The sequence below is a fragment of the Mus caroli genome, unplaced genomic scaffold (genome assembly GCF_978045245.1).
Source record: "Mus caroli unplaced genomic scaffold, Mus_caroli_1 scaffold_19, whole genome shotgun sequence".
Classification (NCBI taxonomy): Eukaryota; Metazoa; Chordata; class Mammalia; order Rodentia; family Muridae; genus Mus; species Mus caroli.
The window spans coordinates 1,150,294-1,222,382 of NW_028227274.1; the positions used below are offsets into that span (position 1 = coordinate 1,150,294).

Consider the following 72,089-nt stretch of genomic DNA (forward strand, 5'->3'; position numbering starts at 1 on the left):
TTCAGACTGGGATTGCTTTTCTTATGTAGGATCTTAAATTTTTATTTCAGAAATTTAAAAATAAAGTCATCACTTGTGCTGTGTCTCCAAAGTTAGGAATATTCCCTAGGGCTAATGATGGAACACTGTGCATATTTTCCTAAGGGGTAAGGGCAAAGAGGCATTAGATTTTCCGTTTAGATCTCTGGGGCAGATTCCAAGGGCCTTTATTCTTCACCTTGCCCTGGGGTTAGGGACAACAAGCTGTTGCCAACCCGGCTCTGCAGTTGATTCTCAGGCACCAGGAGGGTCCCCTTTGGGCAGAGCTGTGGCAAGAAGAAGGGTGTTTTCTAAACCCAAGTTCAGTCCTTGGACTTTCTAAACCAATATTTTCAGGGTTACGAATCATCCTCACTCTCCTAAAGTCTCAAGCTTCTCGCACAGTGTGAAGTGCTGGACTTTAGCTCTTTAGGTTTGGCTTTACTTTGTACATCTATGTGCAGGGTCACAGGCTGTGGTGTGTTTACAAACTCAGGATAAGATTCCACAGAGGCATCTAAACCCCTAACAAGTGAGGATTATTGCCTTTTAAAAATAGCAAGGGGCTATCTTTCAGAGAGAAAAAAAAGTCAAACGATTTGCAATGTTTTCAATAGATAAGGACACATTTTCCCATTATGAAGAACCACATTTTTAAAATGTAAAGGACAAGTCAGGCCTGGTAGAGCAGGCCTGATGATATAAGCTCAAGGCCTGTCTGGACTACAGGCTGAGCTCAAGGCCAGCTGTGTAACTTAGAGACACTGTCTCAAAATAAAAGGTTAAAAGAGACTGAAGTCAGGCATGGCTGAGTGTGCCGACAACGACAAGGCTGAAGGGTGCAAAGAAGTAGAACTTGGAAGCTTTCTGACCAACCAGCCTAACCAAAATGGAAAGCTTCTAGTTCAGATATGCGGGCATGGGGGAGAGAACCAGGCAGAGACAGCTACAGAGTGAGAGAAACAGAGAGATGGCAGAAGACATACATTGTCCTTCTCTGGATTCCATATTAGTGTGAGGGCACAAAGATGCATACCCCATACACTTGGATTTGTGTAACACACACCACACAACATGCCCCTCCACACATGCACACAGACACACACACACATGTACACATGTACACAGACAGACAGACAAAACACACACCACAAAGAAACATTTTTAAAGACCTGGGGTGCATGCCTTTGCTAGCATGCATGGGATTCTATATTGACTCCCAATACCACAGAACAATATCCTAGAGGGGAATATTCCCTCAGTCCAAGGATAGCCAAATGGCCCTGTAAAAATCCCAAAGCCAACTAGCTGATGCTCTCCTAAGTGAAACCCAAGTTGAATCTCACCTTGCTTTCTCATGGGGCATAAGGAAGGCTCACCAGTTTAAATCCAGAGAAACCTCACACCTCAGTTTTGCAACTCTTAAGATCTCCCAGGAAGTCTTCCACAATGGCAGCCTTGAAAAACAACAACAACAACAAAAACAAAAAAACAAAAGAATGAGTCTAGGTTCCTTTCTTGCTTGTCTTTTCCTTCTGTTTAGTGAAGTTGGAAATGGCCAGGAAAAATGAATGGATCTTGAAGGAAAAAAAATGGAGACAGGAGATTCAAATGCTCCCCAAACCTTGTTGCCAGCCAAAGGAAAAATCTGAAGAGACAAGTGCTTTCCCAAACCCCCAAATAAAATTAGAAATAAGCACCCCCTTTTAACATCAGTGGAATGCTTGCTTGAGTTAATATCAAATCTGATTACCACATCTGAGTTGGCAAGTTTAATTTCTCTTCAGTCTTAGAGCCTGGATTTTTCCCATGCAACCCCGATAGTGGCATGAACTCTGCCATGAAAACTCAGATTTTCAGCCGGTATTCTCATTTGTCAAAGAAATGTTAGAATGCATAAAATCCTGCAGCATGCCAAGTGGAGTCAGACCTATAGGGTGAGTTGGGTTCCATAGGAAACCAGATCAATGCTGTTTAACAGAGTAACAGTGAGGACCAGGCTCTTGAACGCAAAGCTTTGAAGAAGTAAGGGGGCATTGACTGTAGTCATAGAAAACCTTTATCCCCTAGAGATTATGAAAAAAATAGCAATGTCTAAGTGAGGCAAATAGCCCTTCATCAAGATCCTCCAGTGAGAACACAAGTACACATCCCAATTAATTTGTTAGAAGGGTGTTGGGCAAGAGCAGAACTTTATAATTGTGGACTGCACTAGATGACTGCTATATCGAGGAAGAAATGTGACGAATGGCCTTGTCACTGTACCTAGATCGGGGCTGCTCTGTGGATGGTTGCAACCTCAAGTTAATTAGGAGTTTATTATTCATTTGCTAGCTCAACTTCCATAGATGTGTCCTATTAACTCAGTATAATGCTGACAAGTCTGATCAGCAGGAGGTGCCACCTACTGAGAACCCCTTTCTTTCCTCTCTCTCCCTTTCCCCGACCTGCCCTCCCTCTCTCTCCATCCTTTCTGAAATGGCCTTTCATAGTTCACACTGACCACAAACTTTCTATGTAGCTAAGAATGACCCTGAGCTCCTGAATCCTCCCCCTATTGCCACCCAGTACCCACCCCAAAAACGAGGGTTATAGGCATGCACCACCAGGCCTAGTTTTATACAGTGCTAGAGATCAAATCTAGGTCTTCACGATTGCTAGGCAAGCTAACCCCACCGCACCCCTACCCCCAGAATCTAGCTGTGTAGTACAGGTTAACTCTAAACTCTCTATGTAGTTTAAGTTGGGTTGAGATTTATGGTCCTCCAGCTTAGATGTTGAGAGGAGAGAGGAATATTACCAAACTCTGTTAGTGGCCTCTTAGAATAAACAACTTGATCACAAACATTCATTCAAAAACACTTGTTGAGTATCATTTGGAGTCAAGCTTTGAACTACATATTAAAATGTAGCAAAGTAACCCTCTGGGATCCAGATTTATAATCTGAAAGTCAAAGTACATTATAATCTGGAAACCAACAATATTTTAGGGGCTTCCTCCTTCTTAAAAAAAATAAAATTTCATTTTCATGGTTTTCTTATTTGTTTATAACTAGTTTTCTTTAATTTATAAACTTCAAGAATCTAGATTAGTTATTGTGATTTGTTTCCCTCCTAATCTTAATTGTACAATAGAGTCTCACCCTTGGAACCTGCTGACATAGAGGAAATAGAAACACTGGCTAGAATTTTAAACACATGCTTACAAATTATTCTAAACCTCAGATGTAATAAATAAATGGCAGAAAGGGAATCATAGACCCTTGGCTTATTCCCTCAGAACTTCAATTCCACTTGCTAAGAATATTAGCAGGGATTCCCCCTAGAAATACCATGCCCAGGACCAGAAGTGGTTGATTGACAGTTTCATTCCATCAGGATTAGAAGTCAGCCCCGGTGTGTCTGCTAATTTTCTGACTTTTCCTACTCTGGGAGTGCACAGTTGGATTGAATGATGGAAAAATTCATGTCACACAGACATTTTCCTTTCAAGAAGCTGTGCAGAGTTCAGCCATAGGGCAAGCAAGCTCTTTCTGCATTTATCTTGGAACAAGAAAAAAAATGAAAATGGCTAATGTGACATGCCACCTTAGGACAATAAAAATGGGGAAGGGTTACAAAGATATTGGCAAAGTAATGAAGTTTACCAATGGCCAGCCATTTAGGGCAGGGAGGAACATAAATGCAGTGGGCATGCAGGACTGAATACACACACACACACAAACACACACAAACACAGACACACACACACACACACACACACACACACACACGCACATGCTCACACATGCTCCAGGGGTATGGCATGCACAACTGAAGAAGTCTATGATATAGTATAAATGTTAGCAAATTAGTATTTTATTCATGGAGTAATAGATGCTATTCTACTGTCCTGAGCTCTATGTACAAAGTATTCTTAAGAGTTTGGGACCCTCGAGAAGACTCAATTTGCATGTACCAAATACCACAAATATCAGAATAATCCAAAAGGCCCAGAGCCAGGTGCCTGTGCCACAAAGGACACACATGAAAAATTTGAGTCGGGTGCAACCACCCACCTATGGGCAGAGCAGAACTCAGCCAGCAGATCTGCTGACTTGGGACCACGAAGCTCAGTGGGCTTGGGAATAGGAGTTAGGTCAGATTTAGTCTGTCACTGCCAAGTGTATACAGACAGCCTCAGTCCACTCTATCAGTGTGAGAAGCATTTACTAGGAAATATCCCAGAGATCACTGAGAAGTGGGTCTCCATCTTGAATGACTTCATAGTTCTCCATTACCATAACTGACAAGTCTGCAAGTAGCTCCTTCCTAAGACTCGTCGTAACAGTCAGAGGACTAATCTCTATTAATGATGATAACCAACATCTGTTTATTTCTTCTTGCATGCCTGGTGTTTTTCTAACTGCATACATGCATTTATCCATTAAAGAAGGCTCTGCCATTATTACATTTTTCCAGATCAAACAAAAGAGATTCAGGAAACTTCCTACAGTTCGGACTTGGAATGTCAGCTAACCAATATGCTGGAGGCTTTGCCTCCAGCTTGTGGCACTACTGTTAATGCCCAAGACCTAGAGGCAGGAAGCTGGGTCCATACTCTTCAGGGGACATCAGAACCCTTCCTAACTTAATTTCCTGGACACCCTGGAGTGATCAGGCCTCTGTCAGGGTCTTCCACTACATTGTCCTGTGACCAGAGTAACAGAACCAAGCAGCCATATCTTGCAATCTGATTCCAGAGCTTGCATTAATTTTAGACTTATTTTATGTATATATTTTGCCTCTCTGTATGTGTGTGAGTGAGCGTGTGTGTGAAAATGTACCATGTGAGTGCCTGTAGCCATAAGGGTCAGAACAGAATTGAATCACCTCGAACTGGAATTATGGCTGGTTATAAGATGTCATGTGTTTGCTGGGAACTGAACCCCAGTACTCTGTAAGATCAGCAAGTACTCTAAAGCTCTGAGCCATCTCTCCAGTCCCCAGAGCAGGCATTCTTAATATTCCAATTCCTTTTACATATAAAAATATTTCTCTTATATAATATATAAATGTATACAATAAATAATTATGAACTAAAATATGTTGAAATCAACCTTTTTCCTGCTTCTTTATTTCAGAGGCAGCACTGCAATTGGTAGTCTAGCCTTTTGATCATGGAGCCCATCCTACCATATGGAAGGGCTCAGTCCCACTGCCCAGTCACAACTGCCAATCTGCATACTGGGGACTATCCAAGGGGATCTGCAGTGGCAGGCAACAGGATGTGATGGGAAGACAGAGCACAGCAGGTTGGTTGTAGGTAGTGGACGGCTAGGAGCCAAGATCAGGGCCACTGAGAGGGAAGTGACTTCAGTGGGCTCCAGCAGCTTCCAACAATGAAAGCTCTAGGAGAGAATTATCTTTCCCAAGGTGTTATGGCTCTATCAGACAGACACTCTCAGATGATCTTTGATGAAATAACTCGTGCACTTTATTCCATGTAGATAGGGCTGTTGGGATCTATAGGCAGATGTTTTCTATTAGTTTGGTCTGAGATGTTAGGGGTGCCTCATCTGCATGTGGAGGGGCTTAGGTCATTGCCCCTTCAGGATTGATTGTTACAGTCCTCTCAATTGGTGCCATGGTCATGTGTTCCAGGACGGGAACCTGGTTGAGAATAGGTTAAACACCTACCATTCTCAGATATGAGAATCACTGTGGTTTCTGAATCTGCTCAACGTTCCCAAATGTTCTGTCTGGTGGCACTGCCCCCCCCCCCCACACACACACACAACCTCGGGAAACTCACAGATAAGAACCCTACACAAAGCAGAGGCATGATGGTAAGACATATAGTATGTTAACTGACGAGTGGAGAATCCTGACCTAAAAGTGGCCACTTTTAGAAACATCCGGAAGACAAAGAACATTCTTTGCTGTGGTATAATCGCTCTCTCATCAGTGTTTGGAATTTTTGCAATGAGCTTACATGGTAATTGCAGCCTCCTTTGTCCAAAATAGCAGAGGCAGAAGCAGGGTAGCCATAGGAGAAAGTGGCAAGTGCTGTGACACAGAAATGAGGTCTGATTTACTCATTTACTAATCCATCTCTGGTTATTTTATGAGGCTTCCATATGCTCTGTTCATCTGTCTGGTACTAGATAAATCAGTCAGGGGCCTTTGTCGAGAGCACCTGACTCAGGGCTTCACCACCAGTGAGCCTCCTTGACTTTGAGTGATGTGTCAGGATCTCTACATTTCTGTAGAGTACTCTTAGACTTAGCCATTTTGGTCATTGAAGTGATGCAGTGGTTCCCACAGGGGTCTGGCAATGTCAGAAACCTCACTACCAGCCTTGTGTGGTAGCACATGTCTATAGTTCTTAAGGGAAGATAGGGACGGGAGGATCATTAGTACAAGGCCATCCTGAGAAATGTATTCTAGGCCAACTGGGCTATGCCATGTCTCAAAATAACAATAAGTAGATCTTATAACCAGCAGCTTAGGATATGATAACTTCTTGTAGTTTTTAAACACAATTCAAACCAAGCCCTATTTGGAGCCCCAATTTTCAAGCTTCTACTACTTCCCATATTACCCTGGGGATATGAATGGGTTTGCTCATGCCACAAGATGGCTCAGATCTCTGTTGTTGAGTAAGGGGTATAGCCTTGAGGCACCACTTTGAGGCCTTTAGTCTCTAAGGAGCATAACTTGAGAATGAATGTGCCTCGGGCAATGAATTTTTAATACCTCCAGTTAATACCACCAGCTCTATATCTCTGCAGATTCCATATCTGTAAATTCAGCCTTGGGTTGAAAATATTAAAATGTGAAAGATGCACATCTGAGACTGTGTGCGTTCCTCACTTGTCATCATTTTGTCAGTGACATGGAATAACTGTTTCCACATTTATCCCACAAGCTACTACAGATAGCCCAAAGATAATCTAAAGCATTTAGAAGCAGACATGCAGGTTATATGCAAATATGATACTGTTTTATACCAAAGATGTGAGTGCCCAGGAAGTATACATGGCCAAGTCTCTGTGGATGCGTGGGACAGTCTTATTGCAAGTCTCTCGGAAGTGGTCACTTACTGAGACAGCCTCAGTGATGAATACTCTTCTGTGGGTTCCCTTGTCAAGGTGCTAACTGAGCCCAGCAGGGTGGCCAGACACACCATCCATGTTACTAGAAGACAGAATAGGGACACTGTTTTACTCCCTGGTATCCCTACTCACACATGGGAAGCAGCATCCATATTCTTCATATACTCTAGACAGAAGACCAAGAAAACTTCACTTGAGCTCATTTTATAGGTGTTTTCCAGACCATGCTTGGAGTAGCTGCTACTACTAAAAAAAAGCATTGTGAGCCCATTTAAGAAAGAGTCTAAAGTAGGCAAATCTGAGGAGGCAAAGCACAAGTGATTACCAGGACTTGGAAGGGCATGGGAAGAGCTGATTTCAGAGAGGGGAGCTGATGAAGATCTGGGATTAGGTAGTAACGGATACATGGCATAGAGTATGCAAATGTCTCAGGAACATATGCTAGAAAATGTCAAGAGGAGTGACGTTCATGTTACATGGACTTTGCACAGTAGATGCATACATGCTGCACAAATGGAAGTCAACACTACCATCACACCATTACAATGGCTACAGCTGTGTTGGATTGCATTGGTGTTTTTGACTTGGTTGTCCCCTGTGGACCAAAGCTTAAGTCAATTTAGCAGCTTGAGTGCTTATGCTCATGCTATTTGGCTAATGTGTCCTTGTCTTACTTTTATGGCTCCCAGATAAGTGGATTAAGAATAATGCGCCTACCTATTCATTTCTCTTAGTTTATGCCAATATGTGTCAGTATATCTCAGTATAGAAGGTACAGGCTATTCACATCCAACTTAACTCTATGAGGAGTTGTGCTTGTAAGCTTTCAAGCACCAAAATGAGATCTCTGAGTTAATCGACTTATAAAGAGAAAATGTTGCTTTCAGCTTACAGGTTTGGAGGCTCCAATTCATGACCAGTTCATAAGCTTTGGGGCTGTGGTAACACAGCATTCTGGGAACACGTGGCATAAGGAAACTACTTATCTCAGCCAAGAGGGAAAAGGGACAACCCGGAGTCAGAGGTCCACAGTACTCAAGGCACACCCCAGGGACCCTGAGCATCCCAGCACACTCCATATCTGTGATCAATTTTATAAAAAGAAAACTCTTCAATAATAGAATTTATACAATAATTTTCCTTGAGGAATAAGCTTTAAAAGCATTTATGTTACCTATTTACTGATTTCTTATTGGTAAATAACTAAAACAGTTGTCAATAGGAATAGATTACTCATTTCTATAATAGTCAAACATATCACATTTGCCAAGCGTTTCTGTGATTGATGGGTCACAATGGCACAGTACAGTAATCATCAGACCCTTTAACTTGCTTTTGATTCATTTTAGACATACAGAAAATGTGATCAGGGGCACAGAGACACACTGTGGTTTCCCCAGTATGAAAATGTCATACTTCGCTCATGAAGTATCTCACATTACCACAACATGCCTGTCAGAACTAAGAACTCAGTGTGGGTGCAGAGGCCTGCCAACAGCCTTCTCTGCAGCAGCTCTAAGATCCCAGCTTTCCAGACCCACTAGCTGGATGTAGTCATCACAGTTGATGACTTGCCTAGTCTGTGAGTGTTTCCCTGGGTCACTTGTCATGACTTGACAAGTTCCAGAAGTATGTCACAGATTGTACATGGTATGCTGTTCTCAACAATGTTCTTGTATCACACTGGGGCTATCGATTTGGGGGAACAAAACCACAGTGGCCCATTACTGATGAGGTCAACCCTAGTCCCATGGCTGAAGTGGAGTCTGCCAGACTTCTTCACCACAAAAGTTAGCTTTGTTGCTTTTCCTTGCCTGTTGGAAACAGGGATTAAGCCCAGCCTTACTGGAAAGGAGGGGAATTAAGCTCCATTTCCTGGAGCTCAACAATAATCCATGAAGATCATTTAAATTTTTCTATGTAACATTCTTCCTGTGATATTTACTCTGTCCTTCACTTACGTGCATTCAGCAGTATTCATTTCCTTCTTGCTCATTATAATATCATAGCATGCCTGTTTATTTCATTGCTCAAACTGTGTCAGTTCTGGCCCTGAGGTATTTATTTAGTTTGGCTTCACTGCCCCTTTAATATGTTCAACCATTCTACACCCTCTGCTTTTTCTCTTTTTAAATACTTCCTTATTTTCTTACACTAACGAGATGATCCAGGCTCAGCTCATCTTGCTTTTTTTTTCTGCCCTCATCCTAAAAACAGCCAGTTTTCCAATGAGTTCTGGTTCCTTTCCTTGGAGAATAAGACTGGATGCAGAATCTGGGCGATGGGTATGTGCATTGCCACTGAAGGGGCTCAAGGTTCTCTGAGAAGACAATTTAAGAATAGACCTGTGTGAGTTAATGTATACACACATCCCAAGAGGAGATGATAGGTGATGGATAGAGGACTGACGATTGGCAGGTAGATGTTGATTCCGCGCGCTCACATTCACCGTCATTAGATTTACTCATTTGTTTCTGTATAGCTACCCTGTCAGTGTGAAATATGCCCCCATTATAAATAATGTATTGATGCATTTAATCAACCCTAGTTTATACACACAGTTTTGTGTGTGTGTCTGTGTGTGTGTGTGTATTACTGCATGTGTACATTTGTAGGCATATATGTGGAGGCCAGAGATCAGCAGGTTTCTTCTCAGTTGCTATCTAATTTTTTGAGACTTTCACTGAGCTAACTAGCAAGCTCTGGATAATCCTGAAACCATCTTCCCAGGGCCAGGATTATAGGGATAAGCCACAGTGCCCAGCTTTCTGGATAGGCACTGAGTGTCCAAACTTGGGTCCTCACACTTTGCAACAAGAACATCACTAACTGAGCTTTCCCTGGTCCTTACACCAGACATGTGAACCTTTCTATCTAAGAAACAAAGTCATCAACACAAGCTCAGTATTTCTATACAGATCTTTTCTTTAGGCTTAAACAGCTAGGAAGAAACAAGCATAGTTTCTCAATTCTATTAGTAGCTCCTCCTACATCTCCCTGGGTGGGTCAACACACCTTTGTAACAAGTTCTAGTTGCACTTGAAGTCATCTCAGGAAGGCCCTATATCCTGGTTGCATTCTCTTCACTCACACACAGACACTGACTCTTAGTGCTGTGTGGTTTTATGAGCTCTGACTCATTCATAAAGTCGGGCGTACACCTCCCTGCTACTACAGAGACTTGAGATTTTTCTGTCTGACCCTCTGTCATCAAACCTTCCCCCGATCACTGACCACAACTTCCTGGTTTCTACACCCATGGTTTTGCCTTTTCATGTCTTTTGGACTAGGTTGCCTTCACTAAGCAAAATGTGTCTGAATCATGTGTGGTCTTGGGGGTTGGTCTCTTGAGTGGTGCTAATGTCCACAGTAAGATGTACAAAGACTCATGACTACCTATCCCTGATGAAGGACATCTTTTCTTCCTCTTGTTTCTTTTAATTACCCATAAAGCTATGCTATACACCTTGCTTAACTTGTTTTTGTGTGAACACAATTTTTTTATTCCCTTGAATAAGTATGTTTAGGATGGTTTGGTTTGTACCACACGCCTTCATCTAACTAGGTAAGTAACTACCCAGCCACTTTCCAAATGGGCCAAGTCACGCTGCCTTCTGCCAGCGAGGAATACATCCTCCTTCTCCTCCTTGGCTTTATTGGGTACAACCAGTTTGTTGTCAGAATCCCAGCTGGCACTGAAGCAATGAGTAAATATAGTTTTAAAACTGTCTTAGCAACAGATGATGGGATCCATCCTCTGAAATGCTTTGCCATCTGGATTTCTTTGATGCCCATTTCGGATGGTTTTGTTCTTTTTTTTTTTTTCAAAGAAAAATGTAAATACACGTTCTCATTCTTTGAGACTTTTATACACGTGCATGCACATAATGTGTATTGGTTATATTAGCCCCCCTGTCCTCCTTGACTCCTCCTAGATCCATCTCCACTTAGTCATCCCCTCCCAACCTCCTATCTTCCTTTTTAAAAAAGAAAAGTAACAATTTATCAAGTGCAATTGGGCTTTCTGTGGATTCAAGGATGTGGAGTCATCCACTGAAGCATGAGGGACCATGCCCCTACTGAATTTTCCCCAGAAACCATTAACTGTCAATGGCTCCTTAGTTAGGGGAGGAGTCTCAAGAGCCCTTCCCCACTCTAAGCTGAAATGTTGATGGCTTGATCTTGTGCAGGTCCTGAGCAGACAGCCATAGCTGCTGTGAGCTCATGAGAGCAGAAGAACCCTTGAGTCCAGAGGACAACTCCACTTCAGTTCTCCCTTAATTACTTCCCACTTCACCTTTCATGATGGTCTCTGAGCCTTTTGTGGAGGGGTATGACAAAGATGCCACATTTTTCAGTGTTGCTCATTTTTCAGTTGGGTTGTTTGCTCTTATTGTTGAAATACATACATATACACACTCACACATCTAGACATATACACATATACATATATGCAAGGCTTTGATCAGACATGTGATATGTAATATTTTCACAAAGTGTGGCTAGTCTTTTCATTATCTTAACAGCATTTTTCAGAGTTAAAGTTTTGATTTGGCCAAGTCCAGCTTATAATTATTTTTAATTATTTTATGAACTGGGCTTAGAAATGGAATTTTAGGTATAATACCCTAAAAGCACAAAATTCAGAAGATTCTTGATGTTAACTGACAGAAGGTTTACTATTTTATTCTTTACAAGTAGGTCATTAACCAGCTATGAGTTATGCCTTGTGTAGTATGTCTATGCCTTCTGTTACTGATGCTGTTGTCTGTCATTTTCCCAATGCTGTTAAAATGACCACCATTTCATCTAATTATTTCTGTGTCTCCATCAATATTCAGCTGTGACTGTCTGTACTCTTCTAATGGGCTCTGGATGCTTTTCCACTGACCACTGACCTTCTCGCCAGGGTCCCCATCTTGAGTGATCCATAATTTGAGTGAAATCATTTTATAATCAGCCACTGTGGGCCCTTCACTTTCATCATCTTTTCAGGATGCTTTTAACCATCACAGTCAAAATATGTTTTAGGGTAACCTGACTGATATTTCCAAAGCAACTTTATGGAATTTTATCTGAGACTCTACTAAATATGAAAGTCAAATCTTAATATAAATGCATAAATCTGATGTGTCATTTCTATTTATTTAGATTTTCTTTGATTCTTCCACAGCATATAAACCTTCCACTCACTTTAATAGACTTAATTTAAATACTCAATTTTTATGGCTATTGTAAATGGTGGGTTTTTTATAATTCTGTTTTCTACGATTGATGCACTGTGGCAGTTTGAATGAGAATGTCCCCCATAGTCTCATCCATTTAAATATGTAGTCTCTACTTTGTGGTATTGGGTGGTTAGTGGGTGTGGCCTTAGTGAAGGAAGTGTATCAGTTAGGTTTCAAAAGCCATATGACTGTTGGCTTTTTCTGCTTTCTGTTTGCAATGTAAGAGATGAGCTCTCAGTCTTCAGCCCCAGTCACTGTTTGTGACAGTCATTATGTGTGTCCTTTGCTTGCTGCCCTATGGATCCTAATCCCCTGGAACTATAAGCCCAACAAATTCTTTTTTCTATAAATGTAGCTGTCATGGTGTGTTATCACATAACAATAGAAGAGTGACTAATACAATATATAAAAATATGAGTGGCTTTGTATATTTCCGCATAGCCTATAAAGATGTTAAGCTGGTGCCTTAGAAAGAAGAAAAAGATTCTTAAGCTGTTTCTGTGGTCTCATTGATTCATAAAATCTGGTTTGAAGCATTCTAAAGGGGATTGGAGAATAAGCCTCCACTTTTTCTCTCTTCACACACACACACACACACACACACACACACACACACACACACACACACACTTCTCAGAACATCTATGAACAGAGTCCACATACAAAAAGATGCTCAAACAACTTGGAGCAAGGGAAGAAGAAGAAGCTGAAGCTTCACTGAAAACTGTACTTTACCTCATATTGACAACTCCTGTATTTGATGTGTAAGTGTGTAAGGAAGGCAGTGGGGAAAGGAACCCTGCCTCCTGGCGTGAATCCATATGGAAGGCAATTTGATGATAGATTATAGGATCATAAAAACTCAGCAATTCCATTCCCAGTAATTTATCCTACAGACATTCTTAGAAAAGTAAAAAATATAAAAGCATATGTGTGAGATTATTAATTATAGTATGTTTGTATTAGAAGAAAGAAACAGCTCCAGTATACACAGAGATGAACTGCATCTGTTAGGTTACCTCTGAACAATATTGTATTAAGCAGACTTAAAAGTAAATTTGGGCAAAATATCTGCATTTTTGGCAGATGATATTTAAGAAAATGTAATGATTAAGCACAACCAGAAATACCCTTCTAACTAGTCTTGCATATCTCGATTAAAATAAACTTGATGTATTGTCCCATTGAAGCCTGGAGATAAATGAGCTTGAAACTAGGTCTTTCAGGTCACACCAATGTTTTCAGTAATAATGAAAGGATATTGTCTTAGGGTTTCCATTGCTATGAAGATACACCATGACCAAGGCAACTTTAACAAAGGCAAACATTTAGTTGGGGCTTGCTTACAGATTCAGAGGTTTAATCCAGTATCTTCATAGCTGAAAGCATGAGCATGTGTGCACATGGTACTGGAGAGGAGTGGAGAGTTCTACATCTTGAACTGAAGGCAGCTAGGAGAAGACTGTCTTGTAGGCAAGGAGGAGGGTCTAACATCCCACCTTCACAGTGATACACTTCCTCCCACAATGCCACTACCTGGGCCAAGCATATTCAAAACACTATGTTCCACTCTCTGGCCCCAATAGGCTTGTTCAAACACATGAGTCTATGGGAGCCATACCTAAGCATAGCTTTAGTGCAAAATACATGTATCCAATTTCTAAAGTCCCCATAGTCTATCACAGTCTCAACCATGGTGTTTCAAAGTCCAAAGTTCAAAGTGTCTTCTGAGATTTATGCAATCTACTTGTAATCCCCTATAAAATCAAAATAAAAAAATCACATATTTCCAACAGCAAAGGATATAATTTTCTATTCAAAAATGCCATAGTGAGGAAATATTGGACCAAAACAAGACCCAAAATCAGGTGGGCTAACTTCAAACTCAGTATCTTTATGTCTGATGTCAAAGTGCTCATAAGATCACCAACTCCTTTCATCTTTGTTGACTGCAACAAACTTCTTTCTCTTGGGCAGGTTCTATTCCCTGTTAGCAGCTTTTCTTGACAAGTATCCAAGTCTGGCACCTCTAACATCTTGGAGTCTCAAGGCAACTTCAACTTCACAGCTTCTTGTTCCAATATCTGGGATCCACACATGATCTTCTGGGCTCCTTCAAAGGACTGGAGTCACTTCTTCATCTCTTTTCTCTGCAGCCCTCTAGGCTTTAGTTGACTCCACTCTACTGCTGCTGCTTCTCCTTGTGATGATCCTATGATACTGGCATTTCCAATATGCTGGAATCTTCTGCTGAAATTAGGCTTCACCAATAATCTTTCACAGGCTCCCTTCATGGTACTAAGCCTCAACTTCTTTGCATGACCCCTTCAGTCTTGGGCTGTCAACTGCAACTGAGGCTTCACCTTCACCAATCACTTTCCTGGTCTCTCACAGTGCCAAACCTCAGCTGTTCTCAGCTGACTCCTTCATGCCTTCAAAACCAGTATCACCTTGGTAATTCTTACACATTACCAAGTCCAGCTGCAGCTGAGGTACAACTTTGGTTATCTATAGAACTCAACTTCTTTGTACTCTTAGAAAACTCCCAGAAGATTTCACCTCAGTAATTCTGGTCTCTTCTTAACCACCACTAATTACTTAGTTCCAGCTAACCAGCATGAATTACCCCAGAAACCCTTCTATACTTGACCCTTAAGCCAGAGTCACATGGCTGAAACTGCTGAGTTCTGCCGCTTGCTGGAACTGGAACATGGACCCCTTGTTCTATTACATTCTTTACTTCTTAAGCTTTGTTGTCCTGGAACTTGCTCTGTTGACTGATCTTGAGCCCAGAGATCTGCATGCCTCTGTCTCCTGAGTTCTGGAATTAAAGTCCTGTTCCATCACACCTGGACCTACGTTTTTATCTACTTTGAACTTGTTCTGTATCAAACTGGCCTTGAGCTCAAAGATTGGCTTACCTCTGTCTGCTGGGTACCTGGGTGTGTACCACTGTGCCTGGGCCTAAGCTTTTCATAGCCAGGCTCTGGGACAGCCAGGACTGCGGAGAGAGACCCTTAGCACCAATGTTTTTCAGGATGGTATATTAATCCCCACTTAAAGCATTCCACTACTTCCCAAATCTAAAATCTCCAAATCTACATTTTTCCACATTAAAGCATGGGCAGGCCTATCACAGCAATATCCAATTCTAGTACCAAATTCTGCTTTAGTTAGCATTTCCATTGCTGTGAAGAGATCATGACCAAGGCAACTCTTATGGCAAACATTTAATTGGGCTGGCTTATGGATTCAAAAGTTTAATCTAGTAACATAATAGAAGGAAGCATGGCCCAATAGAAAAAAAGACAAATGGTGCTGGCTTAACTGCTGGTTATCATGTAGAAGAATGTGAATTGATCCATTCTTATCTCCTTGTACAAATCTCAAGTCTAAATGGATCAAGGAACTCCACATAAAACCAGAGACTCTGAAACTTATAGAGGATAAAGTGGGGAAAACCTCAAAGATATGGGCACAGAGGGAAAATTCCTTAACAGAACACAGCATGCGCTGTAAGATCGAGAATCAACAAATGGGACCTCATAAAATTGCAAAGCTTCTGTAAGGCAAAAGACACTGTCAATAAGACAAAAAGGCCACCAACAAATTGAGAAAGAATTTTCACCAATCCTAAATTCAATAGGGTATTAATTTCCAATATATACAAAGAACTCAAGAAACTGGACTCCAGAAAATCAAATAACCCCATTAAAAAATGGGGCATAGAGCTAAACAAAGAATTCTTAACTGAGGAATACCAAATGGCTGAGAAGCACCTGAAAAAAATGTTCAACATCCTTAATTATCAGGGAAATGCAAATCAAAATAACCCTGAGATTCCACCTCACTCCAGTCACAATGGCTAAGATGAAAAATTCAGGTGACAGCAGATGCTGGCAAGGATGTAGAGAAAGAGGAACACTCCTACATTGCTGGTGGGATTGCAAGCTTCTACAACCACTCTGGAAGTCAGTCTGGCAGTTCCTCAGAAAATTGAACATAGTACTACTGGAGGATCCAGCAATACCTCTCCTTGGCATATATCCAGAAGATGTTCCAACTGGTAATAAGAACACATGCTCCACTATGTTCATAGCAGCCTTATTTATAATAGCCAGAAGCTGGAAAGAACCCAGATGTCCCTCAACAGAGGAATGGATACAGAAAATGTGGTATATTTACACAATGGAGTACTACCCATCATTTAAAAACAATGAATTTATGAAATTCCTAGCCAAATGGATGGATCTGAAGGGCATCATCCTGAGTGAGGTAACCCAATTACAAAAGAACTCACTTACTATGTACTCACTACTAAGTGGATATTAGCCCAGAAACTTAGAACACCCAAGATACAATTTGCAAAACACAAGAAAATCAAGAAGAAGGAAGACCAAAGTGTGGATACTTCGTCCCTCCTTAAAATGGGGAACAAAATACCCATGAAAGGAGTTATAGAGACAAAGTTTGGAGCTAAGATGAAAGGATGGACCATCCAGAGACTGCCCCACCTGGGGATCCATCCCAAAATCAGCCACCAAACACAGACATTATTGCATATGCCAGCAAGGTTTTGCTGACAGGACCCTGATACATCTGTCTCTTGTGAGGCTATGCCAGTGTCTGGCAAATACAGAAGTGGAAGCTCACAGCCACCTATTGGATAGAACACAAGACCCCCAATGGAGGAGCTAGAGAAAGTACCCAAGGAGCTAAAGTGGTCTGCAACCCTATAGGTGGAACAACAATATGAACTAACCAGTACCCTCTGAGCTCATGTCTCTAGCTGCATATGTAGCAGAGGATGGCCTAGTCAGCCATCATTGGGAAGAGAGGCCCCTTGGTCTTGCAAACTTTATAAGCTCCAGTACAGGGGAACACCAGGGCCAAGAAATGGGAGTGGGTGGGTAGGGGAGCAGGGCAGGGAGAAGGGTATAGGGGACTTTCGGGATAGCATTTGAAATGTAAATAAAGAAAATATCTAATAAAAAATTGAAAAAAAATTTAAAAAGAAGGAAGTATGGCAGCATGCTAGCAGACATGGTGCTGGAGAAGCAGCTGAGAGTTCTACATCTTGATCTGAAGGCAGCTAAAAGACTATCTTCTACCCAGCTAGCAAGACTCTCAAAGACCACTCCCACAAGGACACACTTCCTCCAACAAGGTCACACATGCTCCAACAAGGCCACTCCTGGACCAAGCATATTCAAACTACTACAGATGCTAACTGTGTGACAAGTATTTTATTCAGCCTGGGACTTCTTTGCACTTTTGTAAATTGTATTCCTGTCTCTTGGATGCTATTAATTTCTACTTGAATTCTCCTGATCTTCTAAAAATATTTTATTAATAGCAGTTTGCTTAAAGCAAACACATTTTATGTTGTTAAAGTCTTCTATGTTAATTTAAGTGCTATCTTTTAAAATAAGACACATGTGGATAGATAGATAGATAGATAGATAGATAGATAGATAGATAGATAGATAGATAGATAGATAGATAATTGGTAAAGCATGGAAGTATAGGAACCTGTAATTAGAATTTGGGATTCCTGCCCACTTAGTTATGGGTGTTGGAATGCCATTTTAGAGAGATTATCTCACTTGCATGGGAGGCCCTGGATAAGCTGTCTAATGGACCAGACATCCAACAAGACTGTTCAGAACTTTGGGGTTCTAGAACCTCCAGTCAGCTGAAAACAAAGGACATAAGAATTCTTCCTTTGCCAAGGCTCTAGGGAGAAGTCCTGGAGTTAGTGAAGGATCACGTGTGCCTTGTGAGAATCAGGAATGGCTTCAGGGGATTCAGGAAGGTCCTGAAAACTACCACTCACTGACTGAGTAAGTAGAACCAGGTTCCTTCAATTCATCACTTAGAAAAATAGACTATGGACAGCACTGGAAATCTGTCTTCTCTGTAAGAGCAGAGCCTTAGCTGTTTGGCCAGCTCAGCAAGGGGAAGCCTTCAGCATTGCTGAACAGTATGCTTGGGGCTACCATTGCTGTGGCTCCTGTCTTGAGCTGTCTGCCAGCAGACTCTGATACAATGGATGAAGCCTGACTCGATTTGTAGGCTCTGCATCTGACACATCATTTATCTGCCTTTCTCTATCTTGTATAAAGCCACAAACCAACACATTTTCTATGAAGAGACAGATAGTATTGTATATCTGGTGGCCTTCACACTCTGGCATGGTTCCTTGGGCCTGAAACTGCACTGTGGAAACAGTCAAGCACAGTATATCACCATATGGGCAGACCAAGGTTCCAATAAAACCTTACTTGGAAAACTATATCTAGTTTGCAAGCCTTGTCCTTAACCAGCACCTAGTTGCTCTGTGGCTTAGAAACTGAAAGCCCCTCTGTGGTTCTCTCCCAGTCTATGCTTGCACACAGAGCCAGGTTTTTAACATTACCTCTCTCTATGGAAATAACGAGCAGCTTAGAAAAAATTCTATGCAGGTGCAGAAAACAACAATAGATAAAACTGTACACATCTTGACTCAGTGTCCCAAGTAGGTATCAAAAACCTCACATCAGCCTCATTCCATCAAAGCAGTGCTGCTTAAAGAAGGAATTGTCTGTATGGGAGATCTTGTCGTAAGCCAGTCACCAGCAAGAAGGGCAACTCTTGCTTCTCCACCCACTTTAAATAATTTTTCCCCAGCTTCTTTTGTTGTCCCTGTTCCTCATCTCCCAACATTTCCCACTCATGTGATACACTGTTCTCTCCCCACTTTAATCCATCAGGCCAAACATACAGGTACCTTGACTGGAGTAATAGTGTGGAGACCCCTCACAAACCAACCAACCAACCAAACAAACAAACAAACAAAGCCATCCATTTGTAGTGTCAGATGAGAGGTTGATATATTTGAAGCAACACCTTTCCATCTGGAAAAGCATCAAACTAGGAGAATGACAGAGAATAGACCTTTCACCAAACCAGACGTCCTATGTCTCATTTATGCAATAAGATAATTCTGAATACATATGTAGGGAACTCTTCACTCAATGTGTTCTTTGTTTCTTTTCTATATAGAGAGTTAAGGTGAAAATCTGGAAGTGCCATGATTTCCTCTTGGATGTCAATGAGGGAAGGCTTATTTCTGTTTGATTCTAAAGACATAGCAGCAAGAATCTCCAGTCTTATTCCTGCCCTGTGTACTGTGTCTACGTGGTTTTCTCCTTTTTCTATGATAGAGGTTCAGGATGGTTGAAAATGGACAGGAACTACCCAGGACAGGGAACCCTCAATCAGAAAGTCCTAAATCCGGGGTGCTCACACCAGGATTACTATATTCTGAAATTCTTACTGATTACTGGTGCTCTCTGGGGGGAGGGGAGGTGTGAATCAATGTCTGACTGCTCTCCTGATCTTTGGCAGGCTCTGCTTCCAACGGGTCTTCGGGATGAAGGCTGTTGGTGTCTTCGCCCTAATTATCAGCTTCAGCATAGTCGCAGAATCCAAAATCTACACTCGATGTAAATTGGCAAAAATCTTTGCCAAGGCCGGCCTGGACAATTACGCGGGATTTGCCCTTGGAAACTGTGAGATTCCTCCCAAGCCTACAGCCTCACTCCACTTTTGAGTGTTGGAGTCTGCTATGAGGTGCTATAGGGCCCCTCTATGTTTCCACCTGGAAGTCTCCAGCTTGGCCAACTCCTACCAGAGATGGCCGCTAGCTCTTCACATGTTCTCCCAAACTGCACTTTCTTATCCTTCTTCTTCCCATAGCCCTTGGTTTGCCATTGCTATGGTCCTGTACTCATGACCACAGGGAGGGAAAAGAACAGCGAAGTCACCCATCCCAGTGTGTGGAGTAGTCTAGGCTTCCTGCTCCAGATAAGATTCAGCTATTGGCTACTGTGCAGGTTCTGGTGTGGCACCCTGATCCTGTACACATCTCTGTATCCTGATGGTACTTTTTATTTGTGCATCCTGCCCAAAGGTCTGCTGGGAGCATGTATAAAGAACTTCACCTCATAGAGCAAGCTGAGACAAAATTCTTTCCTCCCCATTTAGGGCTCTGCATGGCATACTATGAGAGCCACTACAACACTACAGCCGAGAATGTCCTGGAGGATGGAAGCACTGACTATGGCATTTTCCAGATAAACAGTTTCACATGGTGCAGAAATGCAAGAAAGCATCAGAAGAATCACTGCCATGTTGCCTGCTCAGGTACTGTTTCCGATTGCCCAGATCCATCTGCTTCAGGGGCAGAGATAAGAAAGTAGATTGAAGGACATACAGCCTTATCTGCTTTAAAACTAAGAGGTCATATTCACAAGTAAGTCTGCTCCAGGGCCTGCTCTGTAGCTCCTCTGGAGCTTTCTTGTGGTGTATATACACAAATATCTTAGTCCTATAAGGGTGGTTTTTAGTAAACTCTCCATGAAGACAAGATTGAACAAATGACCTAGGTCTTTTCATGTATTGAAACATTCCAATTTTCAGCAGGAATGGAAAGCATTCCTTGCCAAGGGCATACCAGAGCTGATCTTCTTTATGCACAGGACTGTCTCCTCAAGTGGATTAAGAGAAAAAGGCTCAATTTCCACTTCTTAAAGAGTAGAAATTAATCTAGGATTCACTTTCTGCTCCTCTGCTTCCATTATTAAGGGACATATGTGTGGCCAGTATGGAGATAAGAAAGCAATAAAGGCATGTTCTGCTTCTCCAAGCCTTACCCAGTGAATAAGAGAGTGTGTACTCATACAAAAGCTAAGTCCATGGCTAGGCAGGATGGGGATTGGTTGATGGGCTCCAGAGAAAACTGATATTTTAGGAAATTCCAGGGCTGAATACTGTTGTATAGTACTTGTCTGACATGTTGGCAACCTTAAGGTCAATCCCTAGCTCTACCAAAAAATTCAAAAAGATTTTATGAAAACCTCTAACCTGGGATATGAACGATATGCAGGATTTGATAATCCAGAGACAAGAATCATTCTAGGCAAAGGAAATGGCAAAAACAAAGAGCCACACATGAAAATGTTTAGGTGGAGGGGAATACAGAGACACTCTTCTTATGGAGAAGAAAAGGAAACTAAAGAACTATGGCAAACATAGGAAAGGCTGGAAACTGCTGTTTGAGGGGTAGGTGGTGGCTGGGCTAAGGAGTGATTTGCAAAAAGGGCATGAAGTATGTCAAAGAAGATGCCAGCTAAGCATCACTGTGGTGACTGTAGTGAGAGCAAGTCTTCAGTGATGGTCACAGAAGCAGATGCTAGATATAGGGGGAGGAGCTAGACACAGGGGGAGGATCTGGATATAGGGAGAGAAGTTGGACATAGGAGGAAGAGCAAGAGAAGAGGAAATCCAGTTATGAAGCAAGCAGGAAAGATCTGGGAAGACTGCTGTGTTCTCTCTCCCTCTCTCAATCACTGACATGTTCCCAATACCTAGAACATTTGTTGGTGGTCAAAAAAATACTCACTTATTAAAGACACAAACAGAAACAATAAAGGACAGAGTTGAAGTCAGTCAGAAAATACTTTTGGCCAAATGTTTGGGAACAGAAAATAAACTGTGTTTTAATTGATCTTTTGTACCTTCAAAGACAAGCAACAATATTTTTGCATGAATGGAAGACTGAATCACACATTGATTGATCTAGTGAATTGTTGATTCTTGACATTAATGCAGTAATGCAGAACTGCCACCGCCTTATGAGGCAACCCCTGACTGTGTCCTAGCCCTCAACATAAAACACTGTTCTGTCAGGGCCCAGGTATGCTGCTTCTCCTTCAGATCTATTCAAACCAAATCTGTGCTGTCCTACAGTAGAGGACTATTGACAGCATGCAGAAGATTCCTTTTCAGCTTTATCGCTTCTGTGCTCAAACCACCTATACCTTTCTCTTCCTGCAGGTAAGACTTTTCTCAATCCTCCTAGGTCTAGGTCAGTCTCATTAGCATTGTCTAACAGCTTGTTCATAGGACTTCCTGTTAAGTGAGATAATTAGATCGATGCATTTTCTGTACCCAGAGCTGAATAATGGTATGCCCGAAGGTTTGGCTAATTTCAATTATCAACTGGACTGGTTTGAGAGGCAGCTAGAGCACTAATGACGCATACCTCTGAGCATGTTTATGAAGGTATTCACTGAGTTTAACTGAGAAAGAAAGGTGTGCCCTAATTGTAGGCAGCACCTTCCCATGATTGGAATAGAGTGTGAAAGAAGCTGGGTATAGTGATACTTGCCTTTAATCCCAGCACTCAGGAAGCAAAGGCACATGGTTCTCTGTGAGTTCAAAGACAGTCTAGTTTATATAGTGAGTTCCACGGCAGGTAGAGCTACATAGTGAGACCCTGTCTTGGAGAGGAGAGAGAGAGAGAGAGAGAGAGAGAGAGAGAGAGAGAGAGAGAGAGAGAGAGAGAGGAGAGAGAGAGAGCATCCATGCATTCATTTCTTTGTATGAGCCAATGCATGTTTTTAACCCTTTCACAGCACTATAAGAAAAGCTGTGATGCCAATGCCACCATGCTTGTGGTCAGTTGGGAGCATCAATAGAAAAGCACATGATCTCATCCCTATTTGGCAGCCACTATGCATCAGGGGTCATTAATAAAACTAGAACAACGGGAAAGGAGCATCTTGAGACCAGAATGAAGAAAGAGCTTTTGGGATTTAGCAACTGGTGGCAGAAAGCAAAGGCCAAAGGCTTAGAGAAGGAAAATGCCATGAAGACATCTCTCATAGCAACATGGGAGGAAGAGAAAGAGGAAATCAAGAGAAATATGAACAAGATAGTGAACAATATTGCAGAATACAATGATATGAGCCTTGATAGGAAGAGAAAAATGTACAATCCTTTCATCAAGTTCCCATTTCCTCTCACATCATAAGACACACCAAAATACCCACACTAAGGGCTAGGGCTCTAGCACATAAGATCTACAGTGTGACTCACCTAATGGAGGCTTACTCTCAGACACATCCTCCAAAAACAACAGAACAGTAAAAAGAAATGTAATCCACTATGTATTCCCACTAAGGAAAAAAATGTGTGTGGTCCATACAGAAAATTAAGCAACGTAACGTTTCTCAACTGTAACACTGGTAGTAATAGAGTAAAGGTGTCCAAAATTCTGAAGAAGAGTAACTTCAATAGAAATTCCTTTGTCAAATCATTAGTACATGTTGAGTATAATGAATACATTTTTAGACAAGTAGTTAAAAACTAAAAAAAAAAAATCACCTTGTATATGGTATTCTGAGTTCACAGAAAACTGTTTATAATTATGGTAAAAAATGAACGATTTTATTAATTCTTTGATATCAGTTTATTTTGATTATATCCCCTATGTATCCAACTCCTCTCAGATTCATGCTTTCATCTCCCCTCCATGCACAATCAACATTCTCCCTCTCCCCCTCCCTCTCCCTCTCCCTCTCCCTCTCCCTCTCCCTCTCCCTCTCCCTCCCTCTCCCTCTCCCTCTCCCTCTCCCTCTCCCTCTCCCTCTCCCTCTCCCTCTCCCTCTCCCTCTCCCTCTCCCTCTCCCTCTCTCCCCTCAATAAGTCCAGTCTGTGTTGCCCAACTAGTCTGAGAAGGAGGGTCTAGAGTGTGGTTGATCTATCAGGAGTCACACCATTAAAGAAAATGGACTCTCCTAGCAGATATCAAATGTCAGTAATTCTACAGCTCATAGTGACATCCCATGCCCACCTCTACTTTCAATGCTAGGATTCTTTTTTGACTTGAGCTTGCACAGCTGCATGCATGTTGTCACAACCTCTATAAGTATATGTCCTGTTGTGTCTGCAAAAGCATTCCCTTGAAGTTATCCATTACCTCTGGCTCTTTCAGACTGACCCCTCTTCTGTAAAGATCTCAAGACTTTCAGGGAGGGGTGTGGATATCCCACTGGGGACTGAGCACTATAGTTTCTCACCTATTCATGTTCACCAGTTGAGGGTCTTGATATTAATTGCTGTCTGCTTCAAAAGAAAGCTTCTTTGATGAGGACCAAGCAATGTACGGATCTCTGAGCATAGTAACAAGCCTTTAGGAATCATTTTCATACTATGTCCATTTGGTACAATAATAGTATTGAGTTCTCCCTAGGGACAATGACACATCTAGCCATAGATTCTCAGCCATGTCAACAGTGTCAGGTATGGGTTTCATCCATGGAGATCCTATCAGAAAGTGGTTGGTTACTTCCACAACATTCATGCCACTATTTCATTGGTGGGCATATCTTGTCAGGGTGGTCATTATTATAAAAGATGAGGTTTAGATTACTCTTCTTCTCTAGCAGCATGCATAGCACAGGGCCATGACCAGTTTCTCACTAAATAATCTGTGAAGGAGACATGACATTTCTTTGGGGACACAGCTATGTCAAGTGACCTAGAGAAAAATCTAGAGGGAAATAACCCCAGACTCATCATACTTCCTCCTCCCCTACTTACCACTGTTTACCCTGACTTAAACCTTGGTAAGTCAGAGGACATGGAAGTCCATTGGTGGCTTCTCTGTGAATCTGCTTGTTGGTATGCAGAGCATAGTAAATACAAATATGGAGGAATATTCTAGCATTGTCCCCATATAATTTTCTCAAAACTCTCTTAGAGGAAGTTTTTCATGAAGAAGATAAACAGAGACACAAATAAAGCTGAACTTTATCAGACCCACAAGTGGTATAAATAGCAACACAGAGGTTTTATAATATTTTAGAGCTTAGGTCTTTTAGCTAGAACACTTTCTCTGTCTAGCTTAACCCAACTAATCCCGGCACTATGTCCTGCCATGTGCTAGTTCTACCTCTCTGATCTGCTTTGGTCTGACTGTTCACCTCTGTGTCCACTGGTGAATCTTCCATGTCTCATTTCTTCTCCCATCATTCCTCTCTATCTCAAAAGAACTCTATGGAGTTCTCCATCTCCATAGATGAAACCCAAAAGTTTTATCTCACTTCCTGTACAGCTATTAGCCACCAGGTCATTATTACAATTCTAAACTGCCTCTAGTCTAGTGAGGAAAGATACATGTTGTTGCCCTTGCATGGCCACCAGTCTAGGCAATCCGTGAGCAACAATTTCAGTAAGAAGCAATTTCTCAAAAAATAAGATAGGAAGTGACAGAAGACCCATGATGTCAACTTCCAGGCAGAAGAGGCATACATGTACATGTTTACACATGTGCACACATGCTCACAGCATGTCCTCTGATGTTTGCTGGACCCTGACTTAGAGGCCTTATTACTTGTTGTCTAGTACGCTACTTGATATAGAATCCATTTCTTTGGCTACCTTTGGAATTAAATAATATTTTTATAGTTTTGTTGTTGTTGTTGTTTGTTGTTATTGTTGTTTTGATACCCCTGGCTTATTTTATTTTTAATAGTTATCTGTAGCTTAAGTGGGATCCTTGCTTTATAATGTTGTATCTCTCTGCTGTGTGCCCATGTATTTCACTTCAGCCATCTGTGCACATCATTATGAATTTCATTATTTTTCACTAAAGTAGTTAACTGGCAGGCCACGTTGTATCTAAGAGGCAACTTTCTCTGGGTGACACACATGCTCTGCCTTCAGCACGCTTCATCCCTTGGACAATGTCCTCTTGGGCAGTGGATAAGGATGACTCATTCCCAACCAGTCCCTTCAACTGTTTCTCTTCCTGTGCTAGAGGGATCCTCAAGCATGCCCAGCTCTCTCTGTCTGAAAGTGACTCTAGTTCATCTTCATTCTTGAGATAGTTTACATATAAAGAAAGGACACATAGGTCAGATAGGACACATACAGGAATAATATGCTTCAAACGTGAAAATAAGTGCATAAAATATGTGTTTCTATATATACATGAAATTCTAGATGACAAGGAAAAATTTTCAGTTCTTCTTCAGTATGCATCTCCTAGATTCTGACTTGGACATGCCTTATGCACTCAATGCTCTCTCTTTGCTCACCAAGTTCTTCCTTTTCTGGGGTCTATTTTAGTAATTTCCATTGATTCTTCAAATTCTGTGTTCAAATATCTCTGATCTGTTTTTCTGAAGTGTTTTGTCTATTAAACCCAGTCCCACACCTTATTTAGTCTCTGGGTAGGATATTCTTTTAGACTGCAATTTATACCTCAATTTTCTCTTTCCATTGACATTTTTTATCTTTATTATGAGTTATGTAGTGACACCTGCTTTTACACATAATGGATGTTCTTGACTAGTAGATAGTTTGTATAAGCAGCACCTTGGTGGATGTCTAGTTTGTTGTTTCTGTCAAGAGAGTTGAATTTTGACAAGTAAGTTCACCTTAAATTCCATGATAGTTCTAGACTATGATATTTGCAGCTAGTTCATCCTCTATAAAAGCATGATTCTCCTGGCATCTATTTGGAATGTCCTCAATGTTCACTGAGGTCTCTTCCTCCAGAGTAGCCAAAACCTGCTGAGCCCTGTTGGTATCCAGCTCCAGGACATTTGTTCCTCCCTGGCCCAGGGAGCCAAACCCTTGGCTCACTCAGATTGAGGTGTGAGCCACTTGCCTCTCAGACACTCTCCATAAGTCCTTGCTCCAGGGCTTCTGATATCTCAGTTTTCACAGACTAGTCTTCTTTGAGCAAAAATCCATGGCAACTGCAGGCAAATGCGTTTTCTCTCTTACAGGTCGATCCTGTACCTGAACCAGGTGTCCAGGCTTTCACTGTTTTCCAGATGTTGGTGCTTGACTTGACTTGCACTTTATTCACTTTATACTGTTCAACTTCAACTAAGGATGTACCATGAAACACAAGCTAATCCTTATGTAGGGAACTAAAGTGTTGGTGGTTGGTGCTTAGTGCTAAAGAACGTTCATATCTGTTTCCACATCACCATGGGATGGAGGACTGGGGTTGTGTCCTAGATGGCTTGCTTGGCAAATGCAGGACTTGGTTTTCTAGAATAGAAAAAGGGATGTTGGCTTTACACCCTAAATCAGCCTTTAGTGACTGCTCTACCTCCGTGTTGGGCAGGAAAGCAGTAATTAGGAACAGTGTCCTTCTGTCTGTACTGTATAGAAGTAGCCACATTGTTGTAAAACCCTAGAAACCAGTTGACATTAGGTATCTACACAAAGCACATAACATTATATGCATGAAAGGAGAGACTGGCATTAGGTATCTTTACAAGGTACATGACAACATGACTGTGTGTGTGTGTGTGTGTGTGTGTGTGTGTGTGTGTGTGTGTGTGTAATAGAGCTCAGGCCACTTCAGAAATTATACAATATCTTTCATTTCAAAACTATTTCTAAAATCCCCACCTCCCTTCTTCAAACTACTCAGACAGAACTTATTTTTAAGTACTTGCTGTCATTTAGCTGCATTCCCCCTCCCAGTTTATATATTAGAAACAATCTCAAAATTTATGTGGCTGGTATTTAAAGTTGGGTATTTGGAAAGCAGTGCAGGTTAGATGAGGGTAGAAGGATCCAGATCCTATCTTGGCCATTAGTGATTTTATAAGATAGGGAGGGAAGCCTGAGTGAGCATGTATCAGGTACATGAGAAAGTGTTCTCAGCCAGCAGATCCCAACAACATGCTCTAAACTAAGTTTATTTATAAATTGTCTAGTCCTCAGCATTCTTTTTGTTAGGACACCAGAAGATGGACTAAGTAAATCTTCACATATATAAATTTTACACACACACACACACTCACTCACAAACATATATATATGTATATATATGCATAAATGTGCATTCTATTTATTAATTTTCTGATACAATGGCAATCTTTATTTTCTTTCAAAACATAGGCTTTGCTAATGAGAGCTGGTTATGGGAAAGAAAGTGATTGCTGGTAGAGTGTATTCCATGTGTGCTAACCTTAGTCCTCATTGAATTAGTATCTAAATTGGCCTTTGTTACTTCAGAGAAGAGAAAGAGATGTAAACCAGGATGGTGGACGTTGCAATTATTTGGGAGGCAGGAGGAGGCGTGGGGACATGGACAAGCTCTAACTGGACGCATTTCTTTGCATACCAACTGCTGCTGTTTTCAGTTGTAGACTGTAGTGTAAACTATCTCTCTATATGCAGAGCCTGAAGAACTGTTCTTATTCTTTCTGGCTAGACAGAATTGTCTATTTAGGGTAAATTAAGCAGAAACATTTATTGTCATGAATCTTTCTAAAAGCCTGCTGTCTCTCCCAATTTCTGCCCCTCTGCTGCCCCTATGTGGTGATTTCTTTGTTTCAGTGTCTCTGCTCTGTTCTGATCTCTGCTCTCTCTGCTCTGCCCTGATCTCTGCTCTCTCTGCTCTGCCCTGATCTCTGCTCTCTCTGCTCTGCCCTGATCTCTGCTCACTCTGCTCTGCACTGCACTGCTCTCTCTGCTCTTCTCTGCTCTGCTCTGCTCTGCTCTGCTCTGCTCTATGCTCTGTGCTTTACTCTGTGCTCTGCACTGCTCTGCTCTGCTCTGCTCTGTTCTGCACTGCACTGCACTGCACTGCACTGCTCTGCTCTACGCTGCTCTGCTCTGCTCTGCTCTCTGCTCTTTGCTCTCTCTGCACTGCACTGCACTGCACTGCTCTACACTGCACTGCACTGCTCTGCTCTGCACTGCACTGCTCTGCTCTGCTCTGCACTGCACTGCTCTGCTCTGCTCTGCTCTGCTCTGCTCTGCTCTGCTCTGCTCTGCTCTGCTCTGCTCTGCTCTGCTCTGCTCTGCTCTCTGCTCTGCTCTGGTTCTTCAGTTGTCAACCCCAAGCACCCTAAACACTAAGTTAATCCAATCACTTCCAAGAAACGTTATATTATTATTTACTTACTTACTTATTTACTAAACAGTATTGGTTTTCTGTTGTCCAGACTGGGCTCAAACTTACTATATAGCTGTGGCTGGTCTTGAACTCATAATCTTCTTGCCTGTGCTTCCCAAGAGCTAGAATCACAGCCATGCCCCCACCACACTCAGTCCTAAGTGTGTGCATTTGAAGCTCTTTAACCAAACTGACAAATAACTTCCCCTGTTTTGCCCTGATCCCTAATCCACACCCCCGATCCTGCTGTGAGTGGGCCCTATTCAGGGCTCAAACTGTCTTCCAAGACCAACCTTGTTCTAAGATACATACATAGGATGTACTCCTACACAGAAGAATGGAACATGTCAGGTCCCTCCTCACAGTGTGTAATGTTCCTTTCCCAACTCTTGGGACATCATCAATGCCACTTGGGACATCATCTCTAGCCCCTTCCAAAATCAGGTTCGTTCACTGGGCATGCGAGCTAGGTTTATAGGGACAATGATGGTACCTGGAAAAATGAATGTTCTGAGAATTAATGGGTATTTTCATACTATGCCTGACACAGTAAATATTATGTTAATTGAATTAAGTGATGGCAATGAGTAGCTGTTGTAGATATGTGTGTTTTTAGAAACAAGACTTACAAGCTGGCAAAGCTCTGTTTCTCTCAGTGTCACTAAACTGAAAGCAATGGTTTGTACACACTGTTTCAGCTGCTCCTGTCTCCAGATCAATCCAGTCTCGGGGTTTTTTTTTTTTCCTTGTTAAATGGTAGTTTGTTTTAAATCAAAATAAGCCACATTTTTAATAAATTTGCTTGAAGGAAATGTCACAACCATAATCTTCTAAGAAAAGTAATATTATTAAAACTAAGCCAGCACACTAAAGGAAAAATTCCACTCCTAGCAAATTAACAAACAATTCCCTATTATGATGTTTTATTAAAATGTAACATTTCAAGCCAATGTTTCTTCTTTCTGGTTATTTTTTTTCTGACAGTCAAAATAATGCCTTTCTATTGTAAAATGTTAGGCAATGGTGTCAAAAAACATTGATGACAGCTGAGAGTTAATTCTCATTAAGACACTGGCATGTTCACAATCTTTTTTCTAAAGCTTTCCAATAGACCTGTGTAAAGGTGGGACTTTGTGTGACACAGGATAGGGGAACCCACCAGATGGTAAAGCACCTAAACTCTACCTAAGACAACTGAGAAGCTGAGGATTCACATGTATTTAGTGTTAAATTTACTGTGTGTTATCTTTTCCAGCCTTAAGTGTAATTCACAAAACCTCTCTGTAAAGAATGTATACAATGTTGTGTTTTCATATCCATATATATATTGTGAAGTGATTTCTACACTCAACTAGAGGCACATTCATAGTTACTGGGTGATACATAGGATATGTATGGTGGTGTGCTACATGAATGGCTTTTGTGTGCGGTGTGTATGTGTATGTATGTGGTGTATGCATGTATGTGCATGGAAATGGTATGGGGTGGTGTATAGTGTAGGGAGAGTATTTATTGTGTGTGGCGTGATTATGAGGAATATGTTGTATATGTGGTATGATATTTGTATGCCTCTGTGTGTTATATGTGTGCATAGGGTATGTGTTGTGGTATGTATGGGTGTGTGGTACATATGTTGACTGTGAGTGTAGTATGTGGGTGCATGTGTGTGTGTGTGTGTGTGTGTGTGTGTGTGTGTGTGTGATGTATGGTGTATGGTATTCACTACATAATCATTCTGCTGTGCCCTAGCTCTCCAGAACCCTTATGTTTTACATGTGGAAGTTTGTACTGTGATCAATACCTCCTTGCCTCCTTGCTGCCTCACCTCTGACTCAAGCAACCACCATTCTCTCCTCAGAATGGTTCCAAGCCTCCTTGATGTAAACATGAGAGAAAAAGTCAAACTTCAAACAAATAAGAAAGAAAGAAAGAAAGAAAGAAAGAAAGAGAGAGAAAGAAAGAAAGAAAGAAAGAAAGAAAGAAAGAAAGAAAGAAAGAAAGAAAAAGAAAGAAAGAAAGAGAAAAGAAAGAAAGAAGAAAGAAAAGTATTGAGGTTTGGTCTTTTGCTATCTATTGTAGTGCTAAGTGTGGGCCCCCAAGACCTGGTTGTCCCGGAGATGAGCGAGAACTTGTGTACTTTAGCCCCAAGTTATTTCTAATTGGTAAATAAAGATGCCAACAGCCAATAGTTGGGCAGAAGACACATAGGTGGAGTTTAGGTTTCCCAGGTTTAGGGGTCTGAGAGGGATCACAAGGAAAGGAATGTGCATCAGGAGGAAAAAGAAGCCGCCATGGTTTAAGAGTCGTAAAAATTTGGCCCAGTTAAAACATAGTAAATAGTAAGAAATAACTGGGGTTATTGATAGGAAATATTGTAATAGCATAGAGGTTAGGTATTTGACCAGATCTTGTGCTGTTTAAAGCTTACTGTAAATATAAAGGTTGTGTGTGGTTTTTATCTGTGAACTAAATGACAAAAGGCAGGATAGAAACCCCCAGGTTGGGATTAAATAGTTTCTACAACAGAAAAGTCTAACAAGCATACTCTCCCATCTCTGGGACAACCAGGTCTTGGGAACTCACATTTAGCACTACAATAGATAGCAAAAGACAAAACCTCAACACTTTTCTGCTTTTTTGTTTGTTGTGATGTTTGACTTTTTCTCTCATGTTTACATCAAGGAGGTTTGGAGGTCATTTCTAGGCATTTATCAACCACCATTCTCTCCTCATGTAGGCCACAATGAGGTCAACCTTGAAACAAAAGATGTATTGTTGTTGATGAAATTCATGTTTTTTGGTAGGGAAAGTCACAGATCTTCCAAATCCCTCCCAGAAAACTGTAGAGGGAGGTTCTGGCATAAGGACACACTGGGGTAAGGACCACCAGATGGCTAAAGCCCTGCTGACCCTCACATCTTTCTTTACAGCCTTGATCACTGATGACCTCACAGATGCCATTCTCTGTGCCAAGAAAATTGTTAAAGAGACACAAGGGATGAACTATTGGTGAGTGTGTCCTTGGGAGACAGGGCTAGCATGTGTAGTCAGTGATGCTAGTGATATTAAACCTACAGTGTGTCTGCCCATCATGGCTAGTGTGGACATGGAATACTGCTATCTACAGAGTGGTCCAAACAAGAGGCATGGGTGTGTTGATACTCATCCCATGAGAGTGAGGGTTCAGAGGAACACAGTACAAACAAGTATGGGAAAAGTCTCTTTGTCTTGTGAAGGGAAGAGCATCTATTGATACACCAGGCAGCAGGGAACCTGGCTTTGCTCTAGATTCATGACAATGAGACTGCAGCAATATTTGGTGGAGATCAATAATAATGAGCAGTGAGCATAGTCTGTGAATGACAACTGAGCAGAAACCTTGCCTAAGACTGAGCAGGATCCATGTGTGAGCATGCTTCTTTCAGCTGTATGTCTAATGAATACTGCTGATCAGGCTACCCATTTAGTAGGTCAGAGCTGTGGGTCTCAGGGATCCATCCTTACCAAAGTAGTTTGCTTGTTGGTGAGGCAAACAGTGACTTGGAGAAAACAGGGTGAGGAGGGAAGAACAGAAGATGTAAATGAGATAGAAGAGTGGCAACTTTGGATGTCGGAAACAGGCTAAATTTCGAGTACTCCCTGGAGGTTACACCTACAGTCATTTGGTTGAAGTGCTTTCTTCTGCTGTCTTCTTTTCTATATCCTTCTCAGGCAGGGCTGGAAGAAGAACTGTGAGAACAAAGACATGTCAGAGTGGAAGAGAGGATGTGAGGTTTCCTGATCTGCAGCAGGTGCAAGGGTGCTTTCCATGACTCCTCAGACTTGTACTGAGTATTGCTTTCTCTCAGTGTCCCTTCTCAAAATTGGAGAGGGAATCTAAGCTGTATTTTAAGAAAGTAAACATTTCCCTTTACATGCTGTCATTTCTCTCTGACCTGAGTTCAATGATGTCATAATAGTTTGATGATATTAGTACTTGAAAAATCATTTCACAATGTCTAAGGACTGGAGAGAATAAACTTTTCTTCTTTGTTGTAAAGATTTCCAAGGATGTAGCTGTGACGTGTCTGTTCAAAAATGAGACTTCTGAAGGTCAAAAAGTCACACTGTTAAAGAACCGACAAAGGCTGCCAGCCAGTTTGACAATTCCTACATCCCCAAGAGACTGTGGCCATTCTTTCTGGCCAGAGAACACTTGTCAGATCAACACTGCTGGAGAGGACACTCCTGCATCCTGGGTAGAATCATGATGGCAACTCTGATGGGACAAAAAGATGAAATCATGGTTCTTATTACCAACTTTCATGACATTCATTTGAATTAAACCTATCAAATTCCACTTGACAGTCAGGTTCAAAACAAACTCAAGGCAAATGGCTATCTGTGTGTCTACTAGCACACTAAAGTGCATGCTGGCTTCCAGGCTCTCCCTGTAATACCTCTCACAGAGTCCCTGACTCTTCTCAGCTCTTCTTGCCCTACCTCCAACCCTAGATGTCTCAGGCTCCCTTCTCTTCCCTTTTCCTAGCTTCCCATTCCTATATAACCCTTACATTTCAGCACCCTCTTGTCCCTCATGTTATACAATGTTAAACTGCCTTCATCTCAACAAGTACAGATTGGATTGGCTTGGCTGGGAACCTGATGACCACATGAAAGGAGTCTATCCACAATGCTGTGACCTGAGGACATCAGCCCCCAGAGATATTTCCAGGTTGGTTCTGCTGGATATGGGGATGACTCCCTTTGCTGATACACAGATAAGGATGGCTCTGCTCCAGGGTTCACATCTGGTTTCCTGTACACAGCTTTCTGTACCATAGGCCACAGTTGGTTGAAGATGCGTTGTTCTAAAACTGAAGTGAAAGTAGTAGTGCTTGTTGAGTGCAAGGTGCTCTAGACTACACCAAACTGAGGGTTGCTGGAGAAATGTGTTACAAAGCAATACCCCTTCATTAGGACAAAGTTCCCAGGCTGATGAACACTGTCTCAACTCATTCAAAACCCTTCTATGTTTCTTTGTGGTCATTGCCCAACTGGCGTCTTTAATCTTTGAAAAATCATGACAGCTATTTGTCAAAGAATACACGCCAGTTTTGTTACAATTTAACAAGCATCATAAACCATGGAAGAAAACACTTTTGAAAACCATTTAATAATTGAAAAATAATTCTATAAGATGACTTAAGAAAAACTGAAAAAAAAAAAACAGTAGAATCCCTTAAGGTCCCCTAAATCAATAACCTGTGCTAGTGGAAGCCCATAATTATGTATATTTCACTGTTGTGGCCCAGTCATCCATCTGTCCTGCCTGCCTCATTCTTAGAGGACCTCCTACTTCATTAAAACAAGTGGCACCAAGTTAATGGATGAGCTTGGCACAGACCTGGTGGCAGCCAGTCCACTGTCTAGGGGAAAGGGGAAAATATCACCAAAGTTAAAGATAATGGGAAGCTTGACACTACCACATGCTCTCTTGCTCTCTCGTGCTCTCTCTCTGTGTCTCTGTCTCTGTCTCTGTCTCTGTCTCTGTCTCTCTCTCTCCCTCCCTCTACCCCCTCTCTCTCCCTGCAAAACTCATAATATTTTTAAGCATGCAATCTTATTATTTTCCTCCCAAATGTTTTATTTATTCAGCATTTTTTTAAAAATTCTAATTTAGGATGAAAATATAATTTTCCATAATTCAGAATTGCAAGAGGAAATGATTACTTCTATTCTTAGCGTATCTTCATTTGTCAAAAGATTCTTGAAGCAGCAACCCCTTTCTATCCCTACATGTAGTTTTCATGACATCCAGAAGTGGACTTTCTTCTTATTTTCCTCAGGACCAGCCACTTTATGAGCAGGGCTACCAGATGCACTGGGCTGATGGTTGATATTAGGGCTGCATTATGAGCACTCTTCCTTTTCCCTTGGAGACTAGGTCTTGAGAGCCTCCTCCCCCAACATCTCTGCCCTTTGCTTTTCAGCTTGCTCTCTGGTGGCCCTAACATTTTCTGGACCCCTCTGCCATATTCCTTGATATCTCTTTCATCTAGCATGCCATTTCCTCTCTAGAGATGATTGACGCTGGTTCTTACCTAGGATGGAAAACTGTGTTCCTTTGCTGCAGGTAATTAGAGCTCAGCCCAGCCTACATGAGGCTTCCCTCCCCTCTGACACTCAGAGGTCTTTCCTCTGAGTTCATATAAGCCAGTGCTTATTCCTACCCAATCTGTAGACTCCTTAATGCCTGGGTTATACCTTTCCCTTCCTTGGTTTTTCCCAGTCCTCTTTGCAGGACCACATAATAATTGGTCATGAAAACTTTGGCGCTGTTTGGTTCTCCTGAACACCTAGAATGACAGAAGGATGAATGAGAAGCAACATCTTGCATTTATAAAACTTTTATTTTCAAAATGCTGCTTTCAAGAACTTTGGTGTTTGGTAAACCATGCCTCATTTCCTGCCAGTAACTCAAATGCAAACTGAGGAAGTATCTCCCCACTGTCACAGGTAACACATCTATCTAAGCTTATCCTCCTATGAGATCAACAGAGAGAAGGAAAGAAACTATTATGTACACTTTAGGTCTGCAATGTTCTCTGAAGGGTCATGTGTTGAACGGTTGCCTCCCAGCTGATGGTGCTATTTCAAGTGTTAGAAATGTCAGAAGGTAAGGCCTAGCTCATCAGGTAAGAAGAATTTGTGTGCAAGTGTAAGGATCTGAGTTCAAATCCCTAGAATATATTCAGCAGTATGGGAGAGAAGAAGGCAGGACCTCTAGGGCTTGCTGGCCATCAACTTAGCCCTAGGTTCAGTGACAGACTATGTCTCAAGAAAATAAAGCAGCAAGTGTTAAGATATCTGATGTCTTCTAGTCATGTACAAGTGCATAGTCACATCTGCCTGCACATATATTACCTATGTACACACAAACACACAAAAGAAATTTCTTCAAAAGTTTAGAAGGTGGAGTCTTCATTAAGAAAGTGCATCACTGGGGGTGTGCCTTTGAATGGACACTGAGGCCCTACCCCTTCCTCTCTTTCTGCTTCTTGGCTACCATCTCTCTTCCACAGGCTCTGGTACATTGTAGAGATCATGGCTCATGACCCCAAAATCTTGAACCAAATGTGGCCCTCCTTTGTCCCAGGTGTTTTGTCCCACTGACAGGATTCTAGCTAACTCACAAGCTAACTGGCCGGTCCACTGGGAGCCAGAAAAAGCATTCTTTCATTAGCCTGAACAAGAGGACATGTTTTTGACCACAAGACTCCTTGTTACTGAGGCCTGTATACCAGGCTGTGGCATTGTCTCATGTCTTCTCCACCTTACTAGTTAATCTCTGATTGTAATGGAAATCTGTTTTTTATCATGAATCATGAAGAAAAATACTTTCCCAAACTACGAAGGTGAATTATCATTTAATAGCTACAGTTAATATTTTGTTGGTTTTCCTTCTACTTTACTCCATGTATTTTATGCTGTATCCTTCTCTCTTTCTCTCTCTCTCTCTCTCTCTCTCTCTCTCTCTCTCTCTCTCTCTCTCTCTCTCTCTCTCTCTCTTTTCCTTACTACACTACAAGAGTCCCGCCACAGAGATGTCTTCCAAAATATTCACATGGAAGAGCCTGAGCCTTCTCACAAGTCTCCATTGTTCATTTTCTCTTTCCTCCGAAGTTGTAACTTTGAGTTAATGAATATAATTTTCAGACCTTGGGCTCTAAGCCAAATTCTGCAAAATATTCTTTTTCCTCATTGTTTACTCTGCTCTAAACTTCATCCAAAGTCTTCAATGTATTTTTACAGTTTCTGTCATCCCATGGCTTTAGAGAGCATCAAGAGCTTCTATGGAGTAAGTCTAAAGGAGGTTAGAAGTATGATGTTGATCACAGTCTCAAATAATTAGGATCTGTTATCTGTCATTGGTTGGTACCGTAATGAAAAAAAATCACAGTTTCACTGTCCCTGGTCATAGATCAAAGCCAATTCTAAACAGGGTAAAAAGAGTTCTAAAGAAAGTGCCCAAGCCAGCTGCATGACTAGGTACCATGTGCCTGCATCTTTCTTCCCCAGTGAGAGTGATGAGTGTCAAATGGAGTATGGAAAAGAGGGAATGCACAATAGCCAAAGCACATGGCACAATGCAGACCGAACCATAGCTACTGCTGCAGCCCAACCCACTGACTTTCCCTTCTCCAGTGTTTTCTAGCAGGTGACTTCTCAAAGGTTCTGCAACCACTTCCCAGGTACAACCACATTCTGCTTGAGATAAGAAACGACCCACTCACCTCTAGAAAAAAAGAAGCAAATCCTGACAGGAAGAGGGCCATATGAAACTGTGGTGGGGTTTATTTAAAGACATCTCTGTAACTGTAATTTCTAAGCTATAGGGAATAAATAATCAACTAAATAAAACCAACTCTGTGGCTATATTTTCCTGGCTGGTCTCTACCACATTTATACTGGCAGCACAATCCTTGGTAGAGAAGAAAAATCTAAATCTATAGTTAACTTGAAAAGCATTCATGCAAAAATAAAGGCCAGATTCAGAAGTAATCTGACTTCTGCATTGCCTTTCAAAACAGTATCCTGTTACAGGCTAAAGCAAACAGAGCAGTTTGGAGCTGACAGGCTGCGCAAAAGGGTAGATTGGAAAAGATTAAATATTTGTGTAAAAAACCCATACCCCCCTTCACAAAGGGCTGCCTCAGTCTGGAATAAAAGGAAAGGAAAGCAGGGGAGAGGGGGAGGGGGCTAGAAGAAAGCCTTATCTTGCAGGGGAAGACTGGGCTGGAGAAGGAGGGAGGATGTGGAAGGAAAACATCAGAGGGGCATGGGGCTCCTTGCCTGCCAGTACGGGGCTGGGCTCCAGTCCTGAGCTCCTAGGCTGCACTTTTGACCTCTTGAGGAAGCCAGGCCACTTGGGCTCAGGCACATGTGGAATAGAGATAAGTGGCTGCTTTGAAATTGCCAGGCTGGGATGGCAGAGAAGCTGGGAAGAGGCACAGCCTCATTCTACTGTCACCCATCAACACCAGCACATTAATTTGCAGGAGTTGGGATGGGGAGAAAGAAAGAGTGGGGGAGGGGGATAAAGAGGGGTGAAGAGAGGGTCTTACTAAGAAACAGAGGATGGGCATGGTGGGCCACTCAGGAGCCGGAGTCTATGTACAGTACACAGTAAATAGATGTCATTGTAGAAGAGCGAGAGCCAGCTGAGGACACAAAGCTGCATGGCCTCAGTATCACCTGCAGACTAAGACCATGTCTGAACAGGTATTCTCACCACAGCTGCTCAGGACAGTCACTACAAAGGAAGCTTATTTTATTTTATTTTATTTTATTAGATATTTTCTTTATTACATTGCAAATACTATCCCAAAAGTTCCCTATACCCTCCCCCCACCGTGCTCCCCTACCAACCCACTCCCAATTCTTGGGCCTGGTGTTCCCCTGTACTGGGGCATATAAAGTTTGCAAGACCTAGGGGCCTCTTTTACCAATGATGGCTGATTAGGCCATCTTCTGCTACATATGCAGCTAGAGACATGAGCTCTGGGGTTACTGGTTAGTTCATATTGTTGTGCCATCTATAGGGTTGCAGACCCCTTCAGCTCCTTGGGTACTTTTTCTAGCTCCTCCATTGGGGGCCCTGTGTTCCATCCTATAGATGACTGACTGTGAGCATCCACTTCTGTATTTGCCAGCTATACCAGGGTCCCTTCAACAAAACCTTGCTGGCATATGTAATAGTGTCTGGGTTTGGTGGCTGATTATGGGATGGATCCCCGGGTGGGGTAGTCTCTGGATGGTCCATCCTTTCGTCTTACCTCCAAACTTTGGCTCTGTAACTTCTTTCATGGGTATTTTGTTCCCTATTCTAAGGAGGAATGAAGTATCCACCCATTGGTCTTCCTTCTTCTTGATTTTCTTGTGTTTTGCAAATTGTATCTTGGGTATTCTAAGTTTCTGGGCTAATATCCACTTATCAGTGAGTGCATATCTAGTGACTTCTTTTGTGATTGGGTTACCTCACTAAGGATGATATCCTCCAGAAACATCCATTTGCCCAAGAATTTCATAAATTCATTGTTTTAAATAGCTGAGTAGTACTCCATTGTGTAAATGTACCACATTTTCTGTATCCATTCCTCTGTTAAGGGACAGCTGGGTTCTTTCCAGCTTCTAGCTATTATAAATAAGGCTGCTATGAACATAGTGGAGCATGTGTCCTTATTACCAGTCTGAACATCTTCTGGGCATATTACCAGGAGAGGTATTTGCTGGATCTTAAAATTGGTAGTACTATGTCCAATTTTCTGAGGAACTGCCAGACTGACTTCCAGAGTGTTTGTACAAGCTTGCAATCCCACCAGCAATGGAGGAGTATTCCTCTTTCTCTACATCCTCTCCAGCATCTGCTGTCACCTGAATTTTTGATCTTAGCCATTCTGACTAGTGTGAGGTGGAATCTCAAGGTTGTTTTGATTTGCATTTCCCTGATGATTAAGGATATTGAAATTTTTTTCAGGTGTTTCTCAGCCATTCGGTATTCCTCAGTTGAGAATTCTTTATCTTTGTACCCCATTTTTAATGGGGTTATTTGAATTTTTGGAGTCCAACTTCTTGAACTCTTTTTATATATTGGATATTAAACCCCTATCAGATTTAGGATTGGTGATAATCCATTTCCAATCTGTTGGTGGCCTTTTTGTTTTATTGACAGTGTCTTTTGCCTTACAGAAGCTTTGCAATTTTATGAGGTGCCATTTGTCAATTCTTGATCTTACAGCACAAGCCATTGATGTTCTGTTTAGGAATTTTTCCCCTGTGCCCATATCTTCCAGGCTTTTCCCCACTTTATCCTCTATAAATTTCAGTGTCTGGTTTTATGTGGAGTTATTTGATCCACTTAGACTTGAGCTTTGTACAGGAGATAAGAATGGATCAATTCACATTCTTCTACATGATAACCGCCAGTTGTGCCAGCACCATTTGTTGAAAATCCTGTCTTTTTTCCACTGGATGTTTTTAGCTCCCTTGTCAAAGATCAAGTGGCCATAGGTGTGTGGATTCATTTCTGGGTCTTCAGTTCTATTCCATTAATCTACCTGTCTGTCGCTGTACCAGTACCATGCAGTTTTTATCACAATTGCTCTGTAGTACAGCTTGAGGTCAGACATGGTGATTCCACCAGAGGTTCTTTTATCCTTGAGAAGAGTTTTTGCTATCCTAGGTTTTTTTTTATTATTCCAGATGAATTTGCAAATTGCCCTTTCTAACTCAGTGAAGAATTGAGTTAGAATTTTGATGGGGACTGCATTGAATCTGTAGATTGCTTTCAACAGGATAGCCATTTCGATTATATTAATCCTGCCAATCCATGAGCATGGGAGATCTTTCCATCTTCTGAGATCGTCTTCAATTTCTTTCCTCAGAGACTTGAAGTTCTTATCATACAGATCTTTCACTTCCTTAGTTAGAGTCACACCAAGGTATTTTATATTATTTGTGACTATTGTGAAGGGTGTTTTTTTTTTTTTTAAGAAGGAAGCTTTTTTTTTAAAAAATAATTCATTTGGGGAGCTATGATTATAGTTCAGGGGACAGCCCTTGCCTAAGCATATCTAAGGCTCTGCCCTCAGCACTGCCAGAAACAAAACCCAAACAACTGAGCCCTCAGCCTGATTCCCAGATCTCTAACTCTAACCTGTGGGCTTGTGACCCTGACGGCAAGGCTTCTAATAGTTCTAGGCCCTTGTCATTTGCCTTCTACTTGTCCAATGCTCATATTCTCAATGCTATTCTCTAGCTCCCCTTGGAGTAATCAATACATTGTCTTATGTAAACTCAAACCCATGTCTTAGAAACCCATGGGAAGCCAAAGAATGCCATGCTCCTTGGTCTGTAGAAAAGCATGATGCTCATTTGGTAGACTTGAAGCTTAGTCTAAGCCTTAGACTTGAAGGGATCCTATGTCCTCTCCCTCACTCTAGAGAAGCCATCAGTTGATTCTAAATGTAAAATTCCTAATTTTGCCAAGCATGCCTAAACATTGAGATCCCTCTCATGTAACCCTGGGCTAAGGCAATCAAGAGCACTTCCTGGGGATCATTTTAGGAAGCTGGCTTAGGTACAAGGCCAGGAGTGGCTAGCAAGCAGCTTCCTTAGGGCTCTGCAAACACTTAATCTAGGCCCCACTCTTAGAGGTCCTTAGTTCCTAATCCAAAATGGATGTGAGTGCTTTAGAATCCCCTGTTCCTGTTTTGGCAGTCAGGGTTGCATGCCATCTTGACAAGCCAGGCTGCTGGGAAGCAATGAAGACCTCACTCAGTGACCTGCTGCATAGGAGAACTGACACCAGGACACATTCTAACTCTCCCCTCGTCTAGACTAATCAGCTTGTTTTATTTACTCTTTAAAGTTTAATAATCCAAAATATTGAGGGCACTTAGCACAGCGTGGCCATTCCATTAACAGGTATGGAATAAGAAATCCAGAATCTATATGACTTGGGCTGCCCTTCCCACCCTTGGAAGCCTGTCTCCTTCTTCAGTGACCTTTATAGCCTGCTGAGTCAGGCAGTCCTCATTTCACACCTCACCCAGCATGGACACTAATTAAATTCCTCAGATCTCTGGCAATCTGAAAACAGTGTAGTAATGCCATCTCATGAGTTCGGTCGCAGTGTTAGAGCGTCTCATTTAACATTTCCACGTAGCTCATAAGTGTAGAGAGAATATCTTGTGTATAGTATGGATCCATTACCCGTCAATTTAAAAAATCCCATGGCCTATGGCTTAGACAGGAAATGGGAGGTGGGATATCTAGGAGGAGAAAGAACTCTGGGATAGAGCAAGACAGGAGATATGCCTGAGAAGATAAGAGGAGACAGATATGAGGAACACAGGTAATCAGCCATGTGGCAGAATGTAGATTAAAATAAGTGGGATATTTTAAGTTACATCGAGTCAGAGAAGAGCCTAGCTATATTGCCAGGGTGTTTGTAAACATATTTTGAGTCTGAGTCTTATCTCTGAGAGCATGGGGCTAAAAGGCTCAACTTCTATAGATATGCTTTTCATGGCATTGTGACTCAGTCCAGAGATCCTCCCAGTCTCAATCACAACAGAGAGGGCAGCCATGGTACCTTTCTACTACCCTAAAGGATTTCATCCTGGTATTGTGGTTGCTATTGACACAGTGGCTTTGAACCAGAACCTAAGTTCTTTTAGAGTTTGTGGAAGAGAAGTTGGATTCCTTACCTTGCCTCTATATTTTCAAAAATGTCTTTTAAGACCAAAATTTTGAGAAAAATCTAGGAAAAGTCCACCCTAATGAGGTCAGGGGTCAGCATGGGGACATAGTGTGACAGTTTACTGTCTCATTTGAGACTAAGTTCTGGGGTTGGGGAAAGGGCTGACTAGGCGGACAGCAGTGACTGGGCTGAGCAGTCAGCTAAGCATAGTGCCACTCTGGACATCTGAAGAGGGTGCTGCTGGAGTTCCTGCTCAGTCCCATATTCTGAAATCTCTAACTCAGAAAGTGAACTCAAGATAGCTCACCACCATACTTGCTCTACCATTGAAAATAACTAAACTTGTGCAACTAGCCCATATATCCACAGATCTATGAATAGCCAAGCAAGTGTGGTACATGTGTCATAAACCAAAGGAGATGGCTGGGGATGAAGAATATAAAGGGGCAGGAGAGTGGGGTTAAGAATAGAGGAGGGGGATCAGCAAAGGCAAACAATACCTAAAATGCTATAATAAAACATTCATGTGCTAATTTAAAAAATAAACAAATTCCAAAAAGTGAAGACAACGTGGTACCTACTTAGACACAGATGGTCTGATTCAGCTGTAACGGAGAATGAGATCCTGTCATTTGGAGGGAAATAGATGGAATTGGAGACCATCATGTTAAGCAAAATAAACCAGATTTGGGACAAGCACATGTGTTTTCTTTCATATATGTAATCTAAATACAGAGTAAGAGAGGGGGAGAGAGAGAGAGAGTGTGTGTGTATGTGCTTAGGACACGAGAAAGGGAAGAGGGAAGGAGAGGAGGGAACAAGAGGAGGTCATAGGACACCTAGACATGAAAGCTTATGGGGAGTCTAGGGAAGGGAGTGGGGCAGGCACTGAAGGGCCAACAATTAACTACAATGACTTATGTTTGAAAATGAAACATTTCTTTGTGCATTAAGCACAAGTTAGCTTTAAAATGCTTAAAAGAAAATGCCAATATTTCATTTTTTTAATCTTTTATGTCTTTCCTATGAATTCTGCTAAATATATTTCCAAAAAAAATGGCTTCACCAAATTTCTGGCTTTCAGCAAATAAGGAGTTTGAGATCACAGATTTCTGACTGATATAAATCTGTCAGAATCATACATCTGTCTATGTGATAGGAAACCATGCTTGTTGTCTCAGTGAAACTCTGCCACCTTTAACATCTAGGAGTATAGATAGATTAGCTGTTTGAGACAAGAAGGGACAGAGACATCAGAAGGATCCTCAGACATGTCCTACCACACTAAACACAGTGTTCTGAACCTGGGTAGGGGAGTGAGCCACAAAAAAACACCAAATGTTGAGCAACAGACAAGGGACCAGCGGAGCAATCCTAACTGATCAAGAGTGTGCTGATCTCGACCTCGTCAATAAAATTCAGATTTTTTTCAGAAGCGTTTGAATCATAAAGACTGTATCCAATTACAAAATACCACATTTATTAGCCAATTTTCATGCCAGATATGCATTTCTAGGTTAGATTTCCCCACATGCAGACTTGCGAACTCAACAGACCTCTTACAGCCACAAGAAACCAAATTGACTTCTATTGGAGTATGGATGCGCTCCTCTGGGTCTGACTGGACCATCAGTCATCATGAAGTAGTTGCCCTGGTTACCTAGAAACAGCCTTTTCCCTACAGTCAGGCAATGAAGCAGGAAACACAGCAGGGAGTAGGTTCATGGTAGTGTCTTGAGACCCTCACCTGAGAGTGTATTTCCCTCCAGTTTTACAGATAGCTACATGTGGTCTTGCAGAATGCTAGAACATATAGGAAATAGAAGGTTGCCTGCTTGTGGGGACTCTTTAGTGCCACTTCTGTGAGTAGTAACCTGTGTTGGAGTGAGGTTCTTTTCCCACCATGAATTGGCTTTATGTAACCCTTCATGTTCCTGTCAGTAACACCAATAAGCTGGTTCTCCAAACCAAAACTTGGATATACCAACCTCTATGGCCATTTAGTGCTCATCATGGAGGTGAATACACATTTATTTAAGTCACCTCAGGAAAAATCACATGGCAACTTCTAACCTCTGTCTTACTGAGGATCTACAGCCTACTTTAAACTTACAGAAAAGCCCAGCGTTGTACTGGTAAAGGCAATGAAGGAGGGAAAAAAAGAAAAGAAAAGGGAGGTCAGAGCAAGAGAAAGCAAAACTCCTAAAATCCCACACTGGGGCTCAATGGTATTCACATACTTGGAGGAAAAAAAAAAGTGTTCAAGCTAAGGCCTCCACTGAACCAAATCCTGGGCTACTCCCGCAGCATCCATCCCCAGTGCCAGAGTGGCTTAGAATGCGAGTTGCATCCTGTCTGACCATTGGATCCACATTTTCCCTTGAATTAATAATCTGACCCCTCTGGAGGTCTTGCTGTGTGTACTGAAGCTGTCCATTAACTCTCCTGTGCACTGCTGGGTTTGGTATCTAATCTTCAAGAGGAATTTCAAAAGCTCAAGGTCCCCATCTGTGAGGAATGTCGTGCAAATAAACAAAGCAGGCAAGTTCACGCTCAAGAAGACCTGAGTCTTTAAGTGTGGCTGACAAAAGTCCTTTAGACTGTAGACATTTGCAGCCTCGGGTAGAGGGAACAGAGAAGAAAATGAGCTCATGGAGAGAGATGCTCAAATCAGTGGGAGAAAGGAAAGCATGCAGCGTGGAGTGGCTAGCTACTGAGACATTAGGTTTCTATTAATTACATAAGCCTAACAACAGTTAGGCTGTTGTTGATGGTGTGTGTGTGTGTGTGTGTGTGTGTGTGTGTGTGTGTGTGTGTTATATTTAATGGGCACTCAGAACAAAGTGCAGAATAAAAATGTAGTGGAGTAGGTCTGGGAAGGGATTAATGCTAAAACTTATCAGTGTATTGAAAAAAGTTAATCCAAATATTTGTAGGTCCTGGGCTGTCTAAATCCCAAGATTTCCCACGATTATGGGGAGTATCTCACACAGTGTCAGCTTTCTCATTTCAAAGTCAAAACCACCCTAAACCAAACATAGACCTCACAGCCCAATGGCTTCTTTCTGATTTACACATCAGTATTTCTCAGTCTGTTGATTTAGCCCAGTCATCCTGAATGTGTCCTTCAAAGGAACAGTCTTTTAAATTTTCCCCTGGGAAACTGTCAGGCTGGTCTGTGGAAGAGCAGACTGAGACAGCACAGAGGAGGCTACAACTGAGGTACAGAGCACTTCTCTCCCTTTCTTATATTTGGTTATGTGACCTTCATTTCAGAATAGTCATATAAACAGTTTTGGGCTTATATACATATATTACAAGTTTGGGCTTGTAATAGATTATGCACTCTGTTGGTCATGTATCTATTCAGGCCTCCCATAATGGAAAGGCAACTGAGGAAACTGAGGTATTTGAGCCTCAGTTGGAAACATTGAAGCTACCTGAAAGTCTGAGAGTCCTAAGACAGTGAAAGACTGGTAGTGTCACCAATCACTATTGATTGTATTTGTTTGTTTGTTTAACATTTTTATTTATGGGGCACATTTGCCATAGCACACCTGTGAAGGTCAGAAGACAACATACAGCCTTCCCCTCTCTCCTTCCGCAATGTGTGTATTGAGGATTAAACAGTCAAGCTGAGTGAGTAACACTGAACTATCTGACTGGATCAAACCGAACTACTTTTTAAAATGATAATAGTAATTACTTTATATAGAGCTTACTTTTCAGTAATTTCTCCATCTGTGACTCTTGCATGACTCACCAAAAACTTAGGAGGAGTTCAGGGCTGTACGTACTGAGGAGCATGGGAAAGTCTTAAAGACAGCAGGGGGCAGACTAGAACTGGGACCCTTGGGTCCCTTTGCCTTTGAAGCCTGTACACATAACTGTGAGACATGCTGTTCTGTAGCTCAGGCTATGTACCTAGACCTCAGGTGTGGAGGAGAGTGCTCACCTTCTCCCCCTTTCCTTAGAGCCCTCAGTTTCCTCTGAGCATCACCTCACACATCTGGCTGGATGTCATGATTGGTCATTTTCTAATAGCTGTTAAGCAGGTGTAGGGACGGTGTAACTTGACTTCACGATGAGATGGGTTTATTGTTGTTGTTGTTGTTACTTTGTAGCATCAGTATCAACAGGAGACTTGAATGAGGACTAACAGAACATTTGTCAAGCAGGAAGGATTGAAACCTTGGGAACTTGCATTCTTCCCAAAATGTTTCACAACTGTGAATGTTGAATCCAGAAGTGAGTGGCTCTCAACATTCTGAGTCAGCATGAGCTGTGCCTACCCCATCATCAGCTCCCTGGCATCTCTACCCACTACTGCAAAAAGCACCCAAATCTAAACCTCCCAGCCCCAGGAAGTGCAAAACCATCAGCTTCCATAATTCTGAACCAATCTTACCTCGATTTATAATCACTACTTAAGAAGAAGTCAACTTTACAGGCGACTCTTTAGCATTTATTTGAAATAGACATCAAGGGCACTCACCCTACTTTATAAATCCTTCTCAAGTCAAACAGTGTCCCTTAAGAATACTCAGAGGACAGAGTTTACACAATTCTTCCTTAAAAGACAAGGCCACTCCTCTTAGGTCTAAGTACATATTTGGTCCTTAAAAATATGTGTTCTGTCTCTGATGCCTTTCACAGGAAACAGAATAGGAGAATGGGCATGCTGGGTGACCCCTGCTGTGTGTGTCTGTGAAGTCTGCAGGGGAAAGATCACTCAGAGTTAGACGGCATCTCTCATCAGTGGTCTACTGCTCATTAGTTGTAAGGAAAACCCTTGGTGATTATAGAGAGTGATGCATTATACAGTCTAGTTTTTCTTTTCTTTTCTTTCTTTTCTTTTTTTTTTTCTGTTGTGTTAGTATAAAGCTTAGGCACAATGCACACTCACAATCTTACACTAGAAGTGAAACAGCAAGCAGCTGTTGTGGGCTGCCTGGCCTTCCCAGCCAGTGTCTTTTCCCTTGCCTCCCCTGTGTCACAGGGCTCCCCGAGGTAAAGGAGCATGCACTGAGCAAGTGTGACCCCGGTTCTGTACCTTCCCACTTTCCCCACCTCTTTTCTCATTTTTTACAAGTCATTATATGGTGTAAATGTATATGGTGTAATTAGTAATCAAGTCAAATACTATGCCCCTGCATCTGTCTACAAAATTTCCAGTGAAACCAGGGAGTTCCCACATCTCCCTCTCACTCCCCAGGCCTCGTGGAAGGAACAGCACATTGCGGAAGCAGCGCCCTCTGTCAAGGCCTGAGTCCATTCTCTTCTTGTTTAATGATGGCTACATCTTTCCTCTCTACATTACAGTAGAAGTTTGTATAGTGCAGTGCCATTATCTCTAAAGGAAAAGCACTGCTCCACGATATCACTTTTAGGATGAAAAGAACTAAACAGGCCTGCCATGTAGGAACACACACCCAGTGAATTTTTCAACAGATATTTTGTTTCTTTCCAGTATTACACTTAGCAAAGATGATAATGCACCAAAGCTTCAGTACACACACATGGGTGCAGGGAGCTGGGGGAGGGAGAGGGAGAAAGTTTCAGTACACACACATGTGTGCAGGGAGCTGGAGGAGGGGGAGGGAGAAAGTTTCAGTACACACACATGGGTGCAGGAAGCTGGAGGAGGGGGAGGGAGAAAGTTTCAGTACACACACATGGGTGCAGGGAGCTGGAGGAGGGGGAGGGAGTAAGTTTCAGTACACACACATGGGTGCAGGGAGCTGGAGGAGGGAGAGGGAGAAAGTTTCAGTACACACACATGGGTGCAGGGAGCTGGAGGAGGGGGAGGGAGAAAGTTTCAGTACACACACATGGGTGCAGGGAGCTGGAGGAGGGGGAGGGAGTAAGTTTCAGTACACACACATGGGTGCAGGGAGCTGGGGGAGGGGGAGGGAGAAAGTTTCAGTACACACACATGGGTGCAGGGAGCTGGAGGAGGGAGAGGGAGTAAGTAAGAGAGAGGGAGAGGGAGTAAGTAAGAGAGAGGGAGAGGGAGTAAGTAAGAGAGAGGGAGAGGGAGTAAGTAAGAGAGAGGGAGAGGGAGTAAGTAAGAGAGAGGGAGAGGGAGTAAGTAAGAGAGAGGGAGAGGGAGTAAGTAAGAGAGAGGGAGAGGGAGTAAGTAAGAGAGAGGGAGAGGGAGTAAGTAAGAGAGAGGGAGAGGGAGTAAGTAAGAGAGAGGGAGAGGGAGTAAGTTTCAGTACACACACATGGGTGCAGGGAGCTGGGGGAGGGGGAGGGAGAAAGTTTCAGTACACACACATGGGTGCAGAGAGCTGGAGGAGGGGGAGGGAGAAAGCTTCAGTACACACACATGGGTGCAGGGAGCTGGGGGAGGGGGAGGGAGAAAGTTTCAGTACACACACATGGGTGCAGGGAGCTGGGGGAGGGAGAGGGAGAAAGTTTCAGTACACACACATGGGTGCAGGGAGCTGGAGGAGGGAGAGGGAGTAAGTAAGAGAGAGGGAGAGGGAGTAAGTAAGAGAGAGGGAGAGGGAGTAAGTAAGAGAGAGGGAGAGGGAGTAAGTAAGAGAGAGGGAGAGGGAGTAAGTAAGAGAGAGGGAGAGGGAGTAAGTTTCAGTACACACACATGGGTGCAGGGAGCTGGAGGAGGGGGAGGGAGAAAGTTTCAGTACACACACATGGGTGCAGGGAGCTGGAGGAGGGGAAGGGAGAAAGTTTCAGTACACACGCATGGGTGCAGGGAGCTGGAGGAGGGGGAGGGAGAAAGTTTCAGTACACACACATGGGTGCAGGGAGCTGGAGGAGGGGGAGGGAGAAAGTTTCAGTACACACACATGGGTGCAGGGAGCTGGAGGAGGGGGAGGGAGTAAGTTTCAGTACACACACATGGGTGCAGAGAGCTGGAGGAGGGGGAGGGAGAAAGCTTCAGTACACACACATGGGTGCAGGGAGCTGGGGGAGGGGGAGGGAGAAAGTTTCAGTACACACACATGGGTGCAGGGAGCTGGGGGAGGGGGAGGGAGAAAGTTTCAGTACACACACATGGGTGCAGGGAGCTGGAGGAGGGAGAGGGAGTAAGTAAGAGAGAGGGAGAGGGAGTAAGTAAGAGAGAGGGAGAGGGAGTAAGTAAGAGAGAGGGAGAGGGAGTAAGTAAGAGAGAGGGAGAGGGAGTAAGTTTCAGTACACACACATGGGTGCAGGGAGCTGGAGGAGGGGGAGGGAGAAAGTTTCAGTACACACACATGGGTGCAGGAAGCTGGAGGAGGGGGAGGGAGAAAGTTTCAGTACACACACATGGGTGCAGGGAGCTGGAGGAGGGGGAGGGAGTAAGTTTCAGTACACACACATGGGTGCAGGGAGCTGGAGGAGGGAGAGGGAGAAAGTTTCAGTACACACACATGGGTGCAGGGAGCTGGAGGAGGGGGAGGGAGTAAGTTTCAGTACACACACATGGGTGCAGGGAGCTGGGGGAGGGGGAGGGAGAAAGTTTCAGTACACACACATGGGTGCAGGGAGCTGGAGGAGGGAGAGGGAGTAAGTAAGAGAGAGGGAGAGGGAGTAAGTAAGAGAGAGGGAGAGGGAGTAAGTAAGAGAGAGGGAGAGGGAGTAAGTAAGAGAGAGGGAGAGGGAGTAAGTAAGAGAGAGGGAGAGGGAGTAAGTAAGAGAGAGGGAGAGGGAGTAAGTAAGAGAGAGGGAGAGGGAGTAAGTAAGAGAGAGGGAGAGGGAGTAAGTAAGAGAGAGGGAGAGGGAGTAAGTAAGAGAGAGGGAGAGGGAGTAAGTTTCAGTACACACACATGGGTGCAGGGAGCTGGGGGAGGGGGAGGGAGAAAGTTTCAGTACACACACATGGGTGCAGAGAGCTGGAGGAGGGGGAGGGAGAAAGCTTCAGTACACACACATGGGTGCAGGGAGCTGGGGGAGGGGGAGGGAGAAAGTTTCAGTACACACACATGGGTGCAGGGAGCTGGGGGAGGGAGAGGGAGAAAGTTTCAGTACACACACATGGGTGCAGGGAGCTGGAGGAGGGAGAGGGAGTAAGTAAGAGAGAGGGAGAGGGAGTAAGTAAGAGAGAGGGAGAGGGAGTAAGTAAGAGAGAGGGAGAGGGAGTAAGTAAGAGAGAGGGAGAGGGAGTAAGTAAGAGAGAGGGAGAGGGAGTAAGTTTCAGTACACACACATGGGTGCAGGGAGCTGGAGGAGGGGGAGGGAGAAAGTTTCAGTACACACACATGGGTGCAGGGAGCTGGAGGAGGGGAAGGGAGAAAGTTTCAGTACACACGCATGGGTGCAGGGAGCTGGAGGAGGGGGAGGGAGAAAGTTTCAGTACACACACATGGGTGCAGGGAGCTGGAGGAGGGGGAGGGAGAAAGTTTCAGTACACACACATGGGTGCAGGGAGCTGGAGGAGGGGGAGGGAGTAAGTTTCAGTACACACACATGGGTGCAGAGAGCTGGAGGAGGGGGAGGGAGAAAGCTTCAGTACACACACATGGGTGCAGGGAGCTGGGGGAGGGGGAGGGAGAAAGTTTCAGTACACACACATGGGTGCAGGGAGCTGGGGGAGGGGGAGGGAGAAAGTTTCAGTACACACACATGGGTGCAGGGAGCTGGAGGAGGGAGAGGGAGTAAGTAAGAGAGAGGGAGAGGGAGTAAGTAAGAGAGAGGGAGAGGGAGTAAGTAAGAGAGAGGGAGAGGGAGTAAGTAAGAGAGAGGGAGAGGGAGTAAGTTTCAGTACACACACATGGGTGCAGGGAGCTGGGAGAGGGGGAGGGAGAAAGTTTCAGTACACACACATGGGTGCAGAGAGCTGGAGGAGGGGGAGGGAGAAAGCTTCAGTACACACACATGGGTGCAGGGAGCTGGGGGAGGGGGAGGGAGAAAGTTTCAGTACACACACATGGGTGCAGGGAGCTGGGGGAGGGGGAGGGAGAAAGTTTCAGTACACACACATGGGTGCAGGGAGCTGGAGGAGGGAGAGGGAGTAAGTAAGAGAGAGGGAGAGGGAGTAAGTAAGAGAGAGGGAGAGGGAGTAAGTAAGAGAGAGGGAGAGGGAGTAAGTAAGAGAGAGGGAGAGGGAGTAAGTTTCAGTACACACACATGGGTGCAGGGAGCTGGGGGAGGGGGAGGGAGAAAGTTTCAGTACACACACATGGGTGCAGGGAGCTGGAGGAGGGAGAGGGAGTAAGTAAGAGAGAGAAGGGGGAGGGAGGGGGGAAAGAAGGATAGAAGAAAACAAGTATAGGAAATTGGTTCTACTTTTTCTACTGTTTCTTAGATTTTCACCAGTGGGTAGAGCTAATTTCAGAGGAAGATCCTGTACTTCTGAGAAGAGGATATTCACAGATCATCTCCAGACAGCAGCAGCACCAACATCACAAATGCTAGCTGAAATATTATTTTTCAATGATTGTTTCTGTCAACTGATGGGCCACAGAAAATCTATTTGGCCTTCAGTCCTTGACACAGCCTACTCAGGGATGGAAAGGAAGCCTCCTCTTGAATCAAGAATAACTCAACGGCCCTATGCCAGCTCCTCTGAAGTCAGACAAGTTGGATTGTCCTTGCAGAAGAGACACATGGACTTCAGAAGAGGCTGGACGAGTCTGGGATATTGGAGTGCTGTGAGGTGTGGACACAGCACTACTCTGGTGAGAGAGTGGGCTGGGGTGCCTGGAAACCAAGTGGGGTCTGGCCCAGTGTGCACAATGAGTGTAATAACTAACTGTTGTCTTGGTGAGAGGACCAAGAGTCTCAGTACACCCATTAGACATGGGCTAAAGAAATTGCTGGATCTTTCTGGAATCATAAAACCTCAGTACTAATCTAATTCCAAGTAATGTATGGACTTGGGCAAAAATGAAGGAGGTGAGTCGGGTGCGGTAACACCCCTGTAATCCCAGTACTTAGGATAAACCTGGGATACGGAATGGCACCCTATCTCAAAATTCAATTCCAAAAGACAATAATGATTTAAACTAAAAATCATTCTAGTCACAGAGCAAGATTTAATTGGAATTAAACCTTGGCACAATGTTTCCTGGTACTGACTCAGGATCAGGAGAGGAAACTCCAACATGTACAGACTATCCAACAGGAAAGTCATCCCATCTAAAGGAGTCTCTAGTCTAGAGTAGACCATTGCAAAGAGGGCCTTCTGCCTTGATGCCAAAAGCCACTGGGCAAGAGCCTGAGTTCCTGATGTTGAGTTCAGTTCCCTGCTCATGGCTTTCTCTGCCTACTGCAACAGATAGTGGCAGCTAGGACCAGAGATTGGTCTGCTGCATTCCAGAGATGATAGCAGCCTTCCAGAGCTGAACCCTTTAGGCTCACATCAGCAGCAGGCCTGCACTGCCTTCCTCTGGGTTTGTGATGCCTGTGGTAGTAAAATGAATAAAACAAAAACAAAACCAGACAACTTACCGCTTGCTGTGGGAGAGTATCATAATAGTATCACCATAATCTCAGGACAGGAGATGTGTGGATTACTGATCATGGTAAGCTTAGAGGTCTTAGCTCTAGAATGAATTCACATTCTAAGAGAGGGACTGTTAGTTTCCTTTCTCCTCTCTATGACAAAATATCACACAGAGACAACTTAAGGGGGATTGGCTCCTGGATTCAGAGAGCTCAGTCTTCAGTTGGCCTCCTTGTGTCATGATAGTGGGAGTGTGTGGTGGAGAAGCTTCATTATCTCATAGCAGAGACAAGGGGCCCAGATAGTTTATAACTATCAAAGGCACATCCCCAGTGGCCTACTTCTTCCAGCAAGGCCCACTCACTACAGTTTCCAGTCTTTCCCAAATGCCATCCCCAGTTAGCAAACTAGGACATAAAATGAAGGTGAATATAATTGGATTCTCGGTGGTTTTATATTCTAAACATTGAACTAGTAAACGATCCTTCATGTTGTTTCATCCCACATGGGTCCCTAAACTCCTTATAGATTCACTGACAGAAACAGCAAATTGGTGAAACACAAAACATAGTACCAGGGCCACCTTTAGTCCCTCTTAGATCAGCTTACTTTATTTCTCAAAGACCAGTGATGTAAAGACCTTCTGCATCTGTATGACACCTGCCCTGTATTCTCTATGTCCTGGGTGCATAGGAATGGTAGCTTGATAAAAATTCTGGATAATAATCAAAATCCTCACTGCTCACTCAAGCAGCTTCTAACATCATCTGTAAATGCTATGCCTATCCAAGGGTCTCTGTCGAGCCGAGCCATTTCTTATCCTATAAATATTAAGAACAAACAGGCCAATAAATGGGCCAGGTGATGCTATGACTATGCTGAATGAGAAAAAGACTGGAGAGCGGCTGATAGTTGCCACCATTCATCTTCACTGTCAATGTGACTGGATTCAGAATCACCCAGGATATGCATCTCTGACTGTGTCTTGAAGGAGTTTCTAGAGATGTTTAAATGAGGAGAGGAGACCCTCCTGAATGTGTGTGTCACCATCCCATGACGTTGTAAAAGGAGAAAGTGTGTTGAGCCCAGCACTCATCTTTCTCTGCTTCCTCTGGCAGAGACAGCAGGACAGCTGCCTCATTTTCTTCTGACCATGCCTTTCCGATCTTGATGGACTCTATGGCTCCAAACTTTGACTCAAAGTAAACTCACCCTTCTGGAAATAACTTTTTGCCAGGTAACAGCAAAGAGAAAAGCAACAGATAAGAGTCCAGGGGTTATTATAGACCTTCTGCATTTTCAAGGTTTGATGTTCACCGGTTCTACTCTTGATAGTCCTTGGCTCATTCACTGAGACTTTAAATACCTGGGTAGAGAAACTCAAAGTGTAGTGCCAAGACTAATTTATTCCTTCTCTCCAAATACTCCATTTCCCATTTAGCCACAGCTGGCTACCAGCTGACCTGTAGAAGCCAACACCGCAGATAAAAGAGTTCTCAAGCTCACAGCCAGCCAAGACATATTCATTTCACTCCTGTCCTAAAACAGTTTTCTATCTTCTTGGATCCACTTTTGATGGCAGACTCTTTTCTGACAACTTATTTAATAATTACATTCACATTGGTATGTGAAAGATGCACACCCATGCACAAATATTGACAGGTCCTAAGCATTTGAATTTTATCTTTCCACTTATGGAGCCACGTGGCAGAGTTATGTTCCTTGGTCAAACGGACTACAGAGGATCCATTATTAAAATCCAAGCTTCAAAGCAGGAAGCTGGGATTAGTGGTGGCAGTGGCTTGTGTGATATAATGAGTGGCACTTGGAGCTGCAAACACCTATGTGTTAGAGGATAAGACATCAGACAGGAGGCCCATCAAGATCTGCCCCTTCTAACCCTGGAGTCTTTGTTAGCTTGGACTACTCACCTTTGACCTTACTGGAAAAATACACCAGACTTTCACATTTAGCATGGGTCCCCCTGTGCCCTGACAACTGCAGTAACCACAGGGCAGGCTTCCAAACACAAGCAATTCCAGAGCAAGTGTGCCTCTGGTCCCACATAGGTTGCCCCGACACCAAGGGAAAGCTGTGTGCATTTATGACCATGAAAAGAAGAGGAGCATGTGCCTGATAAAGCCAGGTGAGCATTCAGATGGCAGAGGCAGAAGTCACGGGCTCTTTTCCTTCACCTCCCTTGATCAGTGATCGGAACCCTTGTTGGACCCAGCTACCGCTTTCCTTTGTAACTTGGCTCCAAAGAAAAGGCATAGCCTTCCAGAAGCTGACTGGGAGGTCTACATTTGAAAATCTTTTCCCATGCTGCTGAGAAGCAAGCCAAAGCAACCTAACCCTGAGTTCACCTTGGTAATGAGGATCTGGTTCCCAGTGACTGAGAGAGTAGACCCCTAGTAGGCCCCAGGAGAACCCTGGCAGGATTAAGGAAGCTTCAAAACAATCAAGATTCTTCTAGAGGGTCTTCAGGGACCACCTATGCCGGAGATGAATCACTTGCACAGGGATAACACACATCCCACTAACAATGCCACCCACAGGCTCCAGAGGACCCATGGGCTTTTAGAGAGAGAAAGAAAACTCCCTCTGGTTGGGAATTGAATTTATCTTCTCCTTGAAGAGCGTGTGCCTTCCAAGCCAGGAAGTCAGCTGATTTCCTCTGACATCTCCTTCCTGTTGACTTAGGACAGAATTAGTTAAGCTAGTAAGTACTTGCCTTTAATCTACTGCCTCAAATTTTTAAAAGATTTTATTTACATTTTAAAAGTATGTGTTTATGTGTGTTTCCACATGTAGGTTTCTGCACAGTAGAACAATGCCTGTAGAAGCCAGCAGAGGCCATCCTGGAGCTAGAGTTGTTGGCAGCTATGAGTTCTGCAACATAGGTGTCAGGAACTGAACCCAGGTCCTCTGCAAGAGCCTTCTGAGCTCTTATCCACTAAACCTTTCCAAAGCTTCTACCTCAGATTTTTTTTGATCAAAGACCTAGAGAGAAGGAGCACCCAAGATAGCTGAGCAATCACAGAGACTTGGGAACAATTCCCAACTGTAAAGATAGATAGAGAGGATCAGCTCTACAAAACTGTCCAGTGACTTTCACATGTGCACTGCGGTGCACACATACACACATATCGTGTATGCATACTCACTAGTAATAATGATAATAATAAACAATTTTAAAGACCTAGAGAAGAGCAGAAGTTTTATAAAATATCCCAAAATCCATGCTAAATATGAAATTTTTCATCAAAAGCTATTAACTTTATAATATGGAATGTGGCTGATTTTTATTGTTGTTTTTGAAAGGAAGCATGTTCTAGGAAGCTGGAAGCTATAGTCAACAGTCAGTAAGAGACATCAGAAGTCCGTTCTTCCCTAAGTAAGCTGACTAGTTGGACAGAATTGTTATATTCACCACCCTGCCAAGTCTAAGGCACACAGGCCCTATGTTCACACAGACACAGAGCTTAATTTGCCTTTCAGAAAATTAGTTAGAAACCAGTTTTGATGACATATACCTGTAATCCACACACTCTGTATGTAGTCTGAGGCAAGAAGATCATAAGTTAAAGAACGTTTAACTCACTCCAGTCAGAATGCCAATCACTAAGATCACAAACACCAGCAAGGGACTGTTTATGCACTACCGTGAATGTAACTCAGTTCAGCCTCTATAGAAATCAATAGGGAAGTTCTAAAACAAACAAATAACAACAACTAAAAATAAATGGACCATTTGACCCCACAATACTGAACTCCTGGGTATTTCTTTCCCAAGAGGCTTAAGTCAACATGTCACAGAGATTCTTGCACATCAATGTTATTGTTGCACTTATTCACAATAGTTAAGTTATGGAACCAATCTAGAAACCCATCAACAGAGGAAGGGTTAAAGAACATGAGATATATGCATCTACACATGTGCATACACACATGCACACAAACGTGCACACATGGACACACATGCACACACACACACACAGGCATACACACAATAGAATTGTATTCAGTCATAAAGAACAAAATCGTTTTGTCTTCAGTGAAATGGCTAAAAAAGAAAATTATCATATTAACAAATGAATTCAGACTGTAAGAAAGACAAATACAATTTCTCTGGCCGATGGATCTAGCTGTCAGATAGACCATAAACTCATGTCTGTATAATGTCATGAAAGAACAAGTAAAGGGTAAGCACCATAGGGGATGAAGTACTAACAAAGGAGAGAGAGAAGACAATGCCAGCATTTGGAGAACATAGTCAAATGTTATTGTGTGTGTGTGTGTGTGTGTGTGTGTGTGTGTGTGTGTGTGTGTGAAAATGTCTACGAAAACCAATACATCTATATACATCAATAAAAAAGAAGCCAGGAAGAGATGGCAGATTTCATAAATGCAGCCATTACACTACAGAACCCATTTGATTCACACTGTGCTCTCCATGTCAAAAATGTCAAGATAAACTTAATTTGATTTTGAGGCAACTTATATGCCCAACAAGCATAATTTTGGAAAAAGACTTACATTCAACACAGGGAAATGAGCTTTGCTCTGTTGGGTAAGCATGCTTCTGTGCATTTACAAGGCATCATGGCTCTGTCCTTGCCTGGCTATGAAAGAATTTAATTATGTCCTATTGTGTCGAGCTGTGGATTAACTTTAATTTTCAGAAGCTCCCAGGATGCAAGAGTCAAGGTTAGCACTCCAACTGGAAAAATTTATTCTAAAGCCTATGCCACCACTGTGTGAGGAATCCCATTGTCTCTGTGGCATAGCAACCAGTCCCAGGAGGGCCGATCCTACTCAGCAAAATTAAGGACCCAGGAAGTCACTAACACTGAGACCGGCTTATGGAAAAGATATCAATATTTAAATTGCTTAGTATCTGATCAAAATCAGACTCCATGAAATTAATTCTAAGACTTATATGGGTAGCATGGTGGTCATTATAACCACTCTTGGCAGATGCAGGCGAAGCTCATTGGAGTTAACATTTTAATGAACATTTCAATTCACCATACAGAAACTGTATTCCTCCTGAGTGGGCTGGCCAAGTAGCCCTGCTACTCCCTGGGGGCACATGATGCCAGCTCATATCTTAGAAATGATATTTGACCTAATATTTGGTCCACCAACTGGGAATGAGGCAGCAAGAGCCATATGGGGTTCAAAAAGCTGGAGGAGAAGGGGTCAGTGTGAATCATTTAGATGGTGGAAAATAGCTTCACAAAGGGGCTGAAGTCTTTGGGCCACTGTGAGAGTTTCTCCGACCTGAAAGGAACTTGTTTCCATAACAAAACTGGATTGCTAGACAGAATCTTGAGAGGATTCCCTGGGTGTATTTTAACCTCATCCTGACTCCACACTCACAGTTCCAGACAGCAAATGCCTTTGCAGGAAGCAGTGAACTTGCCAGTGGTGTGTCACAGTGTAAACCCAGGCCTTGCTTTTGAATATAACAGCACCTCATCCCACAACCTGGGGAGGCAGGGAGGCTGCAAAGGTTGATTAGTCACTAGAGAATGGAATGCCTGCATCATTTCAGCCTGCTGCTAAGTTGCACCCATCTGCTTCCTAAGGAAAGGAAAGGAAAGGAGAGGAGAGGAGAGGAGAGGAGAGGAGAGGAGAGGAGAGGAGAGGAGAGGGGAGGGGAGGGGAGGGGAGGGGAGGGGAGGGGAGGGGAGGGGAGGGGAGGGGAGGGGAGGGGAGAAGGGAGGGGAGGGGAGGGGAGGGGAGGGGAGAAGGGAGGGGAGGGGAGGGGAGAAGAGAAGGGAGGGGAGGGGAGGGGAGGGGAGGGGAGGGGAGGGGAGGGGAGGGGAGGGGAGGGGAGGGGAGGGGAGAGGGAGAGGGAGAGGGAGAGGGAGGGGAAGAGGAAGAGGAAGAGGAAGAGGAAGAGGAAGAGGAAGAGGAGAGGAGGAGGGGGGAGAGGGGAGGGGGGAGAGGGGGAAAGGGGAAGGAGAAGGGGGAAAGGGGAAAGGGGAAGGGGGAAAGGGGAAAGGGGAAGGGGGAAAGGGGAAGGGGAAAGGGAAAGGGGGAAAGGGAAAGGGGGAAAGGGAAAGGGGGAAAGGGAAAGGGGGAAAGGGAAAGGGGGAAAGGGAAAAAGGGAAAGGGGAAAAGGGAAAAAGGGAAAAAGGGAAAGGGAAAAAGGGAGAAAGGGAAAAAGGGAGAAAGGGAAAAGGGGAAAGGGGAAAAAAGGGAAAAAGGGAAAAAAGGGAAAAGGGGGAAAAAAGGGAAAAAAGGGAAAAAGGGGAAAAAAAGGGAAAAAGGGAAAAAGGGAAAAAGGGAAAAAGGGAAAAAGGGAAAAAGGGAAAAAGGGAAAAAGGGAAAAAGGGAAAAAGGGAAAAAGGGAAGGGAAGGGAAGGGAAGGGAAGGGAAGGGAAGGGAAGGGAAGGGAAGGGAAGGGAAGGGAAGGGAAGGGAAGGGAAGGGAAAAAGGAAAGGAAAAATGGAGAGGGGGGAAACTGAATATCATAGTTTGAATATGAAATGCTCCTTTAGGAACCTTTAGGGGATAGGGTTTTGCTGAAGGAAATGCATCATGGGAAGTTGCCTTTGGTGTTTTAGAGACCTGCCTCACTTCCTGTTCTCTTTCTCTGCTTCCTGTGTGTGCATCAAATGTATTGGCCAGGTTCCTGGCTCTTAGGCCCCCTCTATGCCCCTGCTGCCCCATCATGGAAAACTGTATCCCTCATAGAACTGTAAGCCAAAAATATTCTGTCTCACATTGCTTGTTGCCAGACTATTCTATCACAGCTACAGAAGTAAAATGAAGACAGATATGGGGAAATGAAAGTCAGATAAAGGAGAACTAACTTCTCCTATTAACAAAGGTAAGGGGCTCCCTGAGCTTGCTCAGCGCTTGCATTTACTATGCTTCCCACGGTGATGCCACATTCTCACACCCACCCCTGTTCAAGCCCTGTCTTCAATACTCAGTGTTCCCAGAGTCTTAGGAGTGCCCACAGCACAACCAGAACATGCTATGCACTCCTCCATGACTAGGCTCCAAAAGAAAAAGAATTAACTTATAGTGAGAGTAGAATATGATTCAACTGAGGAAAAATCCCAAGGCAGGATTTCCTGGAAAAGAAGGTAGAATTGTGGGAGGTTTTTGCTGACTTCCTAAATCTTTCACCTCCAAGCTATTGCCTTCACTGACTAGAATGGGTACAAGTCCATTTTCTCAGATGTGGGAGCTTGGGTTTCGCTTGCTAGTATTTTCTCTCATTCAGTTAGAAAGGAATCCCAGGACTTTGAAGCTCTTTCGCCAAGACTTTACTTGATACTGCTGCTGTTAGGGCTGTGGATGAGCAGGACAAATTTCCCAAATACTTGTAGTCCCTCTACCACAGACTCAAACAGCGTCAGAATAAAAATACCCAAACCCAAACTCTATTGCCAGTGAACATGTGCTTTTCTCTGGTCATTGTTTTTAAGTCAAGGCTGCACAAGTAACATCATGGTCTAGTGCTTGCCCAGCATGCATAAAGAACTACAAGAAAACTAACAGCAAATGTTTCCCTAAAGCAGACAACAGTTTATACTTACTGTTGTTAGATTTTGCTAAAGTAAAGCAAAGTCCTACTATTTTATATCAGGTGTATTTAGCATGGATGGATTTTGGTATTCTGATATTGTATGGGAGTTCTCGAATCAATTTCCTCTAGATCCAAGGACTGACTATATATAAGTCTCTATGTATGTGTTTATATATGTTGTTATATATACAATATAGATGTACAATGTTATGTTAACTGTATTTCTACTGCTATGACAAAATGCTCAAGAAGACAATCAAAATAGAATGAAAGATTTATTTCAGCTCACTGTTTCAAAGGTTTCAACTTGGTTAATGTTTCTGGGTCTGTAATGACACAGAACATTGTGGTATGAGATAGCTCTCTCTTGTGCTGACCAGAAGCAAAAACGAGGCAGAGAGAGAAAGTAAGAGCTGGGACAATGGATATCTTTTCAGAGCATGCTTCCATGGCTTACAGTGGCTTCCTTTCTTCCTGCTCAGTGCTACCTTCCGATAATGCTTTATGACCCACCAGAGTCAGTCCTCTTAGTGATTGACTCTACCAGCTGGGAACTAAGCTGTAGTAGGTGAGCCCTGTGGGGTACACTTCAGACCCAAGCCACAGCAAACTTACATACCGTGTGTTATATGTAATAGTAGGTGTAAAGTTGGTTACATGTGAATATACCTACCTTGGAAATTAGGCCTATGAAAAACTTTTGGCTATTTAAAAAAGTTAAAGAATTTTAAAAAACAAAAAAAAAATGTAACTCTATAGATGTTTTAATTCTAAAACACGAAGTTAGATAGTAAGTAAAAGATCCTCTTTCTTTTAATTAACTTTTGTTAAGGAGAAGTCTTTTACTTTTGGAAGAATAGTTCAAACTGTGAGCTTTTCTTGAAGTCTAGCAATTTTATTGATGTCCGGTTTGGTTCCTCATTCGCTTTTACAAATGACTAATATCTTTCCCATTTTCTATCAGAAATGCTATGATATAGGAGTTTCAGGTAAGCTTTTTTGAGACAGTTGTTAAGCAGCATTGTAGATAGTTAAGCCCCAAGGAGAAAGATACTCTGCTTCTCAAACTTCCCGAACTGCCCTGCTATCATAGCAACATCAGGGTATGAGCTTCTGTGATAGTGTAAGGAGTTGCATAGCTATTTTTTCTTTCATTGTGGACTTCTCCAGATGAGACCCCTCTTTTGGTTTCTCTGGTTACACAATGTTTTCAGTAATAACTTCAATACTATCTTTATTATTGTTGTTGATGATATGTGGGTCTTCCTCATAACAACATTTCCTTCCTATCAAGTATATTAGGTACACTTTCCTTTGAGTTGAACGACTCCATCCCTCTGGAAGACTTCTTCAAGTTCAAAAAGTCATGTTAAAATGTTCTCCCCAGAAAGGAATGGGAAATTTCCTAAGTCTCAGGAAGTACACAACTCATAAGTCTCAAGAAGTTCCTGAAACTAGAAGGATGCACAGGCCCCTCACCAAGGTTAAGAACTAGTAGTTAACTTCAGGGGCAGGGGGGAGACTCTTATCAGAAGAACTGTCTAGAGGATTCTCCTACCTGTTGAACTGCCTTCAAGTTGTACAGAGAACTCTAGGGTTGAAACTTTCATGAGCTATCACCCAGGTTAGAATGGGTATTTCAGTTGCACAGATCCCTTTGAGTGCTTCCTGTTCCTGTAAGTAACTCCTTACCATACTCCTGTGAGTAACCCCAGTAAATTTTGATATGTTGAGCTAGGCTTTGGTAGAATTGTTACTTTGGTCTGTTGTCATTTCCCTGTTGGAAGAAGAGAGGTTTGTGGCACACTGGGTGACTATGGCAGATGTAATCTCCACTCTCATGAAACTGGTAATCCAGCAAGAAAGTTAAGCTTAGATATCAGATATTTCTTGCCATGTGAAGAAAAGGTAATTTAAGTAACTGGGGTGGGACAAAGAGAAGTATGTACCCTCAGCAACATGTTACAAGATTAAGACAAAAATCTATGTCATTGTCTAGGCTGAGATACTCAGTGTCAGTTGTATGAGTCCCTCTGTTAGTGAGGAGTACAAGATGTTCTGCTCAATGGGCTACCCCTGCTCTGCACAGCAGCTCTAGGCTGATGGGTCTCCCTGCTCTGCTCACAGAATCACTGTGCCTTCTTTTCTGCCAAATATTATTTACACTTGAGGAACCTGTTTCCACAAAACAAAGCAAAGACTGAGAACCCTACTGGAAGTAATGGAAGCTCTTGGGAACTGGTGCTTCATTCTGTTTTATGATGAGGTCTGTGCTGTGGTGATGCCAGCTGGTGCTCTGCCATATTCAAATCAAGAGACAGACCTCAGCACTGGGTGTGTGTGCTGACACAGGAGGCATGTGTATGTCTTCAGTGCAAATGCACCAACCACATGAAAGAGAGGTGGTACCCCAAAGAAAACCAGCTGCAACTGCTGCCATGGAACATGGAATTAAAGAACACAGCCTCCAAAGAGGAAGTTCATGGCACAGGGCGCCCACTGAGATGAGTTAGAGAGTCTGATAAGATTTTTAGTTTCAGATCTGTTTGCTTTCTGTTACTATTATAGCTTGTCTGAAACTCAAGGATTTTCTTTAAGAGGTTCACTTAACTCATGGTTCTGCAGATTGAAAGCTGGGAGCATGGTGATGTCATCTGCCCAGTTCTGATGAGGGCCTCATGCATGTTTAATTCATCACAGAAAGCAGAAGGAAAAGAGGGAGAACTCTTTAATAATCCAGTCTGTGGGAACCAGTCCAGGCCCGTGACAGTGATTAGCAACTCACCTTCACCAGGGGTCATTAATCTGTGTGTGAATATTCTAACCCTATGTCCTAAATGCCGGCATGGGGCTACCTCCAAACACTGCTGCCCTGGAGAATCTGGGCACAACGAGCATCTTGCTGGAGACAGATCACATTCAAAGCCCTGTGGGGTCTGGAGCAGTGGGTCCTAATGCTGCAACCTTTTAATAAAGTTCCTCATGTGCTGACCCCCAACCATAAAACTATTTTTGTTGCTACTTTATAAATGTAATTTTCTTGCTATTATGAATCGTAATGAATCTGATATTCAGAATATGTCATATGCGACCCCCATTGGGGTTGTGACCTACAGGTTGAGAACTGCTGGCTACTGCATGACATTGCTTATGTTTTGAAAACCTGTGGGAGGCTGTAGTTCCTTCTCCCTGAATGGACTGAATGTGTAACTATGAAGGCCTGCTATCTGCCCTCCTTGCATCTCAGGTACTTAGGATACAAATTCTGTTTATGATAGTAGAGCATCTATACTGAGACATCTTCAGTTTTAAAACTGGAAAATAAGATAGAACCCAGTGAGTAGATGGTGGTATGATGATCAATTTTGGTTGTTAACATAATCGGATCAAAAATCAACTAGGATGCTTGTCAATCAGCAAATCCATAAGGGTACTTTCTGAAACAATTAACTAATGAGGAGAGCCTCTCCCCAACCCAGAGTGGGTGGTATCTTCCTGCACAGGCCAAATATAAGGAAATCTTATATTCTTTTTTTTGCCTGACTGCTGCCCCTACCCCTGTTACCCCTGGTTCTGTCAATCCTACCCCATCATTCACTGACATCAGAACCCAGAACCGCTTCAGCCTTTCAACATGGACTCTTCATTAGTCTTCCCTAACTTCAGTGCTACATTAGGACTGCTGAAGCACCCCAGCCTAGAGAAACAAGCCCCCCTCAGTCTCTTCAGTGTGAAGGCAGTCACCAGTAATCATTGAACTACTCAGATCATACTGTGTAAGCCAATATAACAAGTTCCTTTTATATGCATATGCTATCAATTCTGAGATTTCAGAGAACCTTACTTATGCAGGTGGGTGAGGTGGTACATAGTGGTGAGTGGATAAGCTTCATTGGAAATGTTTCGATCTTTCTGAAGGGTGGTTGGTTGGAAAAATCATTCTGTTGGGGAGGTGTGGATAAAAGCAGCATGTGGTTTCAACTCTGAAGCCCACACAAGATTGTTCTCAACGTGCATTTTGTGTAACATCATTCTGTTCCATGCAGAAGCTTGGTTCTTCCCAGTGTGCCTTGTTTACAAGTTTTATGGGTTAGGCTGGGTCCCTCTCAAATCCATGCTGAAGTCTTAGCCCCAGTATTTCTGAAAGCATGCTTGCAGATAGAGCCATGTGGATGCATTAGTTCAGATGGGGTCATGCTCATGATGATGGGCTGCAAATCCAATGTGACTGGTGTTGCCGTAAAAGGGGAAACTTAGGACTGGAGAGGAGTTCTGTGGCTAAGATCTGTTGTTGCAGAGGACCTTAGTCTGGTTCCCAGCACCCATGTCAGTGATTCATAACCATCTGTAACTCCAGTACCAAGGGGATTGGATGCCAAAGGCCACCACTCATGCACACATACCCATACACAGATAGACACACAGAAACACTATTTGTATTGCCTCTATTTGTGTTTTCTTTATCGTTTCTACTTCCACTTTTAAGTCTTGGTTTGCTTTATTCACTTCCTTCAAGTGTTTACCTATGTTTTCCTGTATTTCTTTCAGTGAGTTATTGATATCCTCCTTAAATGGCTCTATTATCTTCACGAGATAGATTTTTAGGACAGATTCCTGATTTTCAGGTGTGTTGGTGTATTCAGTGCTTGCTGTGGTGGGAAAACTGGGTTCTAATGATACCCACATATTTTGGCTTCAGAGGCACTGTACTCCAGGTGTACCAGAGCTGACCCTGTGTCTTCTGTTTCAAACCACTTCTATACACATTGCCCTAGTTGCAAAGTGAGCATCAGAGTGTCCAAGATATCTGGTGGGAACACCCTAATGAGAGGAGGCTCCACATCACTTCTTCCCAAGATACCTCAACAACAAATGTTTATTTTATGACTGTATGTTATGGAGAAACATGATTGTTTGGGTTATCAATTTTAAAACTTTTTAAAAATGTACTAGGATGATTTTTTAGGTTAAAAAACAATAAAGTTATTCAAAATAAAGGTTCTAATTTTAAGAAATTAACATGTAATTCTAGGTAACATAGAGCTATAGTGTTATATTTTAGAATCTGAATATTAAGAGAACCAAGAAATATTTATTTGTCAGTGATATTTATAGTAAACTAGAGGCTGATACTTTGTAACTACTTTGTTTTATATGACAAATTTTAGGTGTCAACTTAAGACTGTAGAGGGTATGGAACAGGAAGCTTGGGTGCTCTGACTTTTAAATACTTAATCAATTTACTTTATATCCCAAGCACAGCTTCCCCCTCTCCTCTCCTCCCAGACCTTCTCTCTCACCTTACCTCCTCCCCAACCTCCAGGATCCCCTCTTCTTCTTCTTCTTCTTCTTCTTCTTCTTCTTCTTCTTCTTCTTCTTCTTCTTCTTCTTCTTCTTCTTCTTCTTCTTCTTCTTCTTCTTCTTCTTCTTCTCCTTCTCCTTCTCCTTCTCCTCCTTCTCCTTCTCCTTCTCCTTCTCCTTCTCCTTCTCCTTCTCCTTCTCCTTCTCCTTCTCCTTCTCCTCCTCCTCCTCCTCCTTCTCCTTCTCCTTCTTCTTCTTTTTCTTTTTTTAACATTTCATTTTTTATTAGATATTTTCTTAATTTACATTTCAAATGTTATCCTGAAAATCCCCTATACCCTCTCCCGCCCTGCTCTCCAACCTACCCACTCCCACTTTCTAGCCCTGGCATTCCCCTGAACTGGGGCATATGATCTTCGCAAGACCAAGGGCCTCTCCTCCCATTGATGGTCCACTAGGCCATCCTCTGCTACATATGCAACTAGAGACACAGTTGTAGGAAGTACTGGTTAGTTCATATTGGTGATCCTCCTATAGGGTTGCCGACCCCTTTAGCTCCTTGGGTACTTTCTTTAGCTCCTTCTTTAGGGGCCCTGTATTCCATCCAATAGATGACTGTGAGCATCCATATCTGTATTTTCCAGGCACTGGCATAGCCTCACAAAAGATAGATATATCAGGGTCCTGTCAGCAAAATCTTGTGGAATATGCAATAGTATCTGGGTTTGGTGGTTGTCTATGGGATGGATCTCTGGGTGGGGCAGTCCCTGGATGGTCCTTTCTTCTGCCTCAGTTTCGAACTTTGTAACTCTTTCTATGGGGATCTTTACCAATCCTAAAACAGATAGGGGACTAATATCCAACATATATAAAGAACTCAAGAAGATGAACTCCAGAAAATCAAATAACCCTATTAAAAATGTGGTACAGAACTAAACAAAGAATTCTCAACTGAGGAATATCGAATGGCTGAGAAACACCTGAAAAAATGTTCAGCATCCTTAATCATCAGGGAAATGCAAATCAAAACAAACCTGAGATTCCACCTCATACCAGTCAGAATGGCTAAAAACAAAAATTCAGGTAACAGCAGATGCTGGCAAGGATGTGGAGAAAGAGGGACACTCCTCCATTGTTGGTGGGATTGCAAGCTGGTACAACCACTCTGGAAATCAGTCTGGCGGTTCCTCAGAAAATTGGACATAGTTCTACTAGAAGATCCAGCAATACCTCTCCTGGGTATATACCCAGAAGATGTTCCAATAGATAATAAGAACACCATGTTCATAGCAGCCTTATTTATAATAGCCAGAAGCTGAAAAGTACCCAGATGTCCCTCAGCAGAAGAATGGATACAGAAAATGTGGTACATTTACACAATGAAGTACTACTCAGCAATTAAAAACAATGAATTTATGAAATTCTTGGGCAAATGGATGGATCTGGAGGATATCATCCTGAGTGAGGTAACTCAATCACAAAAGAGCACACATGATATGCACTCACTGATAAGCAGATATTAACCCAGAAATTTAAACGACTCAAGATACAATTTGCAAAACACATGAAACTCAAGAATAAGGAAGACCAAAGTGTGGATACTTTGTTCCTTCTCAGGATCCCCTCTTCTGAGGCTCTGACTTTAAGAAATAAAACTGAGTAGTGGATGGGAAGAAAAATGAAGGAAAGAGGCACTGTACAGAGAGTGAGTTAACAGCTGGGAAATGCTGGTTGTAAAGGGGCTGGCCACCCAACTCTAACAGGTCTGGCTCCAGAACTCATGGACAAGAGTAGATACAGTGGTGTGCATCTGTAATCCTAGCATGCCGACAACATGAAATGTTGAGGTGGCAACAAAAACAGTTTGGCTGGAAATTTATGGGGCAGCTAGCCTGGCTATATAATGTAGTATTGGGCAGAAACAGCAAGAGAGACCCTGACAGGGTCAGAGGTACAAATGGTTGTCCCCTGACCTATACACATGGTGGAGGAGGAAGGGAGTTGAACACTTATTTTGAGGTTCTTGGGAGGCTCAGGGTCTGTCCTAAGACCACTGGAGGATGACAAAAAGCTACCAAGGCTCTCTGCTACTCAGGGGATAGGTGTATACAACCAGACAGTCCCTTACCAACACAGAGAATCACGTTCCTTCTGACTGCGAAATTCATCATATTCCTTTTTATACAAAACAGGAAAAAATTTTCAAGCCCTAGCCCCATGCTAAAATAAAGTCCTAGAAACCAGTAAGTGGGGTGGTTACTAGCTCACATAAAAATTCATACTAGAGCTTTTTCTAGTATGAAAGGTTAGTATCAATGCTAACATTTATAATCTTTTTTCCCCAAGAACTACAATGGTGGTTGCATTAGGAGCATAGTTGGAGACTGGACTAAGGCTTTTAATTCTCCTTGCCTGGAAGAGTAAATATTTTTCCACAGTAGTTAGGTTTTGCAAGAATATTGGAAACTATCAACTGTAAAAGATGCAGCAACCAGAGCTTGCTTTTCTTTTCTCTTACTTTTGAATTAAAAAAAAATGATAATTTACTTATTCATTAGTCACACGAGATTTCTATAAGGAGCTGCAGGAACATAGTTCTTAGGAAAAACCCTTGTTTGAAAAATAACCATGAGAACTGTCCGTCCACAGGCACCCATGGGAACAGAGCTGACTCTGGGACACATTGGGTTGCTAAACTATTTAGTGTGGTAAATACCTGTAACATCAGCTCGCAGATGGTTGAAGCAGGGTGGTCTTACGTTTCAGGACAGCTTGGGCTACAGATCAAGATGAAAACAGAGGCTGAGGATGCAGTGCAGAGCCAGTGTGGGTCCTTGGCTTGTCCAAAGCCTTGGGTTTCCTCCCCAGCATAGAAACACAAGTGAAAAAAATCTCTGGGCTTCTGTTGGTTACCAGGGGGTTTCAGAAATTCTGCTCCCTCGTGTAGGACTAGTTCTCTGGACTTATAATTTTTGTGTTAGAGAGATGACTCAGTAGTCAGGAGCACTGACTCTTCCAGAGGATGCACATTGCAGCCTATGACTGTCTGTAACCCCAGCTTCATAGGGGTTAACATCCTCTTCTAGAACCCTTAGACACCAGCGACAGACATGATGCACAAACATACTTGCAGGCAAATCACCCATACACATAAAATAACTTTTAAAAAATTGTGTGTGTGTGTGTTGCATGTGTGTGTGCGCGCATGCACACACATGTGTGCCTGTAGAGCATTAGAAACAAGAAGAAAAAAGGGTGACAAGCTCCTCCCTGTTGGGATACTAGGGACCAAAGAAAGCAAGAGTAAAGGAAGGTTCGGGTTTCCCTGTAATTGAGAAAGCTATTTCTTTTAGCTTACACTGAGCCAGGCTCCTTGCCAAATGTGGATGGTGCAACCTAAATAGCAAAACTTAATTTATATCTTCCAGGAAATCACAAACCTATGAGAAATCAGGACACTTAAATATGTAATGCCAGTAAAACAAACCATAAAATGGCTGAGATACCATGCCAAGAAAAGAGAGTGAGGAGACAGAGAAGACAGGTCTATGTGGGGCTGTCTCAGAAACTGTCTGGGGAAGATGGCTGAATTCTGCTCTTTGCAGTGAGAGTAGGGGTTTTGCTTCCTATGTGCTCATGGTTCGTTCACCTTGACCTGATTTTTCCAGGGAGAATCTCAATCAGTCTTCTAACGCAATTCATCAGCACTCCTCTGTTTATAGATTCTGCTGCTATAACAGTTACTTCTGAGATCAAAGGAGCTTTGTGTATACCCAGAACCAATCTCTTCTATACAAAATATGGTGTATGTGCCAGCCACTGGCAAGGCAGATGTCTTCTATAAGGCGACTTGGTGATCCAGTGCACTTTCACAATCTCCATGCCTGTTTAGTGTCTGTAGTAAGATAATGCAGAGCGTGGGGGGATCAGAGAGGGCTGCTCACTGCATTAGTCTCATATGGCTTGTGAGACGATGCCGGGGCCTAGCAAACACAGGAGTGGATGTTCACAGTCAGCTATTGGATGTATCACAGGGCTCCCAATGGAGAAGCTAGAGAAAGTACCCAAGGAGCTAAAGGGATCTGCAACCCTATTGTTGGAACAACATGATGTACTAACCAGAACCCCGGAGCTCTTGTCTCTAGCTGCATATGTATGGAAAGATGGCCTAGTCGGCCATCAATGGAAAGAGAGGCCCATTGGACTTGCAAACTTTATATGCCCCAATATAGGGGAATGCCAGGGCCAAAAGAATGGGAATGGGTGGGTAGGGAAGTGGGGGGCGCTATGGGGGACTTTTGGGATAGCATTGGAAATGTAATTGAGGAAAATATGTAATAAAAATATTAAAAATCAAAAAAAAAAAAGAAGGAGAGTAACTAGTAGACTGCTTGTATTAGTGTACTCATGCTGGCTTGTTCTAGACATTAACACTATGCCACTCCTTTGTAAAGGGCTGTGCATTTGAGAAAAAAAGTAATTAGTTTGAAAAAATGGAACATAGAGTTTAAAAGAAACAATTAAATGCATATTAAAACATTAAAAAAATCTCTTGTACTTTAATGAAGTACAATCCTGTATAAAACAATAGAATTTTTAAGATTTATTTTTATTTTACATGTTTTGCTTACATATATGTATGTGCATCACTTGTGTGCCTGGTATCCACCAATGACAGAGGAAGGTGTCAGATCCTTTAGAACTGAACTTACACGTGGTTGTGAGCTGCCATATGGGTGCTAGGAACTGAACCCTAGTCCTGTAGAAGAGAAACCAGTGCAGTGGCTGCTTTCCCCTCGCTCCAGCCTCCTATGTATTTCCTACATTAACAATGAGGTCTGATATGAACACCAATGTATTGAAAGGAGGAAGAAGAGAAGAAGCAGCCAGTGTCGCGGCATCTGCTTGTCCTGTGACTGACAGCTGAATCACAGGCCCCATCCCAGCACAATGGCCTCTGGACAGCACCTTAGAGCTAGCTCTCCATGCCCAAGAAGCGAAGCAGGTTGGGTGGGAAGCTCAGTCTCAGCCATGCATCCTTCCCTGGGCTCTATCCAGCAAGTGGGCTGCTGGTGGTGGACACACTTCTCTTGCAGAGGTGGTGTCAGGTTTTGAGTGTGTTCCCTAACCAGATTCCCTACTTGGTGAAGGCTGACTCCAGCAAGAAAGCAGTCTCAACCATTGGACTCTCCTCTCCCTAACACCCTCCTGAGCTGTCCTGCTACAGGAGGATCTCATTAGCACTTGAACATGGTGTTGGCCTTATGGAAAATTATGAGAATCAAGTAGCGGAGAAATACAGCACAAGACTACTGAACTGAGCAGGGATTTTACTACTACAGCTTATCCACTGTTACTTGGAAGTTATTCCAGCAATGATGTGGAGATGAATCAGAGCTAGATGGCCACTCAGTGTGAACACGATGCTGCATTGTGAGGCTGTGCTGGAAGCCAATGCAAGCTGTCTACTTAACCTTCAATACATGCTCAAATGTTTGTCCTTCAGTTACCAGTAAAAACAGAGACCAAGAACTCTTCAGTGTAATATTCAAAACATTTTCTCTGGAGAATTTGTTCATTTTGAACAATTTGAACTCAGTTAGAAAATGAGTATTGCTTCATTTGCACATGAAATTTATACTCAGAACACTGTGAAACATACCTAGACGAAACAATATTCGTTTTTTAAAACTATTAATACAAATTGATTATATGTACTAATGGTTTTCGGTGTGGTATTTTCAAATATGCATAGTGCACACTGACTAAACTTAGCCATTCTTTTCCCACCCCACTGTCCCTTGCCACCCAATCTCTAGTTAGAGAGCACTGCCTTTCTGTACCGAGCTTATTTTACTCAATTTATGTGTTACTTTGGGTTTTATTGTTGTGACAAAACACCATGATCAAGGTAACTCTCATAAAAGAAAAAATATCATTGGGGTTGGCTTACAGTTCAGAGCATTAGTCCATTATCATCATGGTAGGAAGCATGGTGGCATGCAGGCAGACATGGCGCTAAAGAGGTAGCTGAGAGTTTTACATCTTGATTGGCAGGCAGCAGGAAGAGACTGTGACACACTTCCTCCAAAAAGGCCACACCTCCAATAATGCCACTCCCTATGAGTCTATGGGGGCTATTTTCATACAAACTACCACAATATCATATCCTCAAGTTCCATTCACTTTGCTGCCAGCAACAGGGTTTTATTCTTCTTTGTGGCTGAATAATAATCCACTGCATACATTTTTCCATCAATTTGTCCTTCCATTTGCTCCTAGGTTGACTCTGCATCTTGATTCTACACTTCAAAAGAAGCAGGACAACCAGAAGGAGAAGTACACACATCTGTGACTGTTGCAAGGAGGATTTCAAAGCTGGTTGCCTAGAAGCAAGGGATAGACTAGAAGACCCTGAGGACCAGGAGGAAGAGACAGTGGAGGGGGTGAGAGAGCAGAGGTTGGCCCCTAAAACCTAGTTAGAAGAGAAAATGG

At 42.8% G+C, this 72,089-nt stretch overlaps 1 protein-coding gene across 1 annotated transcript; it reads left to right on the top strand.

Moving 5' to 3' along the window:
* The first annotated feature begins 18,090 nt into the window (after positions 1-18,090).
* On the top strand, positions 18,091-33,049 carry LOC110284997 (lysozyme-like protein 1). The gene is made up of 5 exons (XM_021151007.2): positions 18,091-18,186; positions 19,733-19,896; positions 20,372-20,530; positions 32,033-32,111; positions 32,814-33,049. Exons 2-5 carry the CDS (start codon positions 19,758-19,760, stop codon positions 32,881-32,883), a joined length of 447 nt encoding a protein of 148 aa, XP_021006666.1. The 5' UTR covers positions 18,091-18,186; positions 19,733-19,757; the 3' UTR covers positions 32,884-33,049.
* Positions 33,050-72,089: the final 39,040 nt, after the last annotated feature.

Coding starts and splice junctions, on each gene's coding strand:
- LOC110284997 (XM_021151007.2), top strand. CDS start 19,758: ATGAAGGCTGTTGGTGTCTTCGCCCTAATTATCAGCTTCAGCATAGTC. Junction 19,897..20,371: donor GGGATTTGCCCTTGGAAACT/GTGAGATTCCTC, acceptor CTCCCCATTTAG/GGCTCTGCATGGCATACTAT. Junction 20,531..32,032: donor CTGCCATGTTGCCTGCTCAG/GTACTGTTTCCG, acceptor CTTTCTTTACAG/CCTTGATCACTGATGACCTC.